Here is a 72,089-nt window from a genome sequence, read left to right as displayed (position 1 = left end):
CAGCAGACTCCCTCTGGATTCCAACTACTCTTCCTCGCTATATGTAATATGTGCTTTGAAGCCTTGTGATAATCTGTCTACCACTAATGTTTCTAATTTTGAAGAAAATGACAAGACAACTGTACACTGCATTTTTATATATTGTTGATCAATATTACGATGATCAAGATCCTTATATTGAAATAGTTGAAATAAAGTTTAACAAAGAAGATGAAATAAATAAACATGCCTCTAGACTGGGAAAGGATGATAGGGAAACCAATTTTTTTTAAATAAAGCTTGTTCAGTAGCATTGCAATAGCACTTAGGCTTACAGCACTTTATAGTACTCTCTGGGCAGATTATAATGTAGAAGCTTTATTTGCATATTGTTGTGGCCTATTGGCCACTGGCCGCTCTAGCAGCTAAATCAGAGAAGGAGGAGGTGTGGGAGTCAGAGTCAGCATCAGGGCAACCTGGGAGCTCCAAGAGGGAAGAGGGAATGGACCTGGAGGTGGCTGATGAGAAAGAGGAGAAACACCTGACATGCAGCTGTGCAAAAAGCAGAGAAGGAGAAAGCAGTGGAAAGCTGTGGGCCAATCATGGGAAATGAAGAGCCACCACTGCTAACAAAGCCCCACCCTAGCTCTGGGGATAAAAGTCAGGGGGCAGAATTACATAAGCATGACAGACAACTATTCATCGTCCAACGGGCCAGACCTGTTAGCCTTTGAGAGAAACTTTTTGCCAGGGCTGCCAGCATTCCTAATAAAGGAATCTTTTGAGTCCACGTCAGAGGGCTTGTCATGTTTGGGGAGCTGGGTCAGAACACCGATTGTCCTCCAAAGTCTGGTTCCTCGTTTTACTGAGCTCAGAAGGATGGAAGTCTGAGTCAAACTTGAGCCCTGTCAGAATTGAACTCTAGGCTGCGGGCAGAGTTTGTCTGCAATACTTGTAGCTATAGAGTGCAGACATAGGTATTTTAGTAACTTCTATACTTTATCTACTTCTATATTTTGTCTACTTTTGTAGATAATATGAGGAAATAAAGTAGATAAAGTGTTTCCTGCTTATGTAACCAATTAAAGCAGGGTGTCAAACTCACATTGGTCACATTATCACATGATGTATCGTGACTCCCCCCCTTTGCTAAACCGAGGATGGGCGTGGCCAGCTCATGCACATCTGGCCCGCAGTCTGTGAGTTTGACACCCTTGAATTAGAACATTAAAACATGCTAAAGAAATCACTCAGGATCCTTCCAACTTTAGGGGAGGACCCACCTTTGTCCAGATCCAAACAAGCATATGACTCAGAAAGAGTTATGTCTTTGTTTATTATCTGAGTAACAATATGTACAGAAACCATAAATGAACTGAGGCCTTCCACACAAATATGTGGAGGAAAAACAAAGAGTCATTGGAACCTCCGACCTCTATCAGAGAAAGCTATTGGTTCTGGTGGGATTTTTGTGTGTGTGTGTGTGTCCATCTGTGAAAGACATGGACATTCATGCTTAAGTGAGTTGTGTCAATATTTCTTCATTTAATAACCACATATTAATCAGCCTTATAACTTGTTGCCATATCTTATTAGAAATGAAAACTTTCAGAAGGGCTATATATTTTAGTCATAGAAGAAATGATAAATTTTAATATCAATATTTGTAAGATTGGCTTTAGTTTTATGTATTTGTTAAATAAAGCAGCAGTTTTAAAAGTGCCAGAAATTGCTTCTCCTTTTTGGCAGTTTTTCAGCACTCTTTGCAAAAAATGGCTCTTCGTTTATTTCCACTGCCCAGAGTGATAAAAATTTCTCACCAAACGTGACTGGCTATGGGCATTATTACTTCCATCCCCTGTGTATCCCTGCTGAGGAAAGCAAGGGAGGCAGGTGACATGATGCATGTAAAATACACTATGTCATCATGGCTTCTTAAAGATGCCTAGCTGGGTATATACTAGATGTTATACTGAATTATCTTCATAATTCAGAAAGAGACATCAGACAGAATCAAGGTTAGCATGATAATGATAATGATTATGCAGTCACCCTGCTCCATAGAAACCTTACTTCTTCGTGTGCTCTGACTTTAGGGTTTGTTTTTTTTTTGTATTTGAATATTACTTCATGTATACTGCTTTCACAAATGCAGTTTCATGTGCACGCATGTGTATACCTACCCCTTCTGCAGCCCAGTTCTGAATGAGTTGCAGCCTGGTCAAGGCCAAGGACCAGGGGTTGGGGGACCTCTGCTCTATCCTAACAAAGCTTAAATTCCAGAAAATGCTAGTGTAGAAAAGAGTTTTCTGAGCGAAGATAGAAGCAACAAGGTTTTAACAGGTTCTACTCTCACTTTACTTCTCACAATTCCTTCCATATACAACAGACCAAGGCCTTCCAGATTCTTCTTTTATTTTGGACAGTCCCAACCCTCCAATCCACTTCTTGATCTCTAGCCTTGTACCCCTGAGAGCTTAAGCTTTCAGTTCATATTCCTGTTGTGGTTTCAGAAACCTTTCTGGGGTTGTGTTACAATACACCTTCAGATCAGTAATAAATCTTTAAAACAAGACTGTTAGATCTTGGATGCAAGATCTGGCTATGGAAGGAATTTTCAAGAGTGCCTTCCTTTGTTGATGCTTTTTCTTTGTATCTTTGGTCGTGCTGCACCAGCATTATTGTAAATATCATCTCCTACCAGTTAACACAGGAGGGAAGACAATCTGGGTACAATTTAAGGAACCTAGTCTAAAACCTAGAAGATCAAGAAGAAAACTGCAATCACTGAGGGATGAGAAATAGTTCAATTATAACTATATTCAAACTGAAATGCTATCCTTTTTTTCATTTGGAATGCACACAACAGAGAAATAGCATTTTTCCCCAAGTTTGATGTCTGTTTTAAGTTTACGACAGAATAATTTAGAATGAATAAAGTGAATAATAAGCCTGCTGGATAGCATTTCCATAATTGTGCTTCTGACAAATATGTCAATATTTAATATCCAGTATATTTTCCCCTTTCTTTATCTTTTTTTAGATTTTTACATTTCATTTTTTAATCCACATTTCTTATTTTTATAAATAACTCAAGGTGGCAAACATACCTAATATTCCTTCCTCTTTCTATTTTCCTCCACAGCAACAACCCTGTGGGCTGAGACAGAATAACTAGGTCTAAGTCATCCATGTGACTTTCATGCCTAAAGCAGGACTAGAACTCACAGTGAAGGTATCATCTTGCTCATAAATGGAATTTTTGTACTCAACCTTCTCAATAAAGAGATTAGTCACTGTTCCAAATGACCATTGAAAGATAATTCAATAGTTGAGCAATGAAATGTCTGCAAGAGAATAACCAAGTTCAGAGAACACCAAGGACCCCACCTATTAAGTTGTTTCAAGGCCTAAGAAGAGAATGAAGACTGGGTATTAACAATGCATGCCTAGAAAGTTAGATGGAAGCTTCAATTTTCTGCTTACGGGTCTAATCTAATTAGGAATTATTCAGTGATTTAGGAAGTAAAACAAGTCATTTCTGTTCAATAGAACATACAGGTTGATTCTGGCTGTATGCTTTGAAATAAACTTTTGCAGAAAATATAGAACTATTTTAAAAAACCATAAAATAGCTTTAAGCTCACTAGACCACAATACATTCTTCACAGATACCTTGAATATTATTTCACCGCATACTTTCTTCCAAAAATCAAATTTAGAAAATAGCAATTTGTAATCCCCATTAGTTGTTATTTTTTTTAAAAAAAACCCTGCATATTTGACATCTCTGGCAGATATACTTCTAATATTAGCAAAATTATAATCCACACAGGTATTGGAATTATTATGGTAAAACTTGCAAAAAATATTAAAATTGTACTTTTGAAAGAGAGAGTATTTTTGTGTAACTTGTTCATTGTTTTTAGCGGTAGATATAAATTATGAGATTCACCTGAAAGAGTTCACAAAATTACCCCATATTTGTCACAAATATCTGAGACCACATTAGACTTAGAAGGGAAAGCTAGAATGTTTTCTGCAGTTTTTGATGAAGATCTAATTTCTCCAAACATTTCATCATGTTGAAACCAGAAAAAGAGCTGGAAGCTATTCATAAAACAATTGATTCATCTGTGGCTTGAATGCAAAAAGCTAATGCTGATGGATAACTTTCTTGGATGACCCCAAAAAGAGAAAATCTGAGTTGTTGCCAACTTGCTGCTTCTTTTCATTATCCTTTAATCATAGCCACTTTGTGAATAATTTTGGTAGCAAAGTTTCATTGTGTTTTATAGAGTACAATAGATTAGCATTAGCACCAATCTGAAGTTCCCAGAAATATTGATAGACAATTGATGAAGCTCCAGGAAGCTCCCAGAGACTGAGAAGATTGAGATAATTCTTTCTTCATTATAACACACTTTCTGGGACCTGAGCCTGATAATATTGTTCCACAAACAAAAAGAAACTGAAGGGAAAACAACAAGCAAAAATACTGGTTTATTTCCATGAAGTCTCCTCTGAAGTTTCATTTTAACTGAAAGAACCAATAAAAATATGAGCGGCATGAAGTAAAGCTTTGTTGTTTATTGATATAGATTATTAATTTATATTATTCTCTGGTCTAGGCTACCAGATTATTCTCTGTCTTGGGCTACCAGAGAAACCATATTATTCTGCTAAGACTAGCATGTGCTATTTGGGCTGACAGAGGAGCACACAGCAGATCTTGTTTGTCAAAAAAACTCCACCTGTTGGCTTAATCATTTCATAAGACTAATAATTACTAAGGAGATTGCCACATTCCTTCCTAAGAAAGAAAAGTTTGATACACTTATATAACAACTATCTTCCTTCCCCTCCTGCATTTTTCTCTTTATCTCTGGAAAAATTGGTATGGAAAACAAAAAGCAAAATCCCAAAACAGAAAACACTCAATACTATTGGACCTCTGAGTCTTTCGTACCCTCACCACCGTCCAGACCTTCCGCACAGCCCTTAAGATCTGGCTATCCCATCAGGCCTGGGGATAAGGATTACGCCGCCCCACCCGAATGTTGAATGACTGTTGTGTTTTATTGTTATTATTTTGTTTATTCACGTATTGTGTTTTATTGTCTTGCACTCCCCTTCCCATGAATTGTAAGCCGCCCTGAGTCCCCTCAGGGAAAAGGGTGGCCTATAAATAATAAACAATTCAATTCAATTCAATTTCTTTTCCTTATCCATCTTGAAGTCAATTTGTTCCACTAATCCTTTTGGTCAGGCTAAGGAATTTTGTATTTTTGACCCTCCTTTGTGTATGTGTGTATGTGTCATGCATTTTCCCTATTTTAAAATGTTCCCTAGAGATAGACATGCACATAAGATACAGTATATGTACATATCAAAGGAAGGAATCCTGGCTGACATATCTATCAGTCTCCTGGGAATGTTTCCTTTCAACATAGATTTTAAAATAATCAACCCAAATATCATTTTTGTCTCTCTCACAGCAAAGACCAATGGATGTGGTCATGGAGATGTAACAGTGCCCAATTACCAGATGCAGAGGACATTTGCATGGCCAGCATGCTGAGCCAATTGGAGCTGAGCAAGTTCTTGTCCTTGGCTGCATCATTCCTAGGCTCATACTTGAGATGTTCTGGATTGTTTGTATAGGAAGTGTTGATTCAGGAAAAGAAGAAAAATGTCACTTCTAAAAAGGAAAAAAGGCAGCTTGAAGTGGTTCTTGGCAGCAGAATGGAGAGGAGATGAAGGTGATATCCCTCAAAAAAAGGTAGTAAAATGCTTTCATCCTGAGGCAATAAGAAAATGAGCTCAAATAAGGAAATGACCTCAAATACAACACCTATTAGTTAAAATAGAGGAATGCAACATGCTAAAGAAATGAATGCCTCTGAAGACATTTTCATTATAATGCTAAGAACATTTTATTTGTTTGTTTAATGTTTGTTGATACGGCTTCTCACACCAAAGCATTGTGCTTTAATTGTTTGCCCATCAGTTTGTCCCTATCATCTTGTAATATTTAGTAGAATCTTTAAATGGCTTAAAGCAAACCATTTTTTCAACTCATCACAACTGTGGATGTTCTCTGATACTTCTAAAACAAAACCTAACATTTAAACACACACATAGCATAATATAAGGTGATATATTATCCCACTGTTGCTCCAAACTAATTAAGAGCCTTTTCAGGTAGCAGCTAGTAGTTGTAACTTGCCATAATTTGTCTCCATCTAATTGGTTTCTTGCTAAGAAAGGGCATAAATAAATGTCTACGTAGCAGCTGGAAAAATAATCTCTTAAGGACATTAATGTGGACATGTTTAATTATTTGAACTATCTTCTTTATTTAATTTATATCCTGCCTTTATTACTTTTACAGATACCTCAAAGCAAACATATCCAACATGCCTTCCTCCTCCTATTTTTCCCCTTCACCAAAATGGCTGTGCATTGCCTTTAGGAGGCTTCCAAAGTGCTCCAGAGGAGGGCAGAAATGAGCGAAAAATGGGTCATTTTTTGCTCAATTCCCCCCCCCAGCCCCCAGGAGAACTCTGGAAGCCTCCTAAAGGCAATGCATGCCCCCCTTTTTTATAAAATTGGGCCCATTTTTAGCAAAAAAATGGGCTGTTTTTTGCTTGTTTTTTGGTGGGCCACCGCCCAGGAGTACTCTATAAGCCTCCTAAAGGTTACTCATGACCTTTTTTTTGGAAAAAAAATGATCCCATTTTTGCGAAAAATGGGCCGTTTTGGTGAGGTCTGCAGAGTACAAAACCTTTTTTTTTTAATTTGCTTCTTCAAAATCTTGGTGCATCTTATTTTTCGGTGCATCTTATTCACTGAAAAATATGGTACTTATATTTGCTGTGCCAGTAAAATATAGTCAGTTAATGCAAATCTTTTATATTAATGTATTAAATTACTTTGCCCGAATGATTGTTATGTGTGCTTTAGGTTTCAGAAAAAGAAAATACTGTATTCTCTGTGTTCTCTGAAAACTTAAAAAAAAAATCATATCTTTTCTAGCCCGAACACCTGTTGGAGGAGAGAATAAATATAATATAAAATGCTCATTTAGAACAGCATGGAATTTTTAGAAGCATTTAAGAAAATTGAGGGGAAACAAAAGTTTGGGTACAGAAAGGGGAAAAACCATGAATAATTTTACAATAAAAGTAATTATTCAGAATTTGATAAAATTAGTACTCTAGGTGAAATTGTGTGTGTGTGTAGATCATCTGTAAAATATTTAATTTTTAAAATGACCCTGTAATCCCTTAATTTGGAGTCAAATCAGCATGACTGAACATTTACTGGCCAGATGCCCTTCCTGATGCCTATGTGGAGTTTGCAGCAGATATTTTTCTTTTCACCCTGATAGAGAAACATTGGTTGCTTTTAGGATTGAACTCTCAATTATCCAAGTGGGAGATCACCATCTTCACATCTAGGCTACCACACCACTCACCTGTAAAATATTTAATAAAACCTGTAAAATACATGTAAATAAAACCTGTGCTACTTCACATATAGCCCAATCCTATCTGTGCATAGTCAGCAGTAATCTATAAGTATTCCAATAAATTCTTACTTGTAGGAGATGACCAGGCTGAGCCTAAAGGAGACAAACATGTTATAAATCATGAGTCCCTGCGCACCCATAAGAGATCTAAGTCCAACCCACCATAATGCCTCATTTATCTCCTGCACATTTCCCTTGATTGCTAGTTGGTCAGATTCTTGTAGAGACCGTAAGCTTGCAATAAATCTTTATACTCATTTGAACTGCCTGAATTTGACTTATTTTTCTCTGGCCCTTGACATTACCTGAACTTCAGAAAATATGACTGAAATGTAAAAGGACAAATACAAAAAAATGTGCTTTTTTTCTCTCTTAAAATACTAATGCAGACATTAAGACTTTTGGAGACGGTCCTGCCCGAATTATGAGCTGACAATGCTGGGAAGAATAGTTATCTAAGCCAGCCCTTTTCCATTGTGATGGATTCTTCTGCCTTTGGAAGAGCAACTTCAATTTAATTGATTGCTGAAAATGCACCCATTAACCCCGCTTTTTAGCTCTTTGCGATAGGTTTGCTTCTGCATGAGTCAAACACTCAGGGATTATGAAGTCTTATTTTTTTTTCTTTCTTTCTATTTTTACATTTGTTCTGTAAATCATCCTGCTATTTTTAAAAGTGGTATTCAAATTCAGAACCAAATAATAATACGATTAAACAATTTTAAAAGTTAAGAAAGGGAGACATTGAACAGTTCAGTGAACCTTTTAAAATCATTTCTGCCAAATGAAATTGTTATCAGGAAGGAATTGAATATGGTTCGCATAGCTTGTATGGCAAATGGACATTTAAAACAGGAGGGGGAATAAAAATTGTCTTTGGTGAGAGAATGAATCCCATTATTTTATGATAAGTGCATTGCTCCTTTTGAAGATCCATGTTATTTAACTCTGGGAAGAGCCCATAGTGTCAATTTGGAGGGACATTTTTGTTATTGCCTGTTACCCGAACTAAGAGCAAGGCAAATATTCATAGACAAGCAAGCAAAAAAAAAAAATGGCAGGAGATTATATAGATGAGATTAAACAAAAGTTCTTCAAAGAAATGCATCTAGCCATTGGAACCAATATTTTTTTTCAGTCAGATTAGAGGTGGCATTCAGCAGGTTCTGACCAGTTCTGGAGAACCTGTAGTGGAAATTTTGAGTAGTTTGGATAACTAGTAAATACCACCTTTAACTGACCCCTCCCCATCTAATCCCAGCTGATCAGGAGGAAATGGGGATTTTAGAGTATCCTTCCCCTGCCACGCCCACCAAGCCATGCTCACAGACCAGTAGTAATTTTTTTTGAATCCCACCATTGGTCAGACGACACTGATCTTTATCAATATTTTTATATTCTGCTGACAAAATAATAGATTGATAACTTTTTTTTTAATTAGATGCATGTTTCTTCATCAGGGGACTGAACCAATTTGCTATTAATCTATTTAGATACTGTATCCTCAATGAGCTAGAAAATGTATGGTTTACGGTTTACGATTTACGATTTATTAGGATTTGTATGCCGCCCACTCTCGAGAGACTCAGGGCGGCTTACAGATAAAGCAGGAAGGGGGAAATATAAAAATTAAAAGGAACAGACATTAAAATTCCACAACATAGCTTAGAATGGGGCTGGATAAATCAACAGCCCCAGGCCTGCCGGAACAGCCAGGTCTTAATTGCTTTGTGGAAGGCTGGAAGAGTAGTAAGGGTCCGGATCTCCATGGGAAGATCGTTCCATAGGGCTGGAGCCGCTACAGAGAAGGCCCTCCCCTGGGGAGTCGCCAGCCATCATTGACCGGCAGATGGAATCCGGAGGAGGCCTAGTCTGTGTGCACTGGCACATCTACCGCTTCACTAAGTTGGCACGGGGTGGACAGATACAATTGAGTATCATCCACGTATTGGTGGTATTTAATCCCGTGCCGGCGTATGATCTCACCCAGCGGCTTCATGTAGATGTTAAATAGGAGGGGGACCGGACCGAGCCCTGCGACACCCCATAATTGAGGGGCCTAGGGGTCGATCTCTGCCCACCAACCAACACCGACTGCGACCTGTCCGAGAGATAGGAGGAGAACCACCATAAAATGGTGCCTCCCACTCCCACCTCTTGCAACCGTCGCAGAAGGATACCATGGTGGATGGTATCGAAGGCCGCTGAGAGGTCAAGAAGCACTAGGATAGAGGAGTGACCCTTATCCCTGGCTCGCCAGAGTTCATCAATCAGCACAACCAAAGCAGTTTCTGTGCTGTAACCAGGCCTGAAACCCGACTGAAAGGGATCCAGATAATCAGTTTCATCCAAGGTCCGTCGGAGTTGAAAGGCCACCACCTTCTCAACAACCTTCCCTACAAAGGGGAGGTTGGAGACTGGACGATATTTGTTCAAAATGGCTGGGTCCAGAGAAGGTTTCTTCAGGAGGGGTCTCACCACCACATCCTTTAGGAGGTGTGGGAAGGATCCCTCCCGGAGAGAGGTGTTGACAATAATCTGGAGCCAGCCACGTGTCACCTCCCTGCTGGTCGAGACCAGCCAGGAGGGGCACGGGTCCAGTATACAGGTGGAGGCACTCACTGCTCCCATGGCCTTGTCCACTTCCTCAGGAGCGACAAGTTGAAACTCGCTCCATAAAATCCGCTCAAGACCTTCCCCCAGTACCTCAGCTGGTACCGTGCAATTGGACTCCAGGTCCGTTCGAATCCGAGCGACTTTATCCAACAGAAACTGGACAAATTCCTCAGCTCTACACTGTAAAGGGTCGTCCACATCCCTCCCTTTCAAGAGGGAGCGGGCTATTCTAAACAAGGCGGCTGGGCGCGATTCTGCGGATGCAATAAGAGCGGAAAAATGCACACATTTTGCTGCCCGTATCGCCACGAGATAGGTCCTGATATAGGCTCTCATCAGTACTCGGTCAGATTCAGAGTTACTAGCCCTCCAGCGGCGCTCTAGGTGTCTCTTTTGGCACTTCATCTCCCGGAGTTCCTCGGTGAACCAAGGAGCCCTCCTGGATCCACTACCTTGGAGAGGCTGTAAAGGCGCAATCCAGTTTAGAGCCCCCGCCGCCGCTGTATTCCAAGCAGCGATTAAGGACTCTGCCGGACTGTGGACGAGAGGGTCAGGTATTCATCAAGCACCATCTGAAATCCCATAGGGTTCATCAGGCACCTGGGGTGGAACCACCTAATCGGTTCCCCCTCCCTACAGTGGGGGATTGGTTTCTGAAAATCAAGCTTCAGTAGAAAGTGATCAGACCATGACAAGGGCAAGGTCTTAATGCCCTTCAAATCTAGATCATGTCTCCACTGCTCCGAGAGAAATACAAGGTCAAGCGTGTGACCCGCTGAGTGAGTCGGTAATATGGTAATATGGGTATGCCTTTACACACAAATGGATGCACAGGTAGGCAAGTATATTTATATCAGCAGTGTCTTGTTGATGTTGTCATTGAAACTCTATTTAACTATTAAGAGGAATTCAAAATTAAAAGATTGGCATATGATTTATCTTCAGTACCTGTTGCATCCTTCCGATGCAGCCGGAGGCCATGGCCAGAGCCTCAGGCTCCTGATTGGCTCTGGCGCCAGCAGCAGACCTCCTCCTCCATTGTCGATGGACACTCCCACTCTGAGGCATTCTCAGCGCGTGCGCAGAAGACCGACCTACTTAAAGGACTATGGCTTCATGGCCTGAGGCTCTGGCCATGCCTGCTGGCTGCGTTGGGAGGATGCAACACCCCTTCCTCCCAGACAGCCGGTCAACGAGGCCTCTGCCACAGCCCAAACTATAGTGACCCACCACGGGGCTTTCAAATTCCGCCATTTGCAGTTTGGGGTCAGCGTGGCTCCCGGCATTTTTCAGGGGCTCATAGAGCGGGTGCTCCATGGCTTCCTGGTGTAGTGCCCTATTTTGATGATGTCCTGATTGCCGCTCCGGACCAATCAGGACTCGTCAAGACTCTTAGGGCGGTACTATCTCGGTTCCGAGATGCTGGCTTGCACTTGAAATGATCAAAGTGCCAGCTGGGCATGCCATCTGTCGAGTTCCTGGGGTTTCTTGTGGATTCCAGAGGAATCCACCCCACCCCTTCCAAAATTGAGGCAATTTCCTTCACCCCCACTCCCTCCTCCAAGGCGGAGCTTCAGGCCTTCCTGGGACTCATGAATTTCTATTCATCCTTCATCCCTCACAAGGCATCCGTTGCTGAGCCCCTACACTGCCTGCTCGATGCCTCCGCACCTTGGTTTTGGACAGACCGTGAAGCACATGCGCTCGCGGCTGTCAAAACCCTTTTAACTTCTGCCCCTGTGCTCGTCCAGTATGACGAGCACCTCCCGCTCATCCTTGCCTGTGATGCTCTCCCCCAGAGCAGAGCGGAAAACGGCTGCGATGTGGCACTTCTTACCACACTTGTGGCAGAGAGCCATTCTGAAATGGCAGGAGGCCCTGGAATGGCAGCCGCCACAGCTGAAGCACACACTGCCATCCCGAGAGGGCAGAAACTGGAGGCGGTCAACAGAGGAATCAGCGTTGGCACAGGGGTCGTTGAACATAATTTGGCAATGGACAGCCGAGTGAGGCAGCACTGGCATCGCAGACGGAGGGAATTGCCGGACATCAGGGGTGGACTGGCCGGCCATCTCATATGCGTGGGCTTCGTCCACTGTGATTTGCATGGAAAGTTCAGCGTGGGACAAAATGTGGCGATATAAATTAATATCGAGCAGTCCATAAATGAATTGCTCCAAGAGGGCATCTTCGAGGTCAGCGAACTCGCAATTTATTGCGGCAGCCCTCAGCTCGGCCACATACTGACTGATCGTTTGTCCCTCTCGTTGGATGCAGTGCCTGAAGAACTGCTGGCGCGAATACCTAGATGGCGTTGGCTCATAGTGGATCTTGAGCCTAGCCATGAGGAGGTTGAGAGGCATCGTGTGCACCGGGGTTGGTGCAGAAAGAGCCCTGGCGGTGGCAAACATTTCTGGGCCACAGTAATGTAGTAAGGTGCCCCACCTTCTCCCCTCAGGGAGATCGGAGAGGTCATGAGCCTGGAGGAAGACCTCGAACCTCTCGAGACGTGCGTCCCAGGATTCAGCCTCTGACCGAAAAGTGGTGAAAACCGAAGAAGAAGCCAAGGCTGGCACGATAACGGGGTCTGTGTCGCTCATCCTCATTGCCAGTTTTAAGATCGAGGCGCTGAGGTAAACAGAACAGTCTTTATTAACGTGGAACAGGCTACAGCGAATTCAGAACACGAATGAACAAAGCCCACCTGACAGCTATTTATATTTGACAGCTGTCAGGAGGGTGGCCAATCGGTGGCCGGCATTTCTCCTGCCGTCTGGCAGGCGCGCCAGAGCCAATCAGGAGCCTGAGGCTCTGGCCATGCCTGCCGACTGCGTCGGGAGGACACAACAGTACCTAATTGTAGTTTGACTATACGGATCTCCTGGGGTTAACTGTTCCATTTACAAATCCTGATAAGTGTTGGATGTTAACACTGCCTGGGTGAAATCGGCAGGAAATATGTAAGGCCAACAGTCCCTCTCTTCATATTTGCTGTTCCAGCTCATAAGATAAGAAGGAGTGTCCCAGACATACCATTCTAATTACCAGGAACTCCTATCAGTGTTTAATGTTTAAAGCTAGAGGTGGAAGAATATTAAATTTGCTTGGAAATTCTGTTCTAGGTTTATGGCCTGAAGTTTACATCCTAATTCTGACATATTATTGAATGGTGGGGAGAGCATGGACTTAAATCCCTACATTTTATTTGTTTTTTAATTGTTTGATCATAATAATGAATCTACCACTGTTGTTTTTCAATGCAGGTGGGACTACTCATTGAGAATCCAAGCAGGAACATTTTCCTTGTGACTCAGACTGGCTTAAGAGAAACCATTTTCCATTTAGTCAAGGAAGAATTGGTGGCTACTATGGAGGTACTGTCCAAATAGCTCAGTAAGTAATTCATAATCACAGGGGAAAATAGTAACACATTTCAAGCCAAACTCAGAAGAAACATAATGCCAAGAGATCATTCTTTTGACTCAGAGCTTTAGGAGCTACCCTGTTTCCCTGAAAATAAGACCTCCCTGGATAATAAGCCCAATCAGGCTTTTGAGTGCATGTGCTAATATAAGCCCTCCTGGAAAATATTCCACACAGCAGCAGCCATGAGGTGCTCCCCATGCTCGCAGCCTCCTGCCTCAAAAATATTAAGATGTACCCAAAAATAAGGCCAAGCACTTATTTCATGGTCAAAAGAAGACGAGACCCTGTCTTATTTTGGGGAAAACATGGCAGTAGAAGTTAAGCTTCTTTGCAGGTAAGGTTCATAAGAAGGTTAATGTTTTCAGAGAGACATCCTAATGGGCCAATGGAATAACTGAAGCTCATAGACATTGATTTTGGCACAAAGGAAGATGGATGTCCCCTGAAATAAACATTCTACTGAAACAAATATTAAATATCTGCAGGTTGCAGTATAGCTCCTGTTTAAAGTTTTCCTTAAAAAATGTTGGTATTTATGAAGGTTTGCTATGTTAACTTCTGAAATAGTTGTAGTAAATTCACTATTCACCCATTTGTCATCTTTTTTATTTTATGTTCAAACAATATGATTCTAGATTCTTTTTTTTTGCTTACACTTAAAAATGTGATATATTCCAAGCCAAACCTTTTGTGTGATCTCACAATGAGAATCCAGTTACTACACGTGTCTTGTTCATCTGTTTGATCAAAGTCTCAGTATCAAATCTACTTATTGGCTCAAAACAGGTTTAATACACAGACTTCTCCTCAAAACATTGTTGTAGTCCTGTCTCTGTTCTGGATCCTCAAGTCTCCCACCAATATATTTAACACTGCTCCACTAATCCAGCCCTCACATCTTCTGCCCTCTTCTTCCCTTTATTCCACCTTCTTCAGCATTGTAGATTTCTCAAGGGAGTTGGGTACATCATGTAACAACTATAATCGGAACAAGTATAACTCACATTGTTGAATTATGCAAGGATTTCATTTAAGAAAAACCAGAGTTAATAGGAGATCCAGAAATCTTCTGCCACAATCCATTGCCAATTAAGGCAATTTACTAAGATCCCTCTTCTAAATGGCCAACCTCCCTCACCTTGAAAACCTATAGCAAATTGCATCATCTGAGGGATTTGTTTCACAGTGCTTACGGGATTGATGATATCTGATTTAATCTTGTCATTTGAAACCCCAGTTCAAATACTAACTTCTAGAGCAGCAGAAGATCAACTGGCTCGTTTGAAATTATGGATGGATTTGATCCCTCTTATCTTACATTGAAAATGTTTCAAAACGAATATCTCATCAGAAAGAATTATTTTTTATAATTTGAATGGTAATGTCTATCAGATGTAAAAACTACCTTTAAGAACAAAGAGTTTGCCAGAAACAGCTTCAGGAAATAAGAAAATCCTTTATATATATTTTGGGGGTCTATGTATGACTTCAGCACTGTGGAAAATAAATATCAGGAGAGTGGTTGGTTTTATACAAAAGTTTATTGAGAGGGAAAATCCACCCACCAGCTCCCATGCTGAGGATTATAACCCACTTCCACTGCCAAGCTCTCTGTTTAGGTAAAGCCTAAGAAAAAAAAAAGCTGTTTTGCTTTTAAAGTTACAAAATAGGTCTTATTATTGGGGCAGTAAGGAACTGACAGATTTCTAAGCTCGAAAGACAGCTGTTCCGTCTCAGGTACTATTATTAATATGCCCCAAGGCAATGTTTGCTCTGAAATATCCCTAATTGAAATAATTTCCCCTGATCCTCAGAGAGTTAGGGAGCCATTTTCATCATGTTCACACACAGCCAAATAATTATGAGATGCCATATGGAAAAGACATCATGTGGACCCCGTATTTCTGAATATATACTTTTGAAATGATTCCCACAGATCGGTTACCAAGTTGAATTACAAAAAGTGGATAGTTAAGAGTAGTTTAGGCTTTATGTTGCCTCAGTCTTTGTAGTATCACAGTTCATACGATATAGGAGAACAGCAATGATTGTGGCTTACCAATTTCTAAACAGTGTTACGAAAAAGGGGAAAATAGTAATGCTTATTTAAATTAACTTTGCATCTGTTCAAAAGATAATACAGGTACAAGACATGAGGTTTACATCTAGGAGCGTAAGTTAATAATTTATTAGACAGAATCAAGACTGTACTTTGATTCTACAAGATTCTCTACAAAAATAGGTAGGTATTGGATATTTTCAGATCTTGTATATCATTCTCATGCTTTCTTCAGGACCACATCTGAATATCAGCTGGTTTGACATATAGAAGGGGCAGAATGAACAATTTTGTTCTGTGTTTCCCTAAAAATAAGACAGGGTCTTATCTTCTCTTGACCCCCAAAATAAGTGCTTGGCCTTATTTTTTTTTTTGGGGGGGGGGTTTCTTATTATTTTTGAAGTGCAAGAGGCAGCAAGTGTTGTCACCTCATGGTTGCTGCTGTGTTGCAATATTTTCAAGGAAGGGTTATTTTAGCCCATGTGCTAAAAAGCGTGATTGGGCTCATTATCCAGAGAGGTCTTATTTTCAGGGAAGCAGGGTACATTAGCCTTTGCAGCAAATGCTTTCCTGCATTAACCTATAGTGATATGTGTGCTATTGGGCATTACATTATTAAGTAATAAATCAATGAAAATATTGTCCATTATATTTGTTGTACAATATATGTGTCTTTCTATAGAACATATCTTGCTATAGAACCTATATAACTCCAAGGGCAACTTCAGACCAACAATCAAGTAAGCAATACCCCAATCAAAAAACTGCCCAACCAAAGAATCCCTAAGACCAGTCCACCAGTCCAATACTGCAATGTGCTCTACATGGGGCTGCCCTTGAAGAGCATCCGGCGACTTCAGCTAGTCCAGAACGCAGCCGCGCGAGTGATTGTGGGTGCACCTCGGTTCACCCACATAACACCTATCCTCCGCGAGCTGCGCTTTCTACCTGTTGATCTCCGGGTGCGCTTCAAGGTGCTACTTGTCACTCATAAAGCCCTTCATGGTAGTGGGTCTGCGTACTTGAGAGACCGCCTCCTGCCAATTACCTCCCTGCGACCAATTAGATCACATAGATTAGGCCTCCTCCGAGTTCCATCTGCCAGTCAGTGCCGACTGGCAACTACACGGAGGAGAGCCTTTTCAGTAGTAGCTCCGACCCTTTGGAACGATCTCCCCATGGAGATTCGTACCCTCACCACCGTCCAGGCCTTCCGCACAGCCCTCAAGACCTGGCTAGCCCGTCAGGCCTGGGGACAAAGATAATTGCCCCCTCCCAAATGATGAATGAATGTTGCTTATTATTTTACTCTATCTATTGTGTGTGTCTATTGTTTGTATACCCCCTCCCCTCATTTTATGTAAGCCGCCCTGAGTCACCTCAGGGAAAAGGGCGGCCTATAAGTATTAATAAATACTCAAAAATACTCAAATACACCCTCACAAACAGGCAAGACACCATACTATAAACTGACATCAAACTGCACTCCTTACTAGCTCTCATGATGTTACTTAATTAGGGTAATGAAACATCTGCAAGAAAACAAGCAAGCTCAGAGAGCAACAAGGACCCCCCCCTCATTTCAGCCCAAATATTCTTCATTATTGGTACAGAGAATTCTAAAAGTTGCAAGGGCAAAGTCCATTCATAAATTAAAAAGAATAATTTGTACTAATAAGGACCACATATAAAGAGATATCAGGCAGATCCAAGAAAGTGTTGTTTTCTAAGAAAAAAAGAATGGAAGCATGAAGTCAGTAGAAATACTTAGGTGGTTTAGAAAACTGAAGCAATGGTCACTGAGATGCAGTTTAAAACATTAGGACTGTTTAGACAATGATTTTTCATACACGTATGAAAAAAATTGTCACCCTAACCCCAACCCCAACCCTAAACAGATTCATTACCAACAGTAATGAAAACTAATGCAAATTAAACTCAGAGAAAGAAAGAAAAGTAAAAAAGATAAAAAGTCCAAGGAAGGAAGGAGTTTGTGTGTGTGTGTGTGTGTGTGTGTGTGTGTGTGTGTGTGTGTGTGTGTGTGTGTGTATGATTACAAACAGATACAGGTAGTCCTTGATGCACAACAGTTCATTTAGTGACTGTTTAAAGTTACAGTGGCACTGAAAAATGTGACTTATGACCATTTTTCACACTTATGACCTTTCAGCCTCCACATGATCAAAATTTGGACACTTTTGAAAGTCGTAAAAAGGGACAAAACTCACTTAATAAATGTCTCACTTAACAACAGAAATTTTGGGCTCAGTTGTGGTCCTAAATTGAGGACTACCTATATCTCTTCTTCCCATAACTTATGTCTTAACTATAAACAAATCTATAAATGATCAACTTTCAATATGGGGGTTAGCAAAAAGTCTGCTAAATAAGTCTCCGCTCTCTTGGGGCTTGTCATGTCTTGCCTGGATGGTTCCAATTTTTTTAATAGTGATCTAAAAAGGCAAACTTCTTTGGCCAGGGAAGGAATGTTATAAGGAATGGTGGAAAGTAAAAAAAGTATGACATTCCTTTTAATATTTTTAAATCGCAGTGTAAGTTTATATGCCTCCTTTTCTCCAAATAACCCCCCAAATAAGATTTGGTGCCTGAGTAGTAGTTTGAATCCTGCATTTCAGTAGGATTGGGAAAGAGCCCTACCCTTTCCCTCAACAGTGACATTTTTATACCTCTTACTATAATTATTGCAGCACAGCTGATAATCTCACCCCTGTTATAACTATTATACCACACAGGTTTCTCAGTTACATATTTAAAATGCCCTATAAATTCTGCTGGGTTGACACATACTTAATTGACCCAATGATTCAATCGATTTTTAAACAAAAGTAACATTTTCAGAAAATTATGAATTGTTTTTCTTTTGTACAAAAGCCCAGTGTACGTATTTACAATACCCTTGTGCTTTCTAATTCAGTGAATGTAAAACAGGAAAGGTAAATGATTATCAAGTTCCATTCTTCTCCTTCTCCTCCTCCTCCTCTTCCTCCTTCTCCTCCTCCTCCTCTTCCTCCTTCTCCCTTTCCTTCTCCCTTCCTTCTTTCTTGTTTTTCCTCCCCCTCCCCCCTTCAATCTTCCTTGTTTCGTTCTCCTCCTCCTCCTTTCTCTCCTTTCCTTTCTCCTCTTCCTCCTCCACGTCTTTTTCCCACTTCTTCCTGGCAGTTGGGTCCTTTAGTGTGCATCTTGATTAAAGCACAGTGAGAAGGTCATTGCCCAAATTTTATCTTCTACGCAGTTTCCCACAGCATGTATTCCTCACAGGGAACATTTTCTCAGCTCAGGTTATTTCCAGAAATGTTCTCAAACCGAAAGAACAGTCCTTGCAGTAAAATATCTCATTCCCACTTTTTATCCTTTATCTCACAGTCCTCTCTTGACAGCACTTATGTTTCTTCGATTGAATGGGCCAAGAATAACAGCATTAACGATGTTGTCTCTTTGTGAGTGCATTATGGTTTCTCTCTTTTCCTTCTTCTTCTGACCTTTCAAATATGAGAATCTTTTGTTTATAATATTTCTTCAAGAAGGCGGGGGAGCAATGAACCCTTTCTGTTTACATTACGACAGATAATTTCAACCCTAATACTCAACTGCAGGCATGTCATTCCTGAACTGTGTGCATGTATAATAGTTGTGAGAATTTTTCTACGCATTTCCCATTAGTGCTGCTGCTCATACTTGAGAATCCCGGGAAGACAGATGTGTACTTCAGTCTTCTCCATGTTTATTCAAAAGTAATTTCCACTAATTTCAATGAGTTGCTCTCATTAAGGGTAAATAGGAATCATGTTGTATTAAACATCTTGGAAGCAAATGCATAAACCTGCCTTCAAGAAGAGCAGAAGCTTCTTAAAGAAAGCTACCTCATTCCTTATTTTTAAAACTTCACGCCAGTTATCAGAGTCGATACATTATTGCTAAACAAGATTTTGGATTTTAGGATTCTGTTTCTCTTAAGTGTGTTATCCCATTCAGGGGATGATTCCAGAAGGCTCTTCAGCTTGTTTGCTTGTATGTGCGCCGCACGTGCATTCGCAGTGCAATAAAAATTGTTCTGTGCATCCACAGAAGCAAAAAACAACATGGTGCCACTTATGGCGCTGCCTGAAGAACTGGTTCAGGGGTGTGGCAGGCCTAGGTTGCTGCCAGTTCCAGCGACCCAGGCCGCCAAACCACTACTGGTTCACTTGAACAGTCCGAACCAGTAGGAACCCACCACAGAACCCATTGAGAGATTCCTTATCCTTGATCCTGGCCTTATGAGAAATATTTAAGTCCTACCCTTTTGGTTTAGTTTGGTTTGGTTTATTGGATTTATATGCTGCTCTTCTCACAAGGACTCAGGGTGGCGTACAACATTTTTTAAAAAACCCACATATTACAAAAGTTTAAAAAAATTAAATAGAATATCCCAAACAAACCCAATTAGGATTAACAATAACATTTTTTTAAAAAAAATCAATTAAAATTAACAATGATCAATAATTTGTTTTGTTTTGTTTAGGCCAGGCTGGCTTGTTGGAAAAGCCAACTTTTTAGGGCGATTCGGAAGGACCGGAGGTCGGGGATTATACGAAGCTCTGGGGGCAGCTCATTCTAGAGGGAAGGCACCAAACTAGAACTTTTTCCTGCAAATATATTTATTAGATTTCTATCCCATTTTCAATTCCACAACAATGTGATAGGTTGGGCTGGGAGGAAATGAGAGGCCCAAAGTCACCCCATAAGCATCCATGGCTCAGGCTGGGGTATGGGTTTTCCTGTTCCTAATCTAAGCATTTAGCTACCACATCATATGATCCAACTGTCTACAACAGGGGTGTCAAACTCATGTCGCCACGGTGGCATCACGTGATGTATCGGGACTTTCCCCCCTTTCACTAAACTGGGCATGTGCATGGCCAGTGCATGATGCCAGTGGTGAAATTCAATTTTTTTTTTACTACCAGTTCTGTGGCTGTGGCTTGGTGGGTGTGGCAGGGGAAAGATACTGCAAAATCTCTATTCCCACCCCACTCTGGGGCCAGCCAGAGGTGGTATTTGCCGGTTCTCTGAACTACTAAAAATTCCCGCTACCAGTTCTCCAAAACCTGTCAGAACCTGCTGAATTTCACCCCTGCATCCAGCCCACGGGCCAGAAGTTTGACAGCCCGGCTCTGCAAGATGTCTTCAGAAGAAAAGCCTTTTAATTTACTGCTGTTTGCATGAAGGCTTTTCTGCTGAAAGCCTTTGCACCAAACATGTGAATCTTTGAAAGAAATAATCTGACTAGCTTGGAATATGTGTGTCCATTTACCTTTCATGGGAGTTATGGAAATCATTGTGCCAAAGTTCCCAGTCTTGCCCTGCTGCCCTATTTGTTTCATTAACTGCTAACACTTGAATCAGCTTAGTTTGATTAGTTTAGTATGAGCGATTGCAGTGAATTCTATAGAGGCTGTCTTTTTCATGGTGGATTAGAGAATTTTTCTTTAAACAAACAAAATTTGTATCCTTTTTGGTTTTCGAGCTTTAGGATTTTTATCTCAGGCCATTTGTTACTTAAACATTTCCTGTTCTTGACTAGCTCTCTTTTTCTAATCATTTCCCCTCTTTCCCAAAGGAAAGGATATAAAACCAGTTTGAAAGTTTGATAAAAGCACAAATCCGGAATTGTCATATTTTAATGCCTGCCAATACCTTTCCACAGCATTTTTCTACCAAGTTTTAACATTAATTATTTTTTCTGTCAACATTTTTTCAGGGCTCCTCTTACCTTAATTAACTAAAATAGAATCTTTCAGAAGCAGCACAGTTTTGTTTCAATTAGGGATGCTAATGAAGGCCAGAATTAATTGGAGTCTAACAAGATTCTGAAGTATGAGTAAAAGAGGTTCATTCCATTCCATTCTCCTGAAGGGGTGCTTGGAAGAGAAAGTTCAGAAAACTTCCTGCCCGGGTTCTCATGAAGCCACCACTATTCTCCAAACTTTCTATGCCAGATTCTGCTTAGTAAGCCTTAAGATAAATGGCACCATCCAATCAAATGATGTGTCTTAGCAGAAGTTGTTTCGAAACTATTTGGGTTACATCTAAATGTGTGATGATCCAAGTACTCCAGCAGACTTGAATTCTTTCTAATCACCTGTAAGAAAATTCAGTTACTCATAATTTTAATACTGTACAGGTAATATTGGGTGTCAACATCAAAGAAGCAAGTGTAAGAAGAAAGAAATTGTGGAAGCTAATAAGCAAGATGCAGTTCAGTGTTCTTCCTCCTGTCAGGGCTCCAAATAGTATCCAAAATTAAATCAGAGTCCAAGGCAAAGCATTCCTCAAATTTAATAAAGCCAATTTATGAAGAGAGCTTTGTTGGCACATCTGGGAAAACCCGAATCTGAAAGCTTCCAGGTTTCCCCTACCCAGTTGAAAATTCAAGATCTTGCCCACACACCCGCAAGTCCATCACATGGTCCAATCTTCCATTGCCATGCGGACAGTTCCACCCATCAAGTTCCAGTCAGGTGCAGAGGTACAAAGACAAAAGATAACCTTGGCTTTCTAGTAAGAATTTTGTTATGGCTACATATCATCTACCTCTGTACAATCCCCCCTACCATTTTCCCACAATAGAAAATGCATAGTAGAATAATAGAAAGTGTGGCAGGCCAACGATCCAAAAGAAAAGATGGCTGCAGGCCTGACACCTCCTCCTCCCTCAATATTTTTTACAATCATATGAAAGTCTATTAGTCTATCTAGAGTACACATAATGTTTTTCCTTTATGTTGTCTCTTCTTTGTCAGGTACTAAATCATCAAAAGAAACTATGTCTTGAGGAAAACCTACCTTAAATTGAGAATTGAACAAATGTTGTTCTGTTAGAAAGACCAGGAAGTCAAAAAGACACTGGCCTTCAATGAACCATAATGGAAATTGGTTGGGTTTTAGTTGTTCAGTTCAGCATACAGTAATGTTACTTCTTATTTAATAGTATGCATCACATGGAAAATATTCTGTTTTTCATTTCCCAAATGCAAAGACAGGTGTAGATTCCTACAGAACCTACACTAAGTGGATAATTTTGGACCAAACACCAATAATTATTCTGTCAGACAACCAGGATAACAGTATGGACATTGCCTGGAAGAAAGATAAGACATAAATATAATAAATCAACAAACAGCAATTGCTTTTTCATGGAAACCACAATGAACTATTTCTGTAAAGATATGTGTAGACTAGCATTGTTTATTTTCAGTAATCAGAAAATCTTTCTTAGGAAACTGAATTCAATAGATTCCATCTATTTAATTCTGATCGCTGATGTTTGAAACCAGCAGTGAGAAATGCATTTCTTACTTTGAATAGATGACTCATCTATCATTATAATCTAAACAAGTAAAAACTCTATGCTACTCCATGACTAGAGCATGGGTTTCCACTGAATTCTTGTTCTATGCTTGAGATAAAATCTGTAATTGCTAAAAAAGAAATGTTGCAGTGCCAAACCTCCTTAGACTATTCTTGTCTTTTTCTTCTGATGAGGATTGGTTATCTATATTGATATGAAGAGACTCAGAACCAGCTATCAAAGCTTCGCCAAAACTTAACAGATCCTTTTTTTAGTAATGCAACCATAATCAAGTGTATCCAGTCTTAAGAGAGCATAGTGCCAAATGTTCTCTGATTTATTGTCAATTTGGGGTTCCTGGCACAAAACCGGACTGGATAATCTAATCTTACATGTCCTAATCTAATCAAGATATTGATATTATGATCCAACTATCTTTTTGAAACTCTTTGTGGCATTTATCTTCTGAAATCCAGAGGAATTTCCCTCCCCCTTTTCTTGTGAGCAGTATGTTGCATTTTGCTCCAAAAATATCATAGAACTGCTTGACATTAATATATAGAAATGGTTAATATTTTACTTCCTAAAGAAATGCTGTTATAGAAGAATAAAAAAGATGTAACGCTTAAAGATCTTTCATGTGGGTGCCACTCTCACTAAGTCTATTAGGTCACATGCTTGCTTTTTAAAACATTTGGTAAGGAAATAAATGTCATGGGAATGGACTCAGTCCATCTGGAAGTAGCAGATTCCTCCCTGTTCAGTCATTCCTGCATTATAAACCAGCTCATTTCCACAAGTATTTTTATTTTCTTTCTGCATAAACAATTGAAACTAAATCAGTGGAGTTTTCGAAGAGAAGTGTGTTTCAGATTCCACTGCAAGGAAGGAGAGATGCCAACTGCCTTATTTACTTTTTTGGGGGGGTGGGGGGGGGGTTAGGATACTTATACTATTTCCTATCAGGGATGGGCCTGCTATTTCTGCAGACTTTTTTGTTACTCTTTGTTACTCTTTGTTACTTTCCTTTGTTATAAAGGAAAGGAAAACAGTCACACTTCTTGCTACTAGTTTGTTTTTTACTTGCAATCTCCCCTGTGTTGCAAAGAATTATGGGAAAGTGTACTGTTGTTATTTTTTCTGTTGCACAGTCAGCCAGGATTTGGATTTCAGACTGGATTTGGCATTTTTTCTGGCTATCAAGTACTTCTCTGATTGTTTTGCAATTGCACCCAATGCACCTAATAGTATTGGTACTACCTTTGCTTTCTTTTGCCACAGTCATTCCATTATAATGTGCAGGTCTTTGTATTTTGCTATTTGTTATTTTCTCCCATTCCATCTGTTTTCTTCTGCTGTCTCTATTATTCTAGCCTCTACTATGCAGACTTTTTTGTCTTTCTTACAGGCAATTGTTAAGTTTGGGGTGTTACGCAGCATGTACCTATCTCTTTGAATTCTATAGTCCCAGAGCACTTTAGCTTCTTCATTTTCAACGACTGTTTTATGGTCCTACCAGTTCTTGCTTGCAGTCAAATGGCATTTCTTGCAGATCGTCTAATACACCATTGTTGCTACTTCCTCATGAGGTTGCTTGTAGACTGTGCAATCCTCTTGCAGCAGCTAACCAGGTGGTCCACCGTTTCTTCAGCTTCTTTGCACAGGCAGTACTTACTGTCTGTTGCTCTCTTTTCAATTCTGGGTTTGTATGCATTTGTTCTTAAGACTTGGTCTTGTGCAGCCAGAATTAGCCCCTCTATTATTATTCCTGCCCTTTCTAGACACACTGAAGTCCCTAGAAAGTTGACTGGATTGACAGAGTGGGTGGGTCCCAAATCCTTAGAGGTTTCTGTGGCTGAGGATAACTTGGAACTTGGGTGTCTCCTAATCTGATCTCTAACCACTCTGCCCACTGCTTTTAGTTCCATGCATGATTCTAATAGCTTAATGTAAAACACTAATAGATCCAATTGGGCTTTTTCATGCCTGTATACTAATTGAAAGAATATAATAGGACCCTCCTAAAAAAAAGTCTATATTATACAGTGGTTCCTCTACCATTATCCAAAATGATCAAACCGTTTTAGTCCTAAAATGTGATTCAGTGGTTCAACTTCAGACTATACACCAAGTAAATAATAAGGGAGCTTACCTATGGTTCAGTAATCTATTAACATTTCAAATCTGGTTGTACCTTTGAGATAGTGTGGACCCATGGAATTCATTACTGAAAGAATAAAAAAGAGCTGCACTTTTTAAACCATGGTTTTTCTGCTAAAATCTGAAACATGGTTAAGTTCCAAAGATCCTAAACTATATTGGTATGTTCTGTGGTTTGGCATTATGCTTAAACTAAGCTAATATAGGTAGTCCTTGACTTATGGCCACAACTAAGCCTAACATTTCTGTTGCTAAGTGAGATTGGTTAAGTGAGTTTTGCCCCATGTTACGATCTTTCTTGCCACAGTATTTAAATGAATCACTGCAGTTGTTCAGTTAGTAATATGGCTGTTAAGTGAACCTGGTTTCCCCATTGACTTTGCTTGCCAGTAGATCGCCAAAGGGGATCACCTGTCCCTGGGACACTGCAACCGTCATAAATATGAGTCAGTTGCCAAGCATTTGAAGTTATGGATGGAAACTAATCAAGGAAAGAAGCAACCTGGAACTGAGGAGAAACTTCCCAACAGTGAGGACATTTAACCAGTGGAACAGTTTTGCCTTCAGAAATTGTGGGTGCTTCATCAAAGGGGTTTTTAAAGAAAAGATTGGACAGTCACTTGTCTGAAATAGTATAGGGTTTCCTGTTTGAGTAGGGAGGTTGGACTAGAAGACCTCCACAGTCCCTTCCAGCTCAATTCTGATTGATTGAATGAATGCTGCCAACGGTCGTAAGTGTGAAAAACGGACATACACCACGTTTTTCAATGTCATTGTAACTTTGAGTGATCATTAAACAAACTGTTGTAAGTCGAGGATCACCTCTATATGCTTTTACCATGTTTTATTTGATTAAGAAGTACTGAAATCCCCAACTAATTTTATAAAGCAGTTTAAGGCCATAATTGCAGATTTTGTTTAAGATTTCTCCGCTCAATATCCCAAATCAGGAGTTCTAGATTTGCAAGCATCCAGGAGCTAGCCTATACACATGGTCAAGAATGCACACTTCAATGCCCCTTTATACAGTAGCCTTTTCCTTCCTATTTTCAACTACGGTATTTACTTCCATTTTTGATCTCTTAATTTTGCTGGGAAGTATGGAGTTAAATATTGGGTTATGATATTATGCAGATGGACGTCCTTGCTGGCGCAGCATATCACTACCTCACTCTTTAAAAGTTTAATTTTTGTTTAGGGAGAAGAGGAGAGAAAAAAGAAAAAGGAAACAGCATTTTTTACCTTTTTTCCCTAATGTGCTATAAGTAACATGAATAAGATACTAAGTTCCAAACACCTGTCCTTCTGCTTTCAGGAGACTTATGGGGAAAAAAAAACAAAAAACCCTGCTTTCCCAATTATTTATTTGTTGGAAAAAAAGATTTTGTGCTTTATATTTTTTGAAGTACTCCGATATTATTACTCGTCTATGGCAGGATTATCAACAATATGTTTACAAGGAAAGGGATGTACCAGAGAAGGAAAATACAGGTAGTCCTTGATTTACAATCATTCGTTTAGTGACTGTTCAAAGCAAGGGTGGGTTCCTGCCAGTTCTAACCTCTTCTTTAGAAGAGGTTCCACAAATCTACAGTGCCGTTTAGAACCAGTTCCAGGTCCTTCCCCTCGTCCGTCCTCACATCATCAAGATGAAGAGCGAGAGGAGGAATTCTGGGAGTTGAAGTCCACAAGTCTTAAAGCTGTCAAGTTTGGGGGTCTTTTTTCTAAAGGGTTAGGGATGCAAGGGTCTTGTAACTTGACAGCTTTAAGACTTGCATGCTTCAAACCAGAGTTTCTGAGCAAACATTTTGGTTGCTAAGCAAAAGCATTGTTAAATGAGTTTCACCACATTTTACAAGTTGGCCACTCCCACCCAGTCACATGGCTGGCAAGCCACTCCCACCCAGTCACATGGCCAGCAAGCCACTCCCACCCAGTCACATGGCCGGCAAGCCACTCCCGAGGTTCTAAAAAATTTGGAAACCCACCACTGGTTCAAAGTTACAATGAAAGAAAGTGACTTATAACTGTTTTTCACACTTAGGACTGTTTCAGCATCTGCATCGTCATGTGATCAAAATTTGGACTCTCAGCAACTGAGCTGTATTTACAAGGGTTGGGGTATTCCTGGGTCATGTGACCTTCTGACAAGCAAAGTCAATGGGGAATCCAGATTCATTTAACAACTGTAGCAATTCACTTAGCCACTGTGGCAAGAAAGATTCTAAAATGGGCAAAATTCACTTAACAACTGTTTCACTTAGCAACAGAAATGTGGTGCTCCATTGTGGTCGTAAGTGGAGGACTGCCTGTATTTGCAGCTCCTATGATTATAAATTTAACTTTATGACCCATCCTAGGGGATTCAGTCCTCCAATATTGTGCTGCTATATTTTATATAAATATCTAAAAAACAAATATAGAAAACAGTCTATATTTCTTTGGGAATAAGGAGGAAGGAGGATAGTTATATAGTTCCTATTGATGAAATGTATATTAAGTGAGCCTTTCATGTATGCCAATATTTTTTCTGTTGCAGATTATCCTGGTCACAGTCCCACTTGCTCAATGAAAAGTTCATGTGTTATGCGCATCAACTTGTGATATTGTGCAGGTCCTCATATGAAGAATGATCCATAGGCAGAACAGAGATTCAAAAAAGTTTTGTGTGGCCACTCAGCCACTTAATATTTTCACATTTTCTTTATCATTGGCTTCTAATTATGTGGATGTAGAGATTTAAGTCTGTCAGCAACACCCCCTTTGGAATCCAATAAAAGATATTGCTAATCTCAGACTTTACATCTATCACGAATGCAGCCAACCATCCCTATTCTGTGTATGGACCAAAGGTTAATAAACTTTGAAGGAATGGGATTCCATCACACTACAAAACCAATAATTTAACTTGTACTGGGAGTCCTGAAAACAGAGGCAAATAAACAAAGTTTATTAACCAGAGGTGGGTTCCTACCGGTTCGCCCGAGTAGGTGGCAACTCAGCCGGCCACGCCCCTGAACTGGTTCTATCAGCGGTGCCATAGGCACCACCATCTTGGTTTTTTTTTTTTTTTACTACTGCACATGCATGAAGCACTTCCCTGAACGAACCGGCAATAACAGAAGCCGGAACCCACCCTGCTCTTAACAGAGGAACCAGTAGCATCTCACTGTCCAGTGCGATCCCACAGAGTTGGCTTCCTCAGGGTGCCGTCGGCCAGACAGTGTCGGCTAGCAACCCCCAGGGGGAGAGCCTTCCCTCTGGAATGAGCTGCCCCGGGAGCTTCACATAATCCCCAACCTCCGGTCCTTCCGACGCACCCTAAAAAGTTGGCTTTTCCAGCAAGCCGGCCTGGCCTGAACAAAATAAAAATTAGCCTTTTAAGTGGAACCACTGAAGCTTCCAAAGGCAGGTTGTAGCTGCTTTAATGCTTTGAAAAGAGGCACTTCACTTCTGCCAATGTACTTTGCAAAACATCCTTTGGAAATATCTTATGTTGATACTCTATGTACAATGCTTATTATGTATAATCTTTAGGATTTTATGTATAATCTTTACAACTGATCATACTGAAAGAACATGATTTCTCTGATGACTTACGTTATTAGATATGTTACTAAAATAAAATATTTTAGAAGTGGCCTCCTTTTTCTTCAGTCATTTCCAAAGAGATATTTTATTTATTGCATTATTTCAGAGTAGTTGCAGCCACTGACTGGCTTGTTTGGTGAGATGACTAAATTGTCATTTTTAATTAGCTTTATGCTGTTTTTGTAAAGACTAATTACTGTACATTTTTATCAAGATTACTTGATTGCCAATGACAAGAATACCATGGTTACATATATTTTGAATTTCCCAACTACACAGTTTGTGATTTTGAGTTCCCTCTAGTTTTTTTTTATTTATTTTTTGCAGTAAATCCTGTAGAATAAGGAATAGATAAGAAAAATACATAATGACAAATCATATCTAGAAAACGACATCAACGTCAACATGAAATCATGTACCCTAAATACTTTTTGGATATGAAAAACATCCAGATGTGGGCTATTAAATGTTACAGTAAACAAAGTTGTTTGTTTTTGCAAAATATAGATAAAATTTTACACAGACACACACAGACACACACAGACACACACACACTGTATACAGACACACACACACATACATGTAGTTGCACCACTTTTTGTTAGTTTCAAAATTCTTTGTGATCAACAATATGTGTGTGTGTATGTGTAATACATATATTGTTTGTGTGTGTGTATAAAAGTATATATATATACTCAATATATATAGTGTGTGTGTGTGAGAGAGAGATGTATGTGTGTAAAATATATTTGTGTGTATTAGAAAAAATAAGAAGGAACTGTTGGGTATGTTTTTTCTTTTTAATTTACAGAATTTAAATTACATTAATTTAATTTACCTAAAATAATTTCAATTGCAAATAAGTTGCAGTTAAATTTCAGTTTTATGCTTAGTAGGAGAAGAAAACCAGGAGCAACCTGGAAAATAAAAGTAATAATTTAAAAGTCCAAAGAACACCTTTCAAAGATGTGATTACTCTTATTCTGTGTACTGTGCTATTTCTTGATGGATAACATCCTCTTCCTCCTCCTCCTCCTTCTCCTGCTGCTGCTCCTCCTCCTCATCACCACCACAACAGTAACAATAATCACTATCCTAGAAAAATATAGTATTAATTTTCTTCCTTATTGGACAATTGGAAACATGTCCCTCTTTACCTGCAACGTGTTTGATGCACATTAAAAAGAGTAAGAGATTCAATAATGTCTTGTATTCTATCACATAAGACCTTTGAGACAACCATGACCTGGATGAATGAGAATCTCCATAGACATCTATCACTGAGATCTTCATGTATCAGGAGATGGAAGAAAGAACAAGAAGAGTCTGCTATCCTGGACCTAACTTTCACCAAGAGGGAGGAACTGAGTGAAAAGGTGAAGAGGACTGGCATTCTGAGAAAATGCCTTCAAATCCCAAAGGAGAAAAGTATCCAAGAAGCATGGGAAATTCTACAAATTGAGATAATGAAGAATCACATGAAATAATTGTTTCCCGCTATTCTGCCCTGGTCAGATCCCAGTTGGAACATTGTGTCTGGTTTTAGAAATACACCATAAATCAAGAAACATAGTGACAGATTGGAAGAAATTCAGATGAAAAAAAGAAATGTAAAAGGTCTGGAAAATAAGAATGGCTAAATGATTTGCATATGCTTAGCCTAAGAAAAGATGACTAGGACAAGATATCATAGTTGACTTAATATATTTATGAAGGACTGTAGAAGGAGGAGGAGGAGGAGGAGGAGGAGGAGGAGGAGGAGGAGGAGGAGAAGGAAGGAAGGAAGGAAGGAAGGAAGGAAGGAAGGAAGGAAGGAAGGAAGGAAGGAAGGAAGGAGAAGGGGGGGGGAATGGACATATTCTTCATTTCTCCAGAGGGAAGAACAAGAACTAATGACTAATGGATTAAAATGATAAGGAAGAAGGCTCAGAATAGACATCAGGAAGAATCTCCTGTATGAGTTGTCAATCAATGGAATTGCCTACCACATAAAGTGGTGAGTTCCTCTTTTCAAGCAAGCTAAACAAATTCTGCACTTGAGCAATGGGATTGGCTAGAGAATGTTTAAGATTTTTTCCAAATTTATGATTCAGTTATGCTTTAGGATGGACAGCTACCATATGTGCTATATGGGATTGCCTTTGAAGATTACTCAGAACCTGCTATTGATATGAAATATAGCAGCCCAAATATCAGCAGATGAAAGCTCACAATATACTGGAGTTAATGGGTGCTGAACTGGTTACCCATAGGCTCCTGAGTACAATTCAAAGTACTGGTTATCATCTAGAAAGTGCCCTGTGATTTGGCAGTAGGTACCTTCAGGACCACCTATTTGAATAGAGCTAATCTACTCTGAATTTACTACCAATCGAGAGTATACATTTCAAATTAGATGTTTAGGGTGCCCTCATAAAATTTTGAGGAAAAATGGAGAACAGGGACATTTCCCCCCTCAACATTCAACTGCTATGGATCAGTTTCCCTTAGAGATTTGGGTGAACTCCTCCCTGTTGATTTTCAGTGAAGTAGTAAAAACAGAACTGTTCTCTATAGCTTTTCAACTTTAAGTTCTAGTTGTGTCCTGGACACCTGGATGTTTATTGTGTGATTATTTTATTTTGTAGTATGGGTTTAAGAGATTTTCTGGTTGTGTGTACAGTACCTGCAGTCCCAAATAAATGTATAAGAAAATACAAAGAACAATTCATAAAATGAAAAATCTTTAATTTGAGCTTGATTCCTTATAATTTTAGAACCCATCACTATAAAGGTGATTTCCCATTGCCTTTTCCCAGTATTTATTTATTTTTACTTACCTATCTAGGCTACGTTCCATAGTGGTCTTTCAGGCTTAGTTTCCATGCTGCAGCAAAGCCAGGAATAGGCTGCCAGTATCTAAGATTAAAACATTTTATTAGCTATTTAAAAGGAAATGTGAACAAGTAAGCCCAATCTACATACTTAGAAAAGTTAATATGTTTTCATTTCTATTAACAATGTGTGTCAAGCCCGCAAGTAAATGTTCCAAAAAATAAAGTCCAAGGCATCCATCTTCCTTTTCAAATCCATTTATTAGGAACATATTAAATTGGCAAAGACCTATTGTAATTCTGACTCTGAGTTGGATCCAAAATTACACCCAATAAAAGCAAAAGTTTGAAACTTCCCCCCTAAGTCACAATTTCCAATCAACTCTCAGTCCAACAGGCTGGTGACTCCAAACTCCACCTTCAGCCAGCTGCAAGCATCGCCTCTTTTCTCACGGGAAAGAAATACCACCTAGATATAACATTCCTCCTTTTATCTTTACACCCTGCTGACAACAGTTACAAAAGTGACGAACCTGAAATATTTGCTAAATTCAGTTACTACAAACCTAAAACCCAATAGAAAGAGTTAATAAAGGCTACAATAAAACATGGCTACACATATGTCATCTTCAGGATTGGCAATGTGATTGATATGATAAATAAAACAGAAAAGAGCTATTGTAAACATAAATTTATGTCCATAACTAAGTAATCCTCCAACCTGAACCTCTTTCATTTGTTAAATGTGCTTATGAGCAGACAAATTCAATATGTTCATCCCTGACTGTTCATCATCATACATTGGGTTGAGGGAAATGTTCTTAGCTCTGTTCACTCTCATAATAAATAACAAAAAACTCAGGCCGACCACTAATACCGGCGTACTGGTGCCTACCAGGAGTACCGGGTACGGTTCCGGTATGGTGCTTCGGAGGGCCCACCTGCCCTCCTTACCTGTATTTGAACTCTTCGGCACTTCTGCGCACGGAGCATACATGTCTGCATGATGCTGCACTGAACAGTGGATGCATCACAGGAGGTAAGGATGCATGTGCATGGTGCGCGCATGTGCATGCGTGCTGTGTGCATTCATGTGGTGGATGCCGAGCCTCATTGCACCATACCAGTTGCAACGGGATCCGGAACCCATTATTGGGCTGGTTTTATTATAAATTAGCATTTGAACATGAGTCCTGCAGCTTCGTATGATGTCGCAATAGAGACATGGCTATTTTATGTCTTTTAGCAAAATGTATGCAATTGTACAGGTACATCCTGATGAAATTGTTGTCCAGAGCTTCCCATATAATTCTTCTTTATGAGCAAAGATTTATTATATATAGCAGTAGCTTGAAAATGCATAAGAAGTATATGACAAAGAGAGACCTTTACTAACTTTTTCCATTGGCTTTGGGAGGATCAAACTTTTCAAGATTTAAAACCGTAATATTGGTCCTGTTGTGAACTTCTGTATTCTACCAGAGAGAGGGTGATGGAAAAATAAATTGTGATTGCATTTTTGACATGTTTAATGCATACAGTTTAAACACAGGAAATCTTCACTATACTCTGTTCTGTAAGCAACACATAAATACATGTCAGAAGTATGCTAAGCCTGAATTCTCTCAGGAGTTCATCCTGAAAGAGGAAAATTCAAAATGATTTACTGTCTGCATCTGCAATCTTCGCAGCTTTGCTGGTTTCTGCTATTTGCAGAGGCAGGGAGAAAAGTCTGGGGCATCAACAGCCTTTTAACAATCTCACAGCAGAAATGTCTGGCATGTTAATAAGATAATATTGGGAGGAAAAGAGGGAGGGAGGGAGGGAGGGAGGAAGGAAGGAAAGAAGGAAGGAAGGAAAGATAGAAGGAAGGGGGAGACATTGATGTATCATATTCCTTTGCTTTGTTCAGTTTTCTTCTACATTAAGGCTGCAAATTTTACACCATATTCCTCAACTCAGTTCTACTTGTTAAATTCCACTGTACCTCTTCCACCACAAGCTGTGAGATTCTAAGATATTAAGGAAACAAATGAAGAGCTTTATAACTGATGATCCTCTAGAACCTTGTTTTCAAATGTGTATATAGTAAGTAGATAACCTGCTGGAAATGCTCTTATTTTAGACGTCCCTGTTCTGTTGTCTACCAAATGCTCCAGCTCCAGAATGTGCAGTTAATTTGAAGAGCAGACAATGTCTGCTCCCTATTGGTTTGACCCCTCCTTCTGGTTCACTCCCCAGAGTTGAGCAAATTGTAGGACCAAGCAACCAATATATGTTGATCCTCTTCTTTGTTCCTTCCTTAGAAAGAGCAATAGATATTTTAGCAAGGACCTCTGATTTTAGTGATGGAATTCTAGCTCAAGCAGTTATTTTTGTGACAGTCAAAGGAGCTATCCCTGAATAATCTGTGACTATGAGAAAATTCTGGAAACAGTAATCACCCCACCTGAGGAATCATTGGGATCATTTTATCATATTGTTTAATTAAAATTACCTAGCATCATGTTGTGAGGGAAAGTTTGAAGTGTCTTGAGCAATTCCACTATCTCTCCCCCTCCCCAATGCACGTAGAGTACAAATAAATTATTCTGCATTCGTTCATGATAACATATGCCCATGCAGAACTCAAAATTAGAGGAAATATGAAGTGTTCTATTAATTGCATGAATGTTGATTGTTAAAATGGTGGACTAATTGGTGATATCTTTGTGTAGTAGGCTTCCTCAATATGCGCTGGATTACATTAACTAACCTTATGTCCTGAATATCAGACATTAAGCATTTTGTAAGAGTAATCATTAAGTTGTGTATAATTGGCTGATATATATTATCAGTAAAATCCAAAAGTAACAAGAATTATACGGAATATGTAATAAGAATTATTCAAGTAACAGATAGGTGTTGAAGAATGTAAGTGTTATTTTCATGCATTCCTTTCCTTTTTCAGGGTATTGTGAAACCACATACTGAGGGGAGCAAATATATTTTTTAGAAAGGAAGTGTTATTGTAAACATTGGTTCCTTTAATTAGAAGTTTAATCTGCATTTTCTATTCTCTAGTTTGAGAGATCTCCTTAATAGTTTTATCTCCCCAAATAATCTGAGCACTGTGTGCTTAGCAATATAAAGAGTGCCTAAAACCTTCTGAAACCATCTATGTTTTGTTATGGTGGCCATGAGACCTGGGCCTAGACCTCTTTCTTCCTCATAGATCCTTCAGGAAGAAAACTTCCTCTTTCATGAGAACCATTAAAAGTTAACTCCAAGAAACAAAATGGGTGAACATGATATCTAGGAAAAGTAGTTTAGCAGTAAAAGAATAAAATATTTTCCTTTTTTAAAAACATTACATTAAGCCTACTAGAATCAAGGATTCCATATATGAGATCTTGAGTTTGTTTTTTGCTTTTAATCTATCCAATCTTCCCAGCTCCAATGAGCACTCCAAGCTATTTTCAAATGCTTATTTTAAAAGGCACTGAAGGAAAAGGATGAGTCAGCAAGGGGAATCAGAGAAAGGTGATAATAAACAGAAGACATTAAACATATTTTTTACTCTTACTGGCTTTTCCAATTCAACTTGGTACTCTGGAAGTGCCTTTCTTAAAAGTAGGTGTTAAGTGTTGCATACATCTGTGTGATGTGCCTCTTTTGACTTGAAACAACTACTTTTCATAAAGCTCAAAACAGTCAAACTGCACGTCTAAACCAGTTACGATGAGGTAACTAGAATATAAGTTAAAAAATTGCACCAAATCTCACCAGTTGTTCTGAAAGCTAAAGGGATAAAACAGGAAAGGAAGTCACTTCTGCCCCTTTTACTAGCATTCCAAAATATTCTTACGAAAGGAAACAGTGCATAAACTATACTTGAGTTTTAATTAAAAGGAAAACTGATAAATTGCTAAGATTCTGGTGTTCTCAAGATTGCTATCTGTTATAAAAACTCATTTTTGTGTCTAATGTGCTATCTCTAGCATATGAAATGGTTTCTGGATTAATTTTTATCATAAATGAAAATTATGCCATAAAATGCTTGTATATCATTAAACAGCTTCCACCTCCCCCACCCCTACTTCATGCCTGTCTCAAATTCTTCCCAAGCCAAGGCAATTTGATTAACAAATACTGTTGCATTGTGCACTTTGTGAACATTTAGAAACTCTGATGCTCAATATGGAAAATGTAACAAAAATTAACCAGAAGGAAATTAGTTGTGAATGTTTTAAGAAACAAAGGTTAATAGAAAATAATAACCAGCCCTGGAAAGTTTAACTGTGGGATTAAATAACAAGAATAGGAGTGGTCACTCGATACCTGGGGGAATGAGATAGTAAAATAACTGGAGTTCATATCATTTACAAAAATATTAACTCTATTGACCTGCTGGCATACCTGTGCAGAGAAGCCCATCAATGATACCAAACACCTTGTTAACCTAGTAAACATTTGATCATGGGAGAATCTGAGCTAAAAGGGATAATTTTTCAATGATTATAAAAATAAATTAGAGAACAGCAAAAGCTATTACTCTGGGGGTTGTTGGACCACAGGGAATAATAAAAATCAGGTTACCCTAATTTCCTTTGAACATATAGGAGAATATTTCCAGAATATATATATATATATATATATATATATATATATATATATATGTATGTATGTATGTATGTATGTATGTATGTATGTATGTATGTATGTATGTATGTATGTATGTATGTATGTATGTGTGTATATATATATATATATATATATATATATATATATGTATGTATGTATGTATGTATACATACATACATACACACACACACACACACACACACACACACACACACACACACACACACACACACACACGTCATTATTGCCATTATTAAACAAGCATCTAATGTTTAAGTCTGAACTACAACCTCAGGGAAGAATGGATTCTCAGGTATGTGTTTTGAGGAAAACAGTAAATGTTGCTGTTCCCCCCCTTCCTTCCTTCCTTCCTTCCTTCCTTCCTTCCTTCCTTCCTTCCTTCCTTCCTTCCTTCCTTCCTTTCTTTCTTTCTTTCTTTCTTTCTTTCTTTCTTTCTTTCTCTTTCTCTCTCTTTCTCTCTCTTTCTCTCTCTCTCTCTCTCTCTCTCTCGTAATGTGTAGCTGAGTTAAACTTGGTCAGAAAAGCTAATCAATTTGTACATTGAAGGCACTATCTAATTTTATATAGCGAAATGTCTATATAAAATTAGATAAATTCAAAAGTAATTGGGGGAAAAGGCAGAGGAGGAACTTTTATCTCATCAGTGGATACCTTAAAAAGATTCTGAAACTCCTAATAAACCTATGTTAAGATCACTAATAATGATGCTGAAACAAGTTGACATTGATCTGTATTCTTATTTTATTAAAATATGTATTTGTTTGTTTTATTTCTCAAATTTCTACATTATCTCTCTCACCTAAGTGTCTCTGGGCAGTTTACAAACAACATCATACAATAATATAAAAATGTGATTAAAGCATATTTAAGAAAGTTAAAATTTGCAGGTTAAAAAATTAAAATCAAAGTGAAAAAGTTAATAAAATGAAGCATAAGCAGAATTGTGACCAAAAGCATGATCAGTGATGTTTCTGTCCCATATCTGGGACTGAAATCTGACTGGAAGGGGTCCAAATAATCCATTTCAGCATTTACCCAAGGTTGATATTATTAAGAAATTAACTAGGATTGGATCAGGTTGGTATTTGAAGTAGGAAACATCCTAGTGATGTTAAGTCAAGGAATACTTCATTTTTTGTTTGTCCTAAGATTTGTTCATTTATTAAATTTATTAAATTTATATGCTGCCCATCTTACCAATAAAGCAACTTATAAATGGTTAAAAAAAACCTGTGAGGAAGATGGGTGATTAAAAAGTTTGATAAATGAATGAATGAATGAATATAAAAACAATTAAAATTAAGAAGAATTGCATCAAATCCAGGCCCCAAATCACCAGGCAAAATAGATTTGAAGACTTAGGGATATCCTAATAGTCTTTGTTCCATCCAAATACTAACCAGGTGCAATCCTTCTCAGCTTAGGTTGGACTAGGTGCTCTATATCAGGGGTGTCAAACCCGTGGGCCACATCCGGCCTGCAATGTGGTCAGATCTGGCCCACGGTGTCATCCTTGTCTACCCAGTGCAAAGAGGCAAGATCAGGCCAGTGAAGCTTCGCCCCAGTCTATCCAATGTGAAGAAGAAACATGCCAGCAGTTTGGGGAGTGACGTCAAGCTGGCCATGCCCACCCAGCACCCCGTGGTCATCCATACCCTGATGTGGCCATCAATGAACTTGAGTTTCACACCTCTGCTCTATCTGATTGGACATTCCCTTCCCTTCCCAGTCTCATAATAATTTCTGATGCCTTGAGTGTTAGTGTTTCATCTTGCCACTTGATCTTGGTGTATATTGTTAAGTGTGTGTGTGTCTTACATGAAAGTGCAAGTTTTGTTTCTTTTTCTTCCTGAAGATTTAGGGTTTTTCCTCTTACATAAAAGCTTGCAGCTGAGGCAGCAGGATCTGAGGCTCATCTGAAGTTAGTGTTTCCTTATGTATGATAGTAATAAAGAAGCCTGTTCTGAAATTGCTATGGTCTCTTGGGTGTTTCCTGAAAAGTGTAATGTAGGAGTGAACTGCAAACACAGCAAGGATTTTCCTTCCCTTCTTGCAAACCTTTTGTATTAACAAATGGAGGCTATACCAATAAAGTGAAGTATAAACTTATTTTTTTCTTGGGCTTCCTATTCAATACAATTCTCAGTCCAATATCCATTTCTCAACCACATTCTAAAACCCAAAGTTGGACCATCTTCAATTCCAACTTTTTTTTTAAAGGAAAAATCCTTAACCCCAATCCAAGCTTCTGTTTTTAACCGCTATGGGTTTACCGAAAAATACAACAACCAGGTTCCAGTTTGCTTATTATTATTGTATAATAATGTATTTGTTTTAAGGCCTTTATTTTCTGATTATTGCATATCTACTAGGGATATTCAAAAAGTTGTACTAATTCAGTCACTGTCTTTGAAGCTTCATAGCCTTAGGATGTGTAGATGATCAGAATGTGCATGTGTTAAGTTCAAGATGGATGCACTATGAACTACTAGTTTCTTGATTAAATTGTATTCTTTTTTCACAGGTGACTGTGTTTTGACTTCACTTAGGTGAATTAAGTGAATCTCTTGACATTTCAGTCAAGGTACGTTTGCAGCATCACAATCAAAATAAAGACATGGATGTACTATTTTCTTGGTAATAGAAAATTACCAAGCAGAAATATTCACCATTGTCTTCTCTTAAGCTGTTTTCTTTACTTCCCAGTTTATCCTACAATCTAGGGATTCCACTGTGGTCTCCCACTCAGGAACTAATCTGACCAACCTTGTGCTTAATTTTTGCTAAATTGATCATCTTAGTTAGAGCAACATTCAGGAAAATGGTGTCTTTATTGGAATTTCATGACAGAAAATAATCTGCAGCCTCTTGGCAGCTAACAATAAAACATTTCAAAACTATCAAACATTAAAATATCTATGGTAGGAAATAATAATTTGAGCAATAAAAAGTGTCATCCTGAATCTACTCCAAATGTTCTCTGGAAAAGCTGTTTAACTAACTTCCATATTTGATTTCCAAAAGGAGGCTGTCTCATAAAATAGTGCAACAACTGAAAAACAGTATCTTTAGGCCTGGTGAGAGCAACCATAAGCACCTCCTACCAGTAAGTACGGTATGTATTCAATGGTTCAAGTCATTGAGAGCTCTGGAGGTTAAACCAATATTTTAAGTGTAGTTCTTGAAAACCACTGAGGGATTGCAATACCATACTAACATGTCCTACAACTACACACTTGTCATCAAGTTGCTTCTTGCATTCCTCACAAGTTGCAGTTGCCAAGTAGTTTTCAAGGCAGGCTTATGCAGAACATATTGCTATAGTCCAAGCAGGTGGGGAAAAGGACACAAGTTACCATTGCAATACCTTCCCATTCTAATTAGGACTGCAGATGGTGTACCAGCTGAAGTTACACAAAGGTTTTACTCTTTCTGAAGCAGGTTTTCTCCACAAGGAATTAACATCAGAGCCAGCAGAGATCATCTCTGCTAAACAGAATTTCCATCTTGCTAGGATTATGTTTCAGCCTATTTGATCCCATCTGATCCTTAACAATTTTCAGATACTGGGTCAAGTCTTCATTAGCATCTCCTGAATGGTCAGAGGTGATACGTAGAGTATCATCAATATAATCCAGCATACTTGTCCTGAAGTGATGAATGAATCACCCACAGTAACATCACATAAGATGTTCAGTACTACTGGAGAGAAGACAACATCCTGTGGGATCCCAGAAGGAAATAGCCACAGTTTGCAGATAATCTGTAAGTCTTTTCAAAGCTTCCTTCAAGATAGCCAGCATCAACCATACAACAAGGACTTTGCTAGTAATACTTTTGCCAGACCTGAAGGAGCCATGAAGGCATGCATCTAGCATACATATGACAGAGGTCATATGAGAATCCTACCCTATTGATCAAATTGGAATCCAAAGATGGTATGACAGGGGTGGGTTTCAGGCGGTTCGCGGCGGTCCCCGCGAACCGGTTGATTGGCGAACCCGGAAGTAAGTAACGCCGAAGGGTCCACCCGCCCGCCCACGTTTCTTACCCGGTTTTGATGAGTTCTGCGTTTCCACGCATGCGCAGGATGCATACAGCGCCTGCGCGATCCTCCAGGAGCAGCTGGAGCATCGCACAGACGCTAGTACGCATGCGTGCACTGTGCACGTGCACGAGGACACCGCTGGCCCCGTTCCAACCGAACCGGTTGGAACGGGGTGAGAAACCCACCCCTGGACAGGATGTTGTCCTAGTTATGGATTTGCAGCTTGTCCTTGAACCATCAGTTATTTGGCAAATCTGAACAACTTTACTGGCAAAATGCTAAGCAAAAAGTTTTCAGTGGCCTGCTGGAAAATAATTTAATGTGTAGCAGACTCCAAAGTATCAGCACACAATTCAGAGATATTGGACAATTTACAGGATTTGCATTTTGATTTTTTAAATATGTCAGATTTTACAGTACTATACATGCATGTGAGTGACAGCATATGATTCAGGATGCAGAGCAGAGCAGAGTTGATAAGATAGATTAGATAGATAGATAGATAGATAGATAGATAGATAGATAGATAGATAGATAGATAGATGATAGATAGATAGATAGATAGATAGATAGATAGATAGATAGATAGATAGATAGATGAGAGAGAGAGAGAGGCAGACAGACAATGTGTGTGTGTGTGTGTGTGTGTGTGTGTGTGTGTGTGTGTGTGTGTGTGTGTGTGCATACACCCACACCCACACACACACCTTCATAATTTGCAAACTTGATGAAAAACGTCTGTATTCATAGAGTAGCTCCAATAAGCATATAAACTACGTCACCAATTTTGGCAGATCTGTAACCAATTTTAAATAGGAAACATGTAATCAATTATCACGTTATAGAAGAATGAAATGTGTCTGAATTAGGGCTACCAGACGTAGGCCACAAAAATTTATCTGGAAGCAATAAATGACAGTTTTCTATATACTTTTGCTACCTTCTGGTGGTCATCTAGATTTCAGCTGCCAAATTTGGTTGCCTCAATCAAGTGTTGTCCACATACATATTCTAGGTTCAGTACTAAGAAGTTGGTTTCATTTCCTGCAGAAGTTTCCATTTGATCAAGGTTCTACCTTTTTATCGCTATGTAGAAGCATCCTGTGGAAACCTCAGAGGGATAGCAAAATAGGCAACTTAAATGCAAACTCTTATTATGTTCTCAGATTAGTTTTAAAGTGCACAGGTTGAATGAACATTTCAAGTTGTTGAAGCCTTTCATTAAGTCTATATTCTTGGGTGAATAGGCTTACCTGCACTATAGATAAATATGATAAATCTAAAAAAGGCAGATTACATAAATCAGCCTTTCTTTCCCCCTCAGGTGCATTAGAATTACAACTGTCTCAATGACCATGTTAGCTGAGAAATTATGACAACCTTTCTAGAGGTCCCCAGGTTTGGAAAGCTTTCATAAATCATGGGTTAATCCATATAAGAATGTCCATGTGCAAGAGACTGATTTTTGAGTTGAAATCTTAAGCTTTACTTTACATTTCCTTCAGACTATAAGTCCATCTAACAACATTAGGAGTTCTTGCATAGCTAGAAGGTAGCTAGAAGAAAGAATAGAAAGAAGGACTAGGGGAGACATGATAGCAGTGTTCCAATATCTCAGGGGTTGCCACAAAGGAGAGGGAGTCAAACTATTCTCCAAGGTACCTGAGGGTAGAACAAGAAGTGGGTGGAAACTAATCAAGAAGAGAAGCAACTTAGAACTGAGGAGAAATTTCCTGACAGTTAGAACAATTAATCAGTGGAACAGCTTGCCTCCAGAAGTTGTGAATGCCCCAACACTGGAAGTCTTTAAGAAGATGTTGGATAGCCATTTGTCTGAAACAGTATAGGGTTTCCTGCCTAGGCAGGGGGTGGACTAGAAGACCTCCAAGGTCCCTTCCAACTCTGTTATTGTATTATTGTATTATTGTATTATTGTATTATTGTATTACTGTATTACTGTATTACTGTATTACTGTATTACTGTATTACTGTATTACTGTATTACTGTATTACTGTATTACTGTATTACTGTATTACTGTATTACTGTATTACTGTATTACTGTATTACTGTATTACTGTATTACTGTATTACTGTATTATTGTATTATTGTATTATTGTATTATTGTATTATTGTATTATTGTATTATTGTATTATTGTATTATTGTATTATTGTATTATTGTATTATTATTGTATTGTTGCAGCAGATTGAGGTTTGTAATCTACTTACGAAAGACCAGGACTCGAGACCACGAAGGTGAGAGAAACAGGTTTATTTGATGCATCGAGTTCAGCGTGCTCACAGACCAAAATCTGAACTGCCTGGGCTCTGTCCAGGATGCTACTTTTATGCCGTGTTCCACACTGTGCATTCTCAAGGCGTTTCCATACACGAGACAAACATGACATTTCAAAAAGGAGACGTTCACTTTGGAATGTTACAGAGAAGTACATAGGAAAAATACAAAAAGAGAAGTTCCTATAATGTCTTAAGCTGTCAGCTGTTTTACCTCTGTTCTATCTGACACCCACGCCTGGCTTCCTGTGCCCCTCCTTTACAGGGTCTTGCCAGACTGTTCAGCCCTATTTCTAATACTTATGAGGAAGTTGGAGAGAAAGTTCACTCAAGCTAAAAGTCAAAGTTGGAACTCCAGGGCACTAGAATGAAAAGCCAAGCTAATATGAATTTATAGTATTCAGCATATTAGGATCACCTAAACTGCCCAGCCACTGGTGGGTTTACCTGTGCACCCCCTCCTGCATCAGTATTACTGTATTACTGTATTACTGTATTACTGTATTACTGTATTACCATATTACCGCATTACCGTATTACCGTATTACCATATTACTGTATTACTGTATTACTATTGTGATATATAGCCTAGGACCTTTATGCTACTCTTAAACTGGAAACTTATGTCTCCAGTATGGAAATGCTCTTTTTCCCAGTGAAAAAAATAAGATTTCATTATTTTCTCCTCTTGAAGAGAAGTAGTTTCCTTTGATTAATCTAAAGCCCAATAAAAATGTAAATATTTGTTTTGAGAAGACCATGCATCTTAATCAAATGCTTTTCCTTATCTTCAAAAATGACAGATTTACTGAGATGACTTCAGAATTCTAGTTTTCCTTCTATGTACTATGAATCCGAAGATTGCAAAAAAGATGGCTTTTTCTTCTCATATGTGGTAATAAAAAGGTGAGCTACTTCATTTCTAATAGTGTTTGCATAGAAATTGGACAGACTAATCTTTGAGTTAATATGCTGATATAGTGGACTACTAAAGAGCCACTTTGGTCTAGTGGTTAAGGCATCAGGCTAGAAACAGGGAGACCAAGCATTCTAGTCTTGCCTTAGGCACAAAGTCACTTGAGCCAGTCACTCTTTCAACTCTAGGAAGGAGGCAAGGAAGCCAGTTGTGAAAAACCTTGTCAAAAAAATCCTGCAGAGCTAATTCAGGCAGTCACCCGTAGTCATAAGTTACTTGAGGCACCCACACCCACACAAAACATAAGCTAATAAGATCCACAAAATGAGACCTGAGCCTCATCCTTTTCTTCCCCTTGGTAGCCTGGAGGTTGAGTCATGGAAACTGGACTTCTTTCCTTGTGGGATTGAAATGTTTCACTGCTTATCCAAGGAACATTTTCAGTCCGAGCAAGTTGGTTACCCCTAATTAACTTGCTCAGACTGAAGAAGCTACTTGAACAAACAGTGAAGCATTTCAGACAAGAAGTTCAGTTGCCATGCCTCAACTTCCAGACAATTGTACTTGGATGCCTGAGAATCTTTATCAACATATTGTATTTTCCCTTGGTATGTGCTGATTTGGAACAGTTGTGTCTTTATTTGTCTCAGGCTAGAATAACGAATACACATATCTGAACTGGATCAAAAAGAGTCTTGTTGGGCAGGGGCGTAATGCTACCGATTTGTACCGGTTTGGCTGAACCAGTAGTAAAAAAATGGTACTGGTTCGGGCAAACCGATATTTCTGATGATCAGCTGGGTGACGATTAGCAGTGATGCACAATTTATATTAGCTAGAATTGTTGAATTTCCTGCTTTTTAGCTAATCTAAATTGCATGGCACAGAGAATCTTCCCCCTCCCTGCTGTTCTATTTACCTTTGCAGACTTAGAAGTCTTCAAAAGGTTCCTTTTTTAGCACTTCAGGCATGCCTGTGCACACTCGGTAGCAGGCTTACCGAACCGGTAGCAGACTTTGGAGAATTACACCACTGCTGTTGGGTCAAATGTGCTTGAGCAGAAGAGCACCATCTATATTAAATAAATGCAAAGCATCCTTCATTTTAGAATGGCTAAAATACTGCCTGAGGATTTGGAGGTTGTGGCCTGTGAACATAGAAGGTCTACAGTGCTACACAATTTGATGAAAACTTTCCTGGTTTGTGCAGTAAAGGGAATTATCAGTGCTGAATGAAATGGTTTCCCTTCCCGCCAAATTCATCCTGCACTTTCTGAAAGAAAACTGAAAGGGTGAGATTTTGAAAATATCAGGAGTTAGGCCGAAGTGATCTCTGGAGTTGTGCTTTTGGTTTATTATGGCCCAGCAAAGGCATCAATTTCTTCTTAATTTGATTGATTGATATTTTTTTGCAGTAGAAGCATTTGTATACTTAGCAAACAATTAAAAAAAAACAGAAAAAGAAAGCATAATGATCCCGTTAAATCCTCCTTCCAAATTAATTTGTGTCCCTTTGAAATCATTTTCTCTGCTTATCCCAGTAGCTCTCCCAAACCAGAGCAAGATCAAATAGGAAGCTTACACTAGAAAATCTCTGATTCAGTACTACTAGAAATATACAAACTTTTTTTTCTTTTTATAGGGACATCAGGAAAGTAGGTTTTGGACATCATGCAAGGGTTGCTACGAATAAACTGTAGCTAGGGAATAACTTAATGCATCTGTCTCTCTCTTGTCTGGTTGTTTTTATGGAGCCCACTCCCATCATCAGTCACTCATAATGAATTCATCTGCAACCTAGCGATGTAGATTTACAGAAGGTGAAAGGAGACAATTTGTTGGGGATGTGCTAGGCATGGGAATCACCACAATCTGTGATCACTGGAGTAGATTTTGGCTCATCCTAAAACAAGCAAGCATGGATGGACCTCTCAGATGCTAGCACATCAGTCCTACAAGTATGCTATCTATTGGAGGTCGCTTAATACTTGCGAAAAAGTCTGTGCGTTCCTACCAGGCTTTGAAAAGTCCTTCTCCTCTGCTGCTTCCCTCTTCTTTAGTGACCTCCACAACATTTATTGTAACCTTTCATTGCAATCATTTAATGGTTCAGAAATGGCAACGTTTTCTTCCCGTTCATAGCACAAAGAATGGCTCTAGGTTCTTTCCACTCCTATTGGGAAATCAGGACTGTTTGTTTTGAATTATATTAGCTGATGACTTATGAATGGATTTCACAATCTGGAAAAGAAACTTTTACAGGGAAAGAAAAGGGTGGCGGGGAGGGAGGAATTGGCAAATAGGAAAAGTGTGTACAAGTCGTGTGGTCTTTCAAGGGAGAGGGGAAAAACGTAGCCAGGTGCCAGCCAAGTCATCTGTCTGAAATTTCAAGTCATTTATTGCAAGCTCAAATGGCAGCTTTACTATTCCAAGGAAGGGAATAATGGTCCCATCTGGAGAATAATTAGAAACATCGGGTTGGAAAGGTCACTGAGGTATGAGCTGGAAGTGTAAGATGGGTTCAGAGTCACATCAGCCAATCCAACACAGCTCAGAAGTTCATGTTCTGCAGGTGAAGACCTGAAAGAGGAAAGGAAGTTATTTAACAAATGCCTAAAAAGTCCAACGAGCCTCATGGTATTAGGGAAGACATATAAAGCTTAAATGTCTAGGAAACAACAGGTTTCTTAATTTCATATTGTGTATTCAGTTACTTTTGTATTTTGACCCTCTGTTCTTAAGATAACATCACAGAGCTGGAAAGAGAAATAAACCTTTGAGATATGTGGTGTTAACCTCTTAGAGAGAACTGTTAAAGAACTGTATATGTCTAAGTGCTATTGCTATTATTATGTGTGTAAATGTGTGTTTGTGTATGAAGGGAAAGAATTATTTTTCCTACCCAAAATACAGAAAAAAATGTAAATCTACGTATATAAATATAAGAATATATAAGAAATATAATTATATGGCTAGAAATACTGGTAGATATGATAGTTGTAATGAAACGGACTTACATATACAGTATATCTAAGCCATTTATAGCATCTCTATCTGTCTACATCTACAAAACCTCTAGATCTATATAGTTTGTTCAATTTATATGGCTGTCCCACTCAAAGAGCAACTCTGGTGACCAGCATCTTATTAAAATCAATAGGCAAAAAAGTCAAAAGAACTTCTTTCAAAAAAATTACAGCCATCGTCACTCCAGACAGACAGACAGACAGACAGACAGAATGATAAGATAAGATGATGATGAGATGAGAAGAGAAGAGATGAGAAGAGAGGAGAGGAGAAGAGAAGAATATACACAGTCACCCACCCTCACCTAGAAACATACAGAGAGAGAGAGAGATGGAGAGAGACCAGAATTAAGGGAAGAAAAAGAAAAACATTTGTGATAAGTTTCGTACCAGGAAAAAAAAAGCATTTTCTTGTGCAGTTTTTAAAAAGACATACATGATATCAGTTCTGTTAAGAGTTAAATAATTTTCCCCTGGTTTTGTACCATATGTATATCTGAAAGAGGGGAAAAAAACCTGGTAGGTCTGTTTTTTTTATTTATTCAGCAAAGTTGATTGATTTTGTGGCATTAGGTCAGTATCAAGTCTTAGCAACCATACTGATGGATTTTCTCCAGGAGGATCTATTCTCAACCTGGTCCTTCAGGTCTTTCAATGTTGCTACACATTAAACTAAAAGACTGAAGCAAATGGATGTTTAATGTGATGCAACAGGATGAGGAAAAATCTTTTAGATGTGGAAAAATCTAGGTGTGGTCTCTATGACACTATTGGACAGGAAGCCAAAATCTATATTGATTCATTATGGCACTTGAAATGACAAAACTTCAGGAAAAAAGTATTTCATCCTCCCACATTGCATGCCATTATTAATGAAAACCTCAATGGGAACTACTGAGATTGAGAATTGCAATAAAGAGTTTCCAAGTCAGAAGAAACTAATGGGGAAAATAGCCCAAGATATCTGGGAATTCCTAATAAAGGGAGGGAGGGAGGGAGGGAGGCAGAGAAAGAGAGAGGGAGAGGAAGAAAGAAAGAAAGAAAGAAAGAAAGAAAGAAAGAAAGAAAGAAAGAAAGAAAGAAAGAAAAGAAAAGAAAGAAAGAGGGAAGGAAGGAAAGTTCTAAAAGGAGAATAGACAACCATCCTAACAAGGGAAAAATAGAGCATTCCGAAGACTAATTCTATTACATTTATTTTTATTGCATTAAATGTATGAGCCATTATGGTTGAACAAAAAGCTTTGGGAACGTCTACCAATGAAAAAGGGCACACAACGGGAATGGAAAGATGGACTGGTCAACGATGAGCAATATGTATCAGTATTCTAGATTTGTAGAAATGATATCAGGAAGGCTACAACTCAGGTGCTAATGTGTGTTCAAAATAAAATGAAGAAAATGGGATTCAGTCAGCTGCTGAATGGAATTCACAAAATATAATCGATAGTTAGGCAAAAGAAAGCTAAAATCCTCAGTTCCTCTTCTGGTTCCATCTACATAGTGTAATGCTTTAAATCCCACAACAATTTTCAGAAAATATCATTTTTGGGGGGGAGGGTTCATGTGACTGAATGTACCATGTTATTGTCTACATTAAAATGAGGTGCCCTCTTGATTCATTGAGTGGGAGAAGAATGTTTCAGATAAATGAGCCCCCGTTTGTTACAATCTGTTTACTTCTTCTGTGAAGAGCTACAAGAGAGCCAGGTGACAGAATACCAAAACCAAGCAAAACTACGCAACTGGGATACGGAAGTTAAATAACAGATTCTCAGTCATGCAGGTCATGATTGTCCCAAAGATGAATTCAAAGATGAATTCAGAAGAAGCTTCTTGGGTGAGAAACGAAACATCTTCAAAGAAAAACAAAGTCCAGATGTCTCTTGAAAAAACACCTTTGAGCAGTTCAACTTCTTACTCAGCTTGAAACAGGAACACAGCTCAGAATGTGACTCAGCTTCCATAAAACAAACTCATCTCTTGTTCAGTAGGTGAACATTCAAGGGGGAAAAATCATCCAGGAAAAGATGAAGCAAGACCCATGGTATCCCGTCTAATAGATGCTGGCTAACATTTCAGCCAAATTCTGAGCTCACTTTAGCCATTACGGATGCAGCCAAACAAACTCTGTTGCTCATAAAGCTGTGCAACTGTCATCAAGAAAAACCTATTCCCTTATGTACTATTTTTATAGTCTAGAAAGCCTCCCTATCATGCCTGTTGTGTGTGTTTCTGTGTGTGTGTATATGGGAGATGTGAAGTCAACATGAAATATGGGAGTCTCTCATTTTTTTCCCAGCTTCATGTATGCCAGATAGTGCAATGACCATGGCAAGTTCTCATTTTTACAAAGTATGATGGAAGCGTTCATTTGAGAATGCCATCTCATTCCTGGGACATTCCTTATAACATAATAAAATGTTTTAATTCCTCTGGCCTCTTTGAATGCTAGGAACAGGAAGACTGAGAATCCTTAAATCTCCATTTTAGGGCATTTAGCTGGGCCTGTAAAATATTAGAGTCTTTATCACATAGGACGCACCCAAGGCCACATATATACATACTGTGTGTATGGGTCTAAATGTTTCCATTTTTAAAAGAAATCTTCTACTTTTAAGGCTGTTGAGAAAGTGCAAACAGGCTAAGGCTTACCTTTGTCTGGATGTTTCCAAGCATTTTTTTTCCCTAGCTTCTAGTGAAGTATCTGAAACAAGCCTTGCAGATCATTGGTAGGTCACAATTATTAAAATATCTTCAACTTAGAAGCTGGAAAGCTGATGAACAAATCATTATTATCTTCCCATTCGGGGTAAAATGCCAAGAGGCTGGAATATTGGATTTTTCATGGGAAGACTCTTGGAAAATCAAACCCTCATTTCACATTGCACCCATGAGTGGGTTAAAGTTTGCTGGTACTGATGCTGCCTAATGAATCAAGCCAAACCCACTTGTTCCTCTAAGGCTGTTTTCTTCAAGTTAACCTGGGGACTGCTTTTTTTCACATTCCAGCTCAGACGTAACAGTAGCTTGCCATTTTGGCAATGTACAGGTTTGTGAGTAACCACTGATGGAGGGCCAATTTTTCAGGGAAAGGGGGGAGAGGGGAGAGAACCACTCCACTCCACGGGAAGGCTTCATTCCTATGGTGCAACACCCCTGGCTATAAATCCACATCTGTCTCCAAGGAAGCTTCCCTTGGTAGGAACCAGCAGGCACTTAAGTTTCCCACTAGTCAACCTTCTTTAGGTATCCATCTGGACTTTCAAGCTTATGTAACCCTGGCATTTTCCTATACACAGGAAATCTTTCCAGAAGGAATCCTGGGGAGAAACACATTGTGTTAGGAAAGCTTTTGAGAACACAACCAAAGACTATTTTATGCTTATTTTCCAATAAGGCCCAGGTTCCCAGTGATGCTGACTGCTTTATATTCAGCGTATTCAACTATATGTGAGTGTAGAACAGCTATGGATCCAGCATTTGTAAGACACATCTCTCCTTGTTCTCAATTTGGATCAGAGCATTGGTTTCTGCAATACATTTACAACTGTGCCAAGAACCAGGCTCAACTGAAGTATATTCCTGTAACAAGTCACTTGTGGAGTAAATGTAGAATTTTCCCCAGGAATAGCAGCAGCAGCAGCAGTTATTCTTATGCTCTTCATCTAGATATTCTTTTGAAGAACAAGCTCTGCCTTGCTGAATCATTCCTATCAGGTTAGTTCTACTTTTGCAAAATTACACACAACATAATGTTTCACGGACTTAGCATGCAATGAAACTCAGCTGCCTTGGTTTCACCTTGAAGCAAAATGGGCAGCAAACAAATTTGATAAATAAATAAAATTTTAAAATAAACTTGTACCAGTTTCCCCCATATTAAAATGAGGGAGAAAAAAAAAAACAGAACTGGGAGTTTTTGTTTCTAATGGTCTGTTGTGGCACCCCATGCCAACAAGACAAACGAACAAAAAATAAGGTGGACAGAAAGGAGAAATAGTCTAAGCCAGAGTTCCCCAACCTTTCTGGGTTGGCAGCCCAAAGCAGGGGGGGAGGCAAAAGAGGGGATGATTTTGTGGGAGGGGCAAGAGATTGTGTGCATGTGTGCATGCACCTGTGATTTTTATGATGATGCTTGCATGCGTGGGACCATGAGCGACTGTGAGACTCATGCACATGGGGCTGAACCGCCTGCGATGCTCGTGGTGATGTTTGCATGAGTGGAGCCAAGCACACCGAAGGATGCGCGCACATCAGCCAGCCACTCATGTGGTTCAGTGGCGATTAAGCCATAGCTGTGGCCCACAGGTTGGGGACCCTTGCTCTAAACCAAGAGCTCAGCAAAGATTCCTTGGCAGAAAAAGACCCTTTGAAGCTATTTTCGGATATAAAAAATTGGACAAGATTTTTCCTGTACAACATTCTGTTTGCAATGCCTCACAAAACAGTGTTGTCTATGTTCAATTTTTTTGTTTCACTAAATTGGTAGAGAACTCTGATTTAAAATATGGTTATTTACTGTAAAAGCTCTTCTCTTGGGAACAATTCTCCTCTAATAAAGTACAAATCTTTGATGCAAGGTTCTGTTCTGGGCTGAAAGTAGTTTTCTTAGATTTCCAAAGCCTCAAACCACAGAATCCATAAGAACTGTTATCCTGCTGGACCAGGTCAAAGCTTAATTTAGCATTTTGTTTCTCACAGTGAACAGAAAATTTAAAAGGATTGAAAAATGGAATACAAGACACAAAGGTGATTTGAAAACATCACAGAACCTAAAGTTTTTTTAATAATTCATTAATTGGTTGTAAGTGACTGAGTATATTATATTTTTAAAAACCTGAAACTCTAAAGCGAAGATAATTATTGGTTACTTGAACAGTTGCTTGTGATGAATAAGATTAGTCCTTAGGTAATGAAATAAGAGTGTTATACAAAAACCATAAAAGTTTCTTTCGTTTTTGGGTGAACAGGCTGGTAAAAATAAAATGACTAGAAATAGTCCTCGACTTACAATAGTTCATTTAGTGACCATTCAACATTACAACTTACACTTACAACTATTACAGTATCCCCATGGTCACATGATCAAAATTCAGATGCTTGGCAACTGACTCATATTTATGACAATTGTGGTGTTGTGAGTCATGCGATCACCTGGTGCGACCTTCTGACAAACAAAGTCAACAGGGAAGCCAGATTCATTTAACAACAACAACATAGTAATTACTGTTACTATGTATCAAAAATTAAGGAAACATATAGAAGTCAAGCCATTCACACAGCAAAAGAACCTTCAGAAGACTCTTACAAAATGCTACAATAGTTCTAAGAATGAATTAATATTATAAATGTTTTCATAAAGGACATTCAGAGTCACTCTGGCAGGTTGGTTATGAAAGGGGAAGAGATCCTTTTGTTTAAAATCTTGATTATTTCGAGAATAATTCAATTTGGAAAACAATAGCTCTCAATTAAGAAATGGGTCAATTTTCTTTCTTATTTCCTTTTAAATACACTTATTTCTCGATCAACATGCTATTGAAGGGGTTCGATCCAAATTTTTGCAACTGCTCTTTGTCCCTTGATTGTTATGTTCTTTTAAAGTTGAACCATTTGGTTTGTTGCAAGTTCCCATGCTTGCTTTCAGAAGAATTTCACACAGGTTTCCTCCTCTTTTGCTATTGCAAGATATTTTTATAGAACCTGCATATCATTTTAAGATTGGAGTTAGCCTTTGTTCTTGTTAGTTACAAAGTCGTGTCCGACCCATTGTGACCCCATGGACAATGTTCCTCCAGGCCTTCCTGTCCTCTATCATCCTACAGAGTCCATTTAAGCTCATATCCAATACTTCAGTGATTCATCCAGCCACTTCATTCTTTATCATCCCTTTCTTCTTTTGCTCTCAATCTTTCCCAGCATTAGGCTCTTCTTCAGTGAGTCCTTCCTTCTCATTAGTTGGCCAAAGTATTTGAGTTTCATCTTCAGGATCTGGCCTTCTAATGAGCAGTCAGGGTTGATCTCCTCTAGGACTCACTGGTTTGATCGTCTTCCAGTGCAAGGGACTCGCAGGAGTCTTCTCCAGCACCATAGTTCAAAGGCTTCAATTCTTTGACGCTCAGCATTTTTTATGGTCCAACTTTCACAGCCATACATTGCAACTGGGAAAACCATAGCCTTGACTATATGCACTTTTGTTGGCAGGTGATGTCTCTGCTTTTTAGTATGCTGTCTAGATTTGCCATAGCTTTCCTCCCCAGGAGCAAGCGTCTTTTAACTTCTTGACTGCAGTCCCCATCTGTGGTTATCTTGGAGCTCAGGAAAGTAAAATCTGTCACTACCTCCATTTCTTCCCCATTTATTTGCCAGGAATAGACCAGATCTAGACTAGAGTTAGCCTAGATCTAAAATAATTTCAGCATGAGTATATAGGTTTTCATCTAGGCTCAACTCAGTTAATGGTACAATCCTATTTTGTAATTCTTGCAGTCACTGAGGTATAATTTTGAATGATGCTTTAAGTGGATTGGCACACTATAAATATATGTATATACTCCACACATGCTTGTTTCATTGAAACAAAGCTTTAAATATTACACCAAAACCTCTGATAGAAAAGCCAAGAATCCAGCCAAGTTTAACAGAGTAGCTTGTTTTTCAAATGGCATCTTCTTTCCCTTGCATGCATGTACATTTTTCATCTAGATGACTGTTGGATTTTCTGTCTTTTATTTCTTTCTTTCACTTGCAAACACTGTCTCTAAATACAAAAGCTTCTGCAGAGCATTGATTGGCCTTCCAGCACTCTCAAGGGAAGACTGAAGTTATAACATTTAACTGAAACATATTTTGAGAGAGAGAGAGAGAGAGAGAGAGAGAGAGGGAGGGAGGGAGGAGAGAGAGAGAGAGAGAGAGAGAGAGAGAGAGAGAGAGAGATGAGCAGCTTCAGGGTTGCTTAATGCTCTCCTTTGACTGAAGGGAGAGCAAAGAAAAGTTCACCCACCTGCATACAAAGCTGAGATGGTTGTTAAGCAACATTAGACACGTTTTCTGGGGCTATTTTGTTTATTCATTAGATTTCAAGACTGCCCAACTCCAAAAAAACACACTGGATGGCTCACAATACTTTAAAGAATGTGTGTGTGTCCGTGTGTGTATGTGTGTGTCCGTGTGTGTGTCCTTGATGACGTCTGGGGGGTGGGCAAAGCCTTGCGCCACCACCACTACCGGTTCGCCACAACCGATGCAAACCAGCAGCATACCACCTCTGATATATATTGTATGTATGTATGTATGTATGTGTGTGTGTGTGTATGTATGTATGTATGTATGTATGTATGTATGTATGTATGCATGCATGCATGCATGCATGCATGTGTCTATATACATTTGTATAACAAAGGAAACATAAAAATGGCTTTCTGCCTGTTTTTGTAGATTTTCACGGGTATAGGTATGCTGCTCTTGTTGTATTTGGGTCTTTTCCCGTGTAAGTTTAAGAATATATATATATATATATATATATATATATATATATATATATATATATATATATATATATATATATATATATATATATATATATATATATATATGTGTGTTTTTATTTGTGCTGATAGATAAGTATATATCTATACTTTAAGTATATATATATATATATATATATATATATATATATATATATATATATATATATATATATATATATATATATATATATTCATATGTATAAAGGAACATGATTGCTCAGACAAAAGTGCAGGTAGTCCTTGACTAACGGCAGTTCATTTAGTGACCATTCATACGTAGTTACAATAGCACTGGAAAAAGTAACTTATGACCATTTTTCATACTTACGACCATTGTGGCATCCCCCTATTCACATGATCAAAATTCAGAGGCTTGGCAACTGACACAGGATGGTTGCATTATCCTGGGGGTCATGTGGTTACCTTTTGCAATTTTTTGAATAGCAAATTCAACAGGGAATCCCGATTCACTGAACGACCGTGTTATCAACTGAAGAACTTCATTGTTTCACTTAACAACTGTGGCAAGAAAGGTAGTAAAATGAGGCAAAATTCACTTAAGAAATGTCTTAATTAGCAACAGAAATTTGGGGGTCAACTGTGTCGTAAATCAGGGACTACCTGTACATAAATAATATTCAAGAAGGAAATCACCCGTGGCTCTACAAATACTCTACCTCTAGCCTGGGAAGAAAAATAAGTCTTAGGAGATATCTTTCTCCTCAAGCTAGAAGTAGGATATTTGTAGAGCCCCTGGTGATTACAATTATTTGGCAACTTTTAGAAGTCTTTTAGAAACTTTGATTTTATGATTCAGTTTTAATAAGAAGTTTTTGTCTCTTTCCCTTTAAAAAAAAAATACATCTTCTGGCAATGTATTCAAAGGCTGTTTATGGCCCTCTCTGTGGTCCAGGTCATGATATGCTGGCTTTAACGTGTGCAGTTCTCACCTCAAAGAAAAAGAACATAATAAATGTGGTAAAAATATATTTACTTTATATTGATAAGTGAATAAAAAAAGAAAACAATGCTCTTCTGGGCCTGTAGTGCCTCCAAAAGAAAAAAAAAAGCAAGTTTGCTTGATTTTACTTCATATCACCCCTGTGATGATATAGACACCTCTATGCCATCATTTTGGATAATAAATTGACAATGATTTTGAAGTTTGGTCCCTCACTCTTTTGCCAAAGACCAAAAATCAGACTTGCTACCAGTGTTTCTCAACCTTATCTACATTAAGATGGGTGGACTTCATTTCCCAGAATTCTCCAGCCAGCTTTGTTGGCAAGAGAATTTTGGGAGTTGAAGTCCACTCATCTTAAAGTTGCCAAGGTAGAGAAACGCTGCTTTTTGAGAAGAGACTGTCTGAGATGAAATAGGATCTCCTGATTGAGCAAGGGGCTGGACTAAAAGACCTCCAAGGTCCCTTCCAGCTCTATTCTGATTTTGCTTACTTACATTTGAGGGCACTTGTTTTTGAACAGAGAAGATGTCAAGTTATACAAAATTTCAAGAAAATAAACCTATAAGTAATTCTCAACTTATGATCATAACTGAACCCAAAATTTCACTTGTTAATTGAGAGTTATTAAGTGAATTTTGCCCTATGTTATGACCTTTATATAACCCATTGTGGCACAGTGGTTAGAATGCAATATTGTAGGGTAATTCTGCAGACTGTTCAATTCCATCAGTTCAATTCTTACTGGCTCAAGGTTGACTCAGCCTTCCATCCTTCCGCGGTCAGTAAATTAAGGATCCAGATTGTTGTGGGCAATAAGGTGACTCTGTAAAGTACATAGAGATTTCTTGCCACTGTTGTTAAGTAAATCAGTGCAGTTGTTAAGATAGTAACACATTGGTTAAGTGAATCTGGTTTCCCTATTGGGCTTGTTTATCAGAAGTTCACAAAAAGTGATCATATGACCCCTGAACACTGCAACCATCATAGGTATGTATAAGTCAGTTGCCAAGCATCTGAATTTTGATCATGTGACTATGGATATTCTGCAATGGTTGTAAGTCTGAAAAATGGACATAAGTCACTTTCAGTGCCATTGTAACTTTGAACTGTCACTAAACAAACTGTTGTAAATTAAAGACTATCAATATTAACAGATGGGATGGATAATTGTGGACAACTGGTTTTAAGTTCTTAATATAAAGACTGTTTGTATGTTGTGTCTTTTTATGTACACTGAGAGCATATGCACCAAGGACAAATTTCTTTATTGGTCAAGTGTGTCCAATCACACTTGGCTAATAAAGAATTCTATTCTGTTCTATTCTATTCTATTCTATTCTATTCTATTCTGAAAGGCACATAGAGGAATTTTTTCTACTGCCTTATTACTAGAAAGATTTGGGTGAAGCAGGAATGAATCCCCAGGGACTACAGTAAAAACTGTGATAGCAAAGTTTTAGCAAATATAGTTGATGCCCTCCTTGGTCCAATAATTGCCTTAAAACTTTTAAGAGTGCTACGATATATCAACATTAGGCTGTGGAACCCTTGCCTATCTATCCATCACTCTTCCTAGAAGTATTCCAGTGACTTTGTCTGTAAATGTAATATAACATCTGTCTGATAACTCCTGGCTGCCACAAAGAAGAGGAGGTCAACCTATTCTCCAAAGCACCTGAAGGCAAGAGAGGAACCACTGGATAGAAACCAATCAAGGAGAAAAGCAAACTGGTATTAAGGAGACACTTCCTAACAGTGAGGACAATTAATCAGTGGAACAATTTGCCTTCAGAAGTTGTGGTTGCTCCATCACTGGAGGTGTTTAAGAAGAGGTTGAACAACCATTTATCTGAAATATGATAGGATTTCTTGCCTGAGCAGGGAGGTTGGACTAGAAGACCCCCCAAGGTCCCAACTCTTCATTCTGGCTGATGTTATCACCAAATGACATTGTGTAGGGTTATAAAAAATAATTGTTGCTACACATGCATATACATACTGTAGATTAAATACTCATTTACATCGTACAATTGAGCATATGCCTTGACAAGATTATCCACTGACAACCATAGGAACATAATCCGCTTGGACCTCCTTTTCTCCTGAATGTTAACTTATCAATATTAAAATAAAAACTTGGTCATTCAATCTTCTGCTATTCTCTTTGGAAAATGAGAACCCAAGGTGAGAGGAGAATCAACATTTGGATAATAATTAACTTCAGAAATATGGTAAACAATAGCAATAGCCTTCACAAAAAGTTCACTGCCAGCTTTTTCTCTTTGTGTTGTGATAAAGTCAATCACATCAAACAAAATCAGATGGGTTCTATTAGTCCTGAAATTAAGATGTAATGTACAAATCACAGTGTTGTACTTAATGTTGCATGCATCATGTGTCATTGTCACCATATCATTGCCTATTTATATTATTTTGAGTCTTGGGATTGGTGGCAAGCACGCAATTTGAATCATTCACATTAGGATGTCATCATGCATGTGTCATGTGGGAATGAAATGGTGGGAAGCTTCAGCCTACTTGCCAACCCCCCCCCCCCAAAAAAAAAGAATACAATTACTTTGAGTGCTTTTTGACTTGTGGGAAGCTCATCCAAGAAGCACAGAGGAAAAAGCTTTCATTCTTCAGAAAGTCCAAAGGGATGGCTTTTGACTCCTATGTAATTGCCCAATTTCTTCAGAAGTTCATGAAAAACTAATAATTGAATGAGCATAGTCATCAGATCCAGATCTGACATTTGACATTATATCAAAGCAAAAAAGGGCTCTGCTTGAGGAAATATTTTCCAACTTAGTTCTCCAGATACAGTATGTTCCTAACTTATTTACAATATACACTATCTAAACTTTTAGTTGGGTCTCCTTGAAACCATTCAGTCTATATTTATTATAGTTTCCTTGTAATCTCAAAGTGTACTAAGAATGATGTTCTGCGTTTAAAGATAGTTTTGTACTCCATGGATGCTAGAGTTTGGTGCTAATTTTTTAAACTTTTTCTCCCAGTGGCTCTGAACCCACTGGTTCTTTGAGAGAACTGTAAGCAACTGAGTTGAAAATAGTTTGCCCATTATGCTTTTGAAGACATCAGAAATATCCCTATGCAGTGCGTAATTGGGAATTCATCTTCCAATCAAAGTCTGGGTTCCTAGTCTCACAACATGTAGGGTTCTTTCAGAAAGGACTGTTCCAGACTCCTAGTCTCCATTATTATATCTGGAAATTTTGCAAGGCCTTCGGCCTGGCTGAACTAGATGCATTGCCTTCTGTTTTTGTGAGGGAACATTACAAAAAAAGTCCCCTGCACCAGTGTATACAGGTAATCTTCAGTTACAGCCATTCATTTAGTGACCGTTCCAAGTTACAACATCATTGAAAATGTGATTCACGACCATTTTTCACACTTAAGACCATTGCAGAAGCCATATAGTCAAAATTTGAACACTGACAACTGGCATGTATTTATGAAGTTGCAATATCTTGGTGTGATCTTCTGTCAAGCAAAATCAGAGGGGAAGCCAGATTCACTTAACAACCATGTAACTAAGTTAACAACTGCCGTGATTGACTTAATAATTATGGCTAGGAAAGTCATAAAATGGGTCAAAACTCCCTTAACAACTGTCTTGATTAGGAACAGATATTTTGGGCTCAATTTTGGACATAAGTTGAGGACTACCTGTATGTTCTTGTGATGATGGTTAGTAGTGTTCATTAACTATAGGCTCTTTTTAATGCTCTCTATAGGGAATCCCGAGATAATTTTTTTTTATTTTCATCCATCCTATCGTGAACAAATTTCCTGTCCAATTTTATGCCTCTATGTTCATCATCCGTCTCTATTTTCAACTGCAATATTGCATTAATTTCTTTCCTTTTAGCTTCATATTTTTTTTAAAAAAATGTTTTTTACCTGCATCTCACTGCTGGTGCTATGGTCATAACAATGATTTGATTTGTTCTGAAAGACAGTAGTGTTTCCCAAGTAGATTAAATTCCTCTAACACAGTCTAGAAAGACTTGAAGTAGTGTAATGCTGGCTTTAGGGTATATGCTATCATCTTTGACTTATGTTGTGCTGCCAACTCCATATTATTGTCAAACAGTGACAATATGGATATAAAGTCACAGTAGATGACAGCATTTGTTCACTCTTTATTGGGTTTAGATGTATCTGAGGGCTGGTTTGTACTTAAATGCAAAACAATGATAAAATAAATCTGACAATTCTATCCAGATATTCACCATATTCTAAAGCATATTCATTACTCCATAGAAGAAGGTGAACTTCATAAGTCTTGCATTTTTTTGAGTTTATCCATCTCCCTTTACCAAGAAAGAAGCCATCCTAGAAAAGTATTGTGTGTATATTTCTGTCTGTGTGTGTGCAGGTGTACACATAAACATGCACACTTGCACCAGGGTGAAATTCGACCGGTTCAGACTGGTTTGGGCGAACTGGTAGGGACAATTTGAATTGGAACAGGGCAGCAGCTGCACACGCGCACCCCATTGCCTGCTGGTGCCACTCACGGCCGGACCCAGGCAGGAGAATGGCAGCAGCCAGAGGGATGGTGTCACAGTGGAGCTGCTCAGAAGGCAGCCACTGGCCGCAGTCTTTAAGGGACAATCCCAGGAGGGAGCGGGGGACCATAAAGGGACAGACTGTGGCCAGCGGCTGCCTTCTGAGTAGCTCCGTTGTGAAGGGAGGGAGAAAGGTTCAGCTTCTCTCTGCTACAGCATTCAACGAGGCTACTTTTCTCCTCCTTCTCAGGTCCATACACAAAGAGCAAACATGAGAAGGAGGCGAGAAGCAGCCAGGTTGAATACTAGAAGACTGCTGGCTGAACTTTTCTGTCAGTTCTGTGGGTGTGGCTTGGTGAGGGTGGTTTGTGGGTTGTCATTTAGTGATGTAAAGTTGGTCACACCCACTCAGTCATATGACCCCCACCTCCAAACCACACCCACCAAGCCACGCCCACAGAACCAGTAGGGAAAAAAATGAATTTCACCACTGGCTACACAAAAGCATAAATGTACAGACACAGGGCCATAGTCCCTTGTATTTAGAGTAAACAGAACTTTATTCTACTGTAAAGTTACAGTCAAGAAAATCACCTTTCGGCAGAAAAATAAGAACTCATTAATTATAAACATATATCTCTGAAAGAAAGACACATAAACCACACTGTTTTTGCTTTTTTCACTATTTAAAAGTAACCCTCAACTTAACAGCCCAGTGATGTTCAAGAGAGCATCTATTCACTAATTCATATAAATTTATTTATCAATATAAATAATATCATTTATTAATTATATTCATATAGTTATCAATATAACAACAATTTATTAATATCAATGAGAATTCAGATGAATTCAGTTGGTATGAAATGAAGGTAAAATAATTTGCATAAATCTCTTTCTAAGCTGATAGGAGAAACTTCCCATGGTTGTGTGGGTAGGTTCAGAAGTAATCATAATAAAGTAATGCCAAAGATGATGCATTTAATTCTTTTAAAATTGTGTGACATGTTTTTTATTTTATTTTTCGGAGCGTTAGCTGAGTTAGTTTGTGGGTTTAAAGTAGCTGACCGATCAATAGAGACAGTCTCCAGCCTTAGGCTGACAAGCTCGAAAGAGACAACAAAAGAAAGAAAACAAGGATAAGGGTGGGAAAAGGAATATGATTTGGGTACCGATTCTTGACATGTAATGACCAGATGGAATTTCACCATATTGCGTCCTGTGAAGTGAATCTGATACAGGACACAAGAGATCCTAAATCTAGATTAGTTCACTCATTTATTCAAATAGGAAAAAACACATTTTGTTCCCATTTGAGGGGGTGATGATGATGAAGTATCCATTCAGTCATGGCAAACTTTTGGCAATTCTATAGACCAAATCTTTTCACATCTTCCAATCTTGCAGTATTTTTTGAGTCGTTCTATGCTCTGTGTCAGCGTTCCAGATAATCTTATGTATTTAGTAGATAAAATTCTGCTGGTGTCAGCTTTGATAGTGTCCAGCCACCTTGTTCTTGGTGGTGGTATTAGGGAGGGGATAAATCAATGTAGCTGTTCAAAAGCCCTTATCACATATATATTTGTGTTTATGGGGCAGAGGTGGGTTCCTACCAATTTGGACTGGTTCAGCCGAGTAGGTAGTAACTCAGCCTGCCATGCCCCTGAACTAGTCCTATCTTATTTTTTCTTCTTCTGCGCATGCTCAGAAGCATTTTTTACTACTGTGCATGAGCACATAGCACTCATCAAGCATGCACACACGTGAAGCATATGCGTTCCACAAGTGTGTCCCTGAGCGAACTGGCAGTATTATCTGGATTCCTTTCTGTCTGGATTCAGGCCTGGCTACAGCACGGAAATTGCTTTGGTCGCACTGATCGATGATCTCTGGAGAGCCAGGGATGGGGGCTATGCCTCCATCCTAGTGCTCCTTGACCTCTCAGTGGCCTTCAATACCATCAACCATAGAATCCTTCTGCAGTGGTTGCGTGAGGTGGGAGTGGGAGGCACCGTTCTTCGGTGGTTCTCCTCCTACCTCTCTGACAGGTCGCAGTCGGTGTTGGTTGGAGGGCAGAGGTCAACCCCTAGGCCCCTTAAGTATTGGGTGCCGCAGGGTTCGGTCCTGTCCCTCCTCCTGTTTAACATCTACATGAAGCCACTGGGTGAGATCATTCGTCGGCATGGGATAAAATACCACCAATACGCGGACGATACACAGTTGTATCTGTCTGCCCCGTGCCAACTCAGTGAAGTGGTTGAAGTGATGTGTCAGTGCCTGGAGGCTGTCAGGGTCTGGATGGGTGTGAACAAGCTTGCACTCAATCCCGACAAGACCGAGTGGCTGTTGTGTTTTTCCCTCCCAAAGATTGGCCTTGTATTCCATCTCTCAGGCTGGGGGGTGAAATTATACGCCCCTCAGACAGGGTTCACAATTTGGAAGTCCTCCTGGACCCACAGCTGACTTTAGAACATCATTTGTCGGCTGTGACCAGGGGGACATTTGCCCAGATTCGCCTGGTGCACCAATTGCATCCCTACCTGAACCGGGAGGCCCTCGGAACAGTCACTCACGCCCTTGTGACCTCAAGACTGGACTACTGTAATGCGCTCTACATGGGGCAGCCCTTGAAGAACATTCAGAGACTTCAGCTTATCCAGAATGCAGCCGCGCGAGCGATTGTGGGTGCACCTTGGTACACCCACGTTACACCTATCCTCCGCGAGCTGCACTGGCTGCCTGTTGGGCTCTGGATGCGCTTCAAGGTGCTAGTCGTTACTTTTAAAGCCCTACATGGTATCGGACCTGGGTACTTGAGATACCGCCTCCTGCCAATTACCTCCCTATGACCAATTAGATCTCACAGATTAGGCCTCCTCTGAATACCATCAGCTAGCCAATGTTGACTGTCGACCACTCGGGGGAGGGCCTTCTCTGTGGCAGCTCCGGCCCTCTGGAATGATCTCCCCGTGGAGATCTGGACCCTCACCTCCCTTCAGGCTTTCCGCAAAGCTATCAAGACCTGGCTGTTCCGGCAGGCCTGGGGCTGATGAGTTCCCAGCCCCACTCGAATTGTTGCAACTGTTGCGTTGTTTTTAATTTTTCTTTGTATTTGTTTTGTGTCTTTGTTTGTGGTTTGTATTCTCCCCCTACAAACACCTTGTTTGTTAGCCGCCCTGAGTCCCTCGCGGAATAGGGCTGCATACAAGTGTAATAAACATACAAACATACAACATACAGTAGCAGAAGCCAGAACCCACCCCTGGTATGGGATCCTATTTGGAGACATTATCACTAACAGCATGTAAAAAAATAGATAGAAAAAAAGATGTATCCTTAGATTGCATAGGCTAGGGCAGTATTTTTTATATATATTTGGATAGGAATATGATGGACCTATTGAGTCCATGCAACAATGTACCCAAGACAGAAGCTACATTATGGTGTCCTTTAAGGAATGTATTTAATCCAAAATATTTTGGATCCACTTAATGGAGTGGATTGTGATTTAGGACAAAAAAATAATAATCTTGATAACAATGATGAACATAATTGACATTAAAAAAATCATTTTCAAAAATCTGAATATTTGAAACTGGCTAAATTTGTATTTCCAAATTTATTTTATATTTTATCACTATTAGTATGAAGTCACATATAATAACCTATGAATTGCTGAATATAGTGACAGTTTAAGGACATTTCTCATTGTTCTTACTAGATCACTGAGTTAGTCTGCCTCTTTAATTGGCTAGGATGAAAGAAATGAACTAAGAATATGAGATCTGTTTCTTCATGTAAAATACCAACATGCATTTCCCATAAAATAGATTTAAAATTCTATGGACTCTTCCAAAACATGTACCATTAAAGAGCATTATCCAATGGCCAGATTAACTTAAAGTGCACATTGTTTGAAAAAAAAAAAAGCTAATTAACAACTTATTAATTGGATCGAAAGTCTGAAATTGTACTTCTAGAAAATACATAATTTTCTTCAAGTATTTAAAGCGTTTTTGTTGTACCTATTAAAGATTCTTGTCTCTAAGTTAATTTCATTATGCTAATAAGCTATCATCGTTACAGAACTCACGCTTTGATCCATGTTAATTGTCGTGATCTTCAAAGACAAAGTCACTACTTACTTTAAATGAATTTTACATCTTTTTAAAGAATCACACGGAAATTAGGGGAAGTAATTAATTTTTTATTATGTGTCTCAATATTTTTTAAAGGAGGGAGTCAATGGTATTGGCTAGAATTCATTTTAACATTTAACTAGTGAAAACAGTATGAGGCAAAAAAAAAGGTTCAGATGCAAAAGATTAAAGAAAATTTGAAACTGGGACCTAATTTGTCTTGATAAACTTTGGTGCTTAATATGCTCCTTTTGTTCTCAGTGTGAAACAGCAGGGTTTTGATTTGTATAAACTTTTTGAAGAATTAATTCTTTTTAATTTTATCTTTTCTTTGGTTTCTCTTTACAGAAAGACAAAGAAGTTGACCTTCAAACATAACATTTTTAAAGATTACAGACTGCACAAGGTTAAATATATTGATGGCCTAAGATTAAGTGTTATATACACTTATCAAAACATGTATGTAGTAAATTCAAACTTTAGGCATCTAATAATACAGTAATCTTAGACACTGGAAGGGCTACTAAACCCCACATACTGTATACATACAGAATATGGATCTTTGTTCCCACTGCTGTTCTAAAATCATAAAACATAAAAGTAAGCATATATAGGTAGCCCTCAATTTAAGACTACAATTGAGCCAAAAAAATATGTAGCTAAGCAAGATAGTTGTTAAGTGAGTTTGCCCTATTTTATTACTTTTCTTGCCACGCATCAGCGTTCCGAGGAACACATTCTAAGAAATCAGAACCTCAAGACGGGAATGTTCCTCACATAACATGTTTATTGTACACATCACATTGGCACAGCCAATGACCACCAACTCTAAAAGTTATCCCAGTTCCCATGTAATTAAAAGAACAGGTATCACAGGTCACATTGTCCAATGAAAGCAGTTGGCAGGCTCCCTCAACCAATTCAGCCTCCTCTTACGGCCACTTTTTGGGATGACCTTGGCTTCCACAGGAGAGCTCTTTATTTTGTCTATGAGACAATTTAACCATTTCCCGCTCATCCTCCTCCCATAATGGGTGGCAACCAGTGGTGGGATTCAATTTTTTTTACTACCGGTTCTGTGGGTGTGGTTTGTTGGGTGTGATTTGGTGGGTATGGCAGGAGAAGGATACTATAAAATCTCCATTCCCTCCCACTCCAGGGGAAGGATACTGTAAAATCTCCATTCCCTCCTGATCAGTTGGGACTCGGGAGGCAGAGAATAGATAGGGGTGGGACCAGTCAGAGGTGGTATTTACTGTTTCTCAGAACTACTCAAAATTTCTGCTACCTGGTTCTCCAGAAATGGTCAGAACCTGCTGAATACCACCCCTGGTGGCAACTGTGAAGCAGCACAAGAAGGCTTCAGCCAGGTTCAATTCAGAGTTCACACCGCAGTTGTTAAGTGTATTGCTGCAGTTGTTAGTAAGATAGTTGTTAAGTGAATCTGGATTTCCCATTGACTTTGCTTGTCAAAGGGTTGCAAAAGTTGATCACATGACCCCGGGACACTGTAACCATCATAAATACAAGTCAGATGCCAAGCATCCAAATTTTGATCATATGACCATGGGGATTTAAAAGATCGAGGCAGGAACGACGCGAGAGCCAGGACTTCAAACACAAGAACAGATTTATTGAAGAACAGGAGCTGACAGCGATTCGAAAGTATCAATTCCGCGCCAAGGTATTTATACAAGCTTTGTTAAATGGGGAACCAATGGGAGGCCGGGTAGCGTCCAGCAACTGCTGACGCAGTACCCTGGCCAATCAGGTTGGCTCGGCTGGCTAGCAACAGTCTATGCTGCGCCTCAGCCAATCAGGGCTCAGCCTAGACTGTTGCTGGCCTCCCGGTCGTAAGTGGAGGATTTTATTAATCCTCAACACCCCTTCCCCCTGGCTTAGAGCACATGCCCCTGGTTGGAGCATGCATAGTCCTCTAGGTAGGCGGGGCGGCGCCGGACCCGCCCAGATCTTCGCAGTTTGCCTGCAGTCGTTGGAGGGGTAGGACCTGCTCATGGTAGCTCCTCCCCAAAGGGAGTGGAGCTCCGAGCGACGCCATCTTTGGACAGCCCAGAAGGCGGGCTCAACGAACCAGGTAGGCTGGGCCGAGGGGGCGCAGCAGCTAGGGAATTTTCAGGTTGCCGGTAGGCGGCGACTGGCGAAGGGGTGTAGCTTGGTGGGAACACCGTTTCGGTTTGAGGGTGCAGAGGCACTTGCCAGAAGGGGGCGCCCGGGTAGGTAGGGCCTGACTGGGGAAGGCCCTTTCGAACTGCGCCTGGTCGGTTTGAGGAGGCTCAACTGGAGCATGTAACTCTGGAAACAGAGGGAAGGATAGGCCTGTCTGGGGAAAGGCCTGTAACGTTGGGACTGGCTGGCAGACAGCTGTGTAGTCGGGCCCTGGATCCTTCGGGCCGCCGGTCTCTGCGGCCCGAAGGATCCAGGGCCTGAATCCTTAGTTGATCCATGTGGCGCCTCCACTCGGATCCATCGGCCAGTCCGACCCTTCCAGCTGGAGTGAGGCAGAAACCTTCCTGGCTCCGGCGGACACCTGGCTGACCATTTCACTGGCGATCTCCGGCTGGTAGACGGTGTGGCAATCTTCAGCCCGCCTAGCGGGCCATGGCAGCTGGTGGCGCGGCTGTGGTTGGGAAGTGGCCGGCTGTTGCAGGAAAGATGGTGCGGGCAGAGAGGCACTGCAGACCTGAGCAATATGGCCCTTCTTGTTGCAGCGGCGATAGACTGTGCCTTTGAAGGGGCAAGCCGTGCGGGCATGGCAACCACTACAACCCACACACCCGGTCGTGGCAGGGGCAGCTGGAGGAGGCGGAGGCGGGTGCCTAGGTTGCGCCCGGAGCTGGCCAACAACTTCATTGCAGGGGTCTTCGGGTGCTACCAGGTCATCCACTAGGCAGGCTTGAGCGGCAGGAGGCGGGCACCCCGGCATCGGATGAGGAGGTGACACGGCCAGCTGCAGGCGTTGCATATCGGCCGTGGACTGCTCAGAGAGTTCCGCTGCTCTGGCAGCTTCCATCGTGATGTTGGGGTGTCGCAAGAGGCGGATTCCCAAATTAATGTCCTTTACCCCACACACAAATTGCTCGACCAGGTTCTCGTCCAAATTCTGGAAGTCACACTGGGCCGCTGTTACGCGGAGCGACTCCAGAAATTGGCTGATGCTCTCTGTTGGCTTCTGGACGCGCTGGCGGAACATGAAGCGGCGAGTGATGCGGGAAGGCGCAGGGGCGTAGTGGTTCTTCAGCCGGGACATTAGTGTGTCCCAGCTGAGCTGGTATACTGGCCGCGGGGCGGCTAAAGCCCTGGCAGACGCGAACATCGCGGGGCCGCAGCAACTCAGAAAGAAGCTGCATTTTTCCTCTTCTGGTTGGTTGTGGTTCTTAGATGCTATTAAATAGCATTCGAATCGCTCCATGAAACCCTCCCAGGTTTCACCAGCAGATCCGAAAGGTGCGAAGGGCAGTAGGGCGGATGCCATGTTCGCCGGTAGAAGTGACAGTTCAAGTGGAAGTAGATGGAGAGCGTAGAGAAAAAAAATTCAGCGTTCGGCGCACCGGCGGTTTGACGCGGCTTGAGCGGCTGGCTGAATCCCTTCCCGCTCTGTCCTAGGCTCTGCTTCGGGAATAGCTGAATCCCATCCTCGTCGCCAGTTTAAAAGATCGAGGCAGGAATGACGCGAGAGCCAGGACTTCAAACACAAGAACAGATTTATTGAAGAACAGGAGCTGACAGCGATTCGAAAGTATCAATTCCGCGCCAAGGTATTTATACAAGCTTTGTTAAATGGGGAACCAATGGGAGGCCGGGTAGCGTCCAGCAACTGCTGACGCAGTACCCTGGCCAATCAGATTGGCTCGGCTGGCTAGCAACAGTCTATGCCGCGCCTCAGCCAATCAGGGCTCAGCCTAGACTGTTGCTGGCCTCCTGGTCGTAAGTGGAGGATTTTATTAATCCTCAACAATAGTTGTTAAGTGAATCTGGATTTCCCATTGACTTTGCTTGTCAAAGGGCTGCAAAAGTTGATCACATGACCCCGGGGCATTGTAACCATCATAAATACAAGTCAGATGCCAAGCATCCAAATTTTGATCATATGACCATGGGGATGCCGCAATGGTCACAAATAAGAAAAACGGTTGTAAGTCACTTTTTTCCAGGGTTGTTGTAACTTCGAAATGCTCACTAAATGAATGACTGTAAGTTGAGCACTACCTGTATTAGGGATCTTTCTAAAAGGAAATAATGAAATATGGATAGGTATGGAAACACCAGGTGTCAACTCTGAAGCGAACCTGGCTGAAGCCATCTTGTGTTGCCTTATAGTTACCACGAAGCCTGAGAGAGGGAAGAGGGAAGGAAATAGCCCAGCTAGCAGTCAAAATAAAAAGTTTTCCTGTGGGAACCAAGGTTATTGTAATGCGTGGCTTCTGAAGGAGGAGAAGAGCCAGCCAACTATATTCATTGGACAATGTGACTGATGACACCTTGGAGGGGGGAAGTTTTACTCTTTTAATTAGGTGAAAACTAATTAAACCTTTAGAGTTGGTTTTCAACGACGGTGCCGATATGATGTATTCAATGAACATGTTCTTTGAGGAATCTACCTGCCTCAGAGTTCTGCTTGCAATGGGTGTGTTACTCGGAACACTGACACCAGCCTTCATTGATGGGCCTATTTCTCTATGTTCTCGCTTGCCTATGTATAAGCAGGCACTTTGATGTTCAGCCAGAGGCCTGGCAGCTCAAATGTTACTGCATTATACATATGCAAATCATTAAATTTGGAATCTGCTGGATATGAGCAAAGAATATCTGTTTTCTGGGTATATCTGATTAGCTGCATTTGGGAGTATTTTGTCCATTTAAAATGCATGAATCTACACATAGAAAACTCAATTCTTTTCTTATCCCCCCCCTCACCCCCCAATCCCATTTCTGTCCCACCCAGTAGGAGATTACAAAACGCTGGGGTTCACTGTGAGATGTTTTACTCTTCTAAAAAACCTTTGCTTTTTAGCTAAATGCTTTCTTATCTTTCTCATTTAACATAGTCCCACATTTCTTCTTTGAAGTAATTTTGGGCTATCTGATAACATATAATGGGAAACATGTTTATGTCTTGCACCAGTTCTTATGGCATATTTCAAATGCTTAGAACAACAATTTTAAGAAGCTTTCATTAAGGTTAATTTTTTTATGAAAAAAAAGCTATATTAAATATGAACAGATTTTCTCACAAACAAAATGCAATGTGTATTTAACAGACTTGTGTATGTTATATTTGATAAACTAGCTCATATAAATGCAAATTTTTGACTTTATGCCAGAACCAGGTGGTTTAGAAAATATTTCTATTAAACAAATAATGCTGGGTGAGTAAACTCCAAAGTTAGGGTATGGTACACCAGAAAAGAGAAAGAAGGAAGGAAGAAGGAAAGGAAAAAGAAAGGAAAGAAGGGAGGGTGGGAAGGAATGAAGGAGCTTTTAGTTAGGTTACAAAGATTTTGTCCTCTTATATTTAATAAACAGAGGCAACAGAACTACAAGTAAAATGTAGACCTCTAACTTGGTTGGGTGCTTATTTTCTCTTCTCCATCTCATAAGCAAATACACTTTTCTAGAAAGATAATAAATATCCCCATAATCATATGCTACTATATTATTATATACGAATCTGTCTGGTCTTCACAAATGATTATACTGTGATCAGATTCCCCCTTGCAAGTATTTTCTGGCAGTTAAAGAATGAAAAAAGCTGATCACCTGCAAATGTTCACTCAGATCAGTGGTGGGTTTCAATTTTTTTTAGAACCTATTCTGCAGGTGTGGCCTGTTTTGTGGGAGTGGCTTGGCAGTTATGTGTCTGGGTGGGAGTGGCCAACTTGATGTCACTCACCAGGAGATGTCACGGATTGGGTAAAATATGGTGAAGCTCACTTTGGTATTTGGTATTTATTGATGCTTATAGGCCGCCCTTTTCCCTGAGGGGACTCAGGGCGGCTTACATAAAATAAAGGGGAGGGGTATACAGACAATAGACACAACAATACATAGAAGTAAAATAGTAAACAACATTCATTCATCATTCGGGTGGGGGCAGTTATCTTTGTCCCCAGGCCTGACGGGCTAGCCAGGTCTTAAGGGCTGTGCAGAAGGTCTGGACGGTGGTGAGGGTACGAATCTCCACAGGGAGATCGTTCCAAAGGGTCGGAGCTACTACTGAAAAGGCTCTCCTCCGTGTAGTTGCCAGTCGGCATTGACTGGCAGATGGAGCTCGGAGGAGGCCTAATCTATGTGATCTTATGGGTCGCAGGGAGGTAATTGGCAGGAGGCGGTCTCTCAAGTACGCAGACCCACTACCATGAAGGGCTTTATGAGTGATAAGTAGCACCTTGAAGCGCACCCGGAGATCAACAGGTAGCCAGCGCAGCTCGCGGAGGATAGGTGTTATGTGGGTGAACCGAGGTGCACCCAAAATCACTTGCGTGGCTGCGTTCTGGACTAGCTGGAGTCGCCGGATGCTCTTCAAGGGCAGCCCCATGTAGAGCACGTTGCAGTATTCCAGCCTAGAGGTCACAAGGGCCTGAGTGACTGTTGTGAGGGCCTCCCGGTTCAGGTAGGGTCGCAACTGGCGCACCAGGCGAACCTGGGCAAATGCCCCCCTGGTCACAGCCATCAAATGATGGTCAAAAGTCAGCTGTGGGTCCAGGAGGACTCCCAAGTTGCGAACCCTCTCTGAGGGGTATAGAGTTTGACCCCCCAGCCTGAGCGATGGAACACCGATCGAATTATTGGGAGGAAAGCACAACAGCCACTCGGTCTTCTCCGGGTTGAGTACAAGCTTGTTAGCCCTCATCCAGTCCATAACGGCCTCAAGACCTCGGTTCATCACGTCCACCGCTTCATTGAGTTGGCACGGGGCGGACAGATACAATTGAGTATCGTCCGCGTATTGATGGTATCTTATCCCGTGCCTCCGAATGATCTCACCCAGCGGTTTCATGTAGATGTTGAATAGTAGGGGGGATAAGACCGAACCCTGAGGCACCCCATATGTTAGGGGCATAGGGGTCGATCTCTGCCCCCCCACTAACACCGACTGCGACCTGTCCGAGAGGTAGGAGGAGAACCACCGTAACACAGTGCCTCCCACCCCCACCTCCCGCAGTCGTCGCAGAAGGATACCATGGTCGATGGTATCGAAAGCCGCCGAGAGGTCGAGGAGAACCAGGATGGAGGCATGGCCTCCATCTCTGGCTCTCCAAAGATCATCGGTCAATGCGACCAAAGCGGTTTCTGTGCTGTAACCGGGTCTGAAGCCTGACTGGAAGGGGTCGAGATAGCTTGCTTCCTCCAAGGACTGCTGGAGCTGGAAGGCCACCACCTTCTCAACAACCTTCCCAACAAATGGGAGGTTGGAGACTGGACGGTAGTTGTTAAGGACAGCTGGATCCAAAGATGGCTTCTTCAGGAGGGGTCTCACCACCGCCGCTTTGAGTGCAGTGGGGAAGTGCCCCTCCCGAAGGGAGGCGGTAACAACCGCCTGGATCCAGCCTCGTGTCACCTCACTGCTGTTAGCAACCAGCCATGAGGGACACGGGTCCAGTACGCAGGTGGAGGCACTCACAGCTCTCATGGCCTTGTCCACATCCCCAGGGGCAACATCCTGAAACTCAACCCAGAGGTGGTCTACCAATTCGTCCTCTTGTGCCTCGGCTGGAACTGCAGGGATGGAGTCCAAATCCGACCGAAACCGAGCAATTTTGTCCGCTAAGAATTGGGCATAATCCTCAGCTCTACCCTGCAAGGGTTCCCCCGTATCCCTCCTATTTAGGAGGGAATGGGTTATCCTAAACAGGGTGGCTGGGCGGGACTCAGCGGACGCAACCAAGGTGGCAATGTGAGATCTTTTTGCTGCCCTAAGTGCCCTGATGTACTCCTTGGTGCTGGTTGTTAGGATTGCTCGGTTCGCCTCGGATTTATCGGACCTCCATAGGTGCTCTAGGCGTCTCCTCCGGCGCTTCATCTCCCGAGCTCCTCGGTGAACCAAGGAGGCCTCCGGGATCTGCCGCCTCAGAGGGGCCATAGTGGCGCAATCCGGTGGAGGGTCTCCGATGCTGCCGAGTGCCAGGCAGCAACCAGAGTCTCCACTGGACTGTGGGCGAGAGTATCAGGAATAACCCCAAGCTCCGTCTGGAACCTCAGAGGCTCCATAAGTCGCCTGGGGCGGAACCACCTGGTTGGTTCCTCCTCCCTACAGTGGGGGTTTGGTCTCCGGAAGTCGAGCCTCAGTAGGCAGTGGTCTGACCACGACAGGGGTATGATCTCATTACCCCTCAGACCAAGATCACAAGTCCACTGCTCCGAGAGAAATACGAGGTCGAGCATGTGACCCGCTGAGTGGGTTGGGCCCCGAATTACCTGGGTCAAGCCCATGGCCGTCAT

This window comes from Thamnophis sirtalis, unplaced genomic scaffold (assembly GCF_051295495.1).
Source record: "Thamnophis sirtalis isolate CommonGarterSnake01/CBP01778 unplaced genomic scaffold, rThaSir2_p1.2 scaffold_1, whole genome shotgun sequence".
In the NCBI taxonomy this organism is placed as follows: Eukaryota; Metazoa; Chordata; class Lepidosauria; order Squamata; family Natricidae; genus Thamnophis; species Thamnophis sirtalis.
The sequence above is the reverse complement of the archived record's forward strand: the minus strand, read 5'-3'. Positions refer to the sequence as shown.